General features: G+C 40.6%; 1 protein-coding gene across 6 annotated transcripts; it reads left to right on the top strand.

Annotated features, from left to right (window-relative positions):
- The first annotated feature begins 14177 nt into the window (after window positions 1–14177).
- Window positions 14178–67333, top strand: TMEM178A (transmembrane protein 178A). 6 transcript variants are annotated; one of them, XM_045368609.2, is made up of 5 exons: window positions 15454–15593; window positions 19235–19379; window positions 53760–53873; window positions 56698–56835; window positions 66376–67333. In XM_045368609.2, the coding sequence occupies exons 2-5, from the start codon at window positions 19355–19357 to the stop codon at window positions 66615–66617; spliced, it is 519 nt and encodes a 172-aa protein (XP_045224544.1). In that variant the 5' UTR covers window positions 15454–15593; window positions 19235–19354; the 3' UTR covers window positions 66618–67333. The 6 variants fall into 6 exon arrangements, with proteins under 6 accessions (XP_005576100.1, XP_005576096.1, XP_045224543.1 ...); XM_005576043.4 differs by lacking the exons at window positions 15454–15593; window positions 19235–19379 and adding an exon at window positions 14178–14563; XM_005576039.5 differs by lacking the exon at window positions 19235–19379 and having other exon boundaries at window positions 15003–15593.
- Window positions 67334–72089: the final 4756 nt, after the last annotated feature.

Raw genomic sequence — 72089 nt, 5'->3', positions numbered from 1 at the left:
TAATTCCATAGACCTTTGGAACATTCTCAAAGAGGGAGCAGGGTCAGGGAGGAGGGGAGACGGTGGTGAGAGCTTCAGGCTACCTGTCTGAACAAGGAAGTAGCTTAACCACTGTGTTAGTTTCCAATTGCTGCTATCAATTACTACCAACTTAATGATTAAAATAAAAGATCATTTATTATCTTACAGTTCTCTAGGTCAGAAGTCCAAAATTAGTCTTACTGGGCTAAAGTGTTAGCGAGGCTGTGTTCCTTCTGGAATCTCTTAGGGGAATCCATTTCCTTGCCTTTTTCATCTGCTGGAAGTTTTCATGTGCATTCCTTGATTCATGGCCCTCTTCCTCCATCTTCAAAGCCGGCAGGGCTGCACCTCTCTGACTCTTTCTCTATTGTCACATTTCTCTTTCCCAGGCTCTAGCTGAGGTTTCTCTGGTTTTAAGAACTCACGTGATTAGATTGGAGCCATGTGAATAATGCAACGGGGAAAGGATACTCTCCCCATTTCAAGATTCTCAATCACAGCTGCAAGGTCCTTTTTACCACTTCAGGTGACTTATTCATATGTAGGGGAGGGGGAAGTCAATTATTCTGTCCTACCACAACCACAAAATTGATACCCTCACTGAGATGGAAAAAGGAAGCTTCTACTTTGGACCTGATGTTGTGAGTGAGTCAGGAGGGCCACACCAGCTCAGGATGCAGAGTTTCCAGGAGGCCCTGGTCAATGGTATGGAGAATTACAGGACCATCCAGAACTGCTAGAAGAGGAAGGGCTCCCATGATGTGACCAGTGGGACCTGCAGCCTATTAGTGTCAATAGAGAGGTTGAAGCAAGAATCAAGCTTCCTGGGTCTGAGGGGCAAATAAAATAAATATTAAAAACATTTTTAAATAAAAATAAAACAAAAAATGTTAATTTTTGGAGAACTTCGGCAGTCAAAGGAGGGAGAGGAATCATTCTATGGCTGGAGAACATGGGAAGATTAAAGGTTTTTTGTTTGTTTTGTTTTGTTTTTTACTTTAAGTTCCAGGATACAAGTGCAGAATGTATAGGATTGTTACACACGTATACATGTGCCACGGGGGTTTGCTGCACCTATCAACCTGTCATCTGTGTTTTAAGTCCCACATGCATTAGCTATTTGTCCTAATGCTCTTCCTCCCCTTGTGCCCCCACCCTCTGACTGGCCCCTGTGTGTGTTGTTCCCTTCCATGTGTCCATGTGTTGTTTTCATTGTTCAACTCCCACTTATGAGTGAGAACATGTGGTGTTTGAAGTTTTTTTGAAGGTAGAGAAAACTCATGTATGTTTGAAGAAGGGACATGGAGAAGAGACTAACGTCACCCATAAAACTGAAATTAAGGTTTTAATGTGAATTTAAAAATTGTCATTATTAATATTATTATTGCTTGCCTGTACTAAAATTTCACGTGTCAGACTGATGTGTTGTCAAATAAAGTAGAAGTTAAAAAAAAAAATCCCGTTACAGCTGAGGGTCCTTCTCACTTCTCATTTGTTTCGCCATCATTGCTAGATTAATTCTTAATCACCATTCTTCCATCATGTCATTATCCTTCTCTCCATGGCCTAAGATCTTGTGTTTCTTGTGTTGTTCAAATCTTCTACAGTCTGAATCTAATCAATATTTCCAAACTTAGCCTGAACTTTTTATCACAAACCCTCCTCTCTGGCAGGACCCAGATGCTCAATGTCTTGTGTACATACCGTGTTCATTACTATCTCTGAGTTCACATGGTTTTCCATTCTCCAAATACTCTTCTTCCTCTCCACCAATTTACTCATTTAGATCTTTGAAAGCTTAAATTCCATTAATACTTTGACTATCTCCATTTATAAAAGTCCCCCTTTCTTTGAACACATTAACATTTACTAAACACATTATAGGTCAGTAGATAACTTCCATAAGGTCCAGTAATCACACCCACCCATCTTCCTGCAACGTCACTACATTCTCAGTTCTTTCCACTGTTACTGTGGATGAACTATGTGTGTGCCTACCTAAAACAACCTCTCCACTTATCTGCCAGATCCCGTCCCCTCCTGCCCACTTACAGACTTTGCTCCAGGAAGTCTCCCTCTCTTTTTTTGTATCAATTTTTCCATCTCTCAATAATCATTCTCATCTGCGTACAAAAATACTGCTTTCCCCCCATCCTCAGTAAAACAAACCCTCTCTTAATGCCACTTTCACCACTTGCTATTACTCCTTCTTTTTCCCTTTATGACAAAACTCCTTGAAAGAATTTTGCCTATACCCATTGCTATAACTTCTCTCTTTCCATTCTCTCTTGAACTAATTCCAAACATATATTCCCAATGCTCTGATTAAACTGCTCTTATTAAGGGCACTAAAAAGACCCATGTTGCTAAATCTAATGCTCAGTTACCAGTTCTCATCTTGCTTGACTAATCAGCAACTTTGAGATGCTGATGATTCTCTACTGTTTGAAATACTTTCTTCACTTGGCTCCCAGGATTCCACACTCTCTTACCTCTCTGGCCACTCCTTTTCAGTCTCTTTTGTTGGCTCCCATTGATCTCCTAGACCTCAGCACGAAGCAGTTTTCCATGTTCCTCTCCTCTATTCTATCAACACCTACCCCCTGGATGACATCATTCAGTCTTATGGTTTAGGTCCCATCTATATGTTGATTATCATGTCTCTCAAATTTACATATTTAATCTGAAACTCTCCTGTGAACTCTAGACTTGTATATCTTACTGCCCACTCAACATGTCCACTTGGATATCTAATAAGTATCTCAATATCAGGAGCTCAGTGTGCTCCAAACTGAGCTGATACTGTCCCTCCCCACCCTGTACTTTCCACAGTCTTCCGCATGTCTGTTGATGACAACTCCACCCAGTCCCTTTCTTTCTCTTTCACCACACACTACACGTCAGCTAATCCTATTGGTTCTACTTTCAATATCTATCCAGAAACCAACCACTTCTCACCACTCTACTTTTATGACCTGGTCCAAAACACTGTAATCTCCCTGCTAGGTATACAAATAACAGTTAAGAGTGCAGCCCCTGAAGTCACACCATGAAGGTTTGAATCCTGGCACTGCCACTTACTAAGAGTAGGATGTTGAGCAAGTTATTTGCCCTCTCCGAGCATCAGTTTCCTCATTCGTAAAATGGGGATAATAGTAACAACAATATTACTGCTTCCAGTGCTAATAATATTAATTGTTACAAGGATTAAATGAGAAAAATGTATAAACTGCTTAACAGTGCCTTGCAAATAGTATGTAATCCACACACATTGGCTATATACTATTATGCTATAAATCTATGAAAGCTTCATGACAATAGGTGGAAAATAGTAGGCAAGAAGATCAGAGAAATTGTGGAAATGGCCATTTTCCCAAGCATAAACAATCCAAATCTTCAAATACCCAAACTCACACTGAACCAGGTTGGAAAATTTTTGTACCAACCCACTCTGACTTGTGTCTATTGCTTGGTATGTTGCTTTCTTTGTGCGGCTTTTACCTATAGATTTATAGAATAATAATCCATGGCTAACATTTCTTTTTTTTTTTTTTTTTTTTGAGACGGAGTCTCGCTCTGCCGCCCAGGCTGGAGTGCAGTGGCCGGATCTCAGCTCACTGCAAGCTCCGCCTCCCGGGTTCACGCCATTCTCCTGCCTCAGCCTCCGGAGTAGCTGGGACTACAGGCGCCCGCCACCGCGCCCGGCTAGTTTTTTGTATTTTTTAGTAGAGACGGGGTTTCACCGTGTTAGCCAGGATGGTCTCGATCTCCTGACCTCGTGATCCGCCCGTCTCGGCCTCCCAAAGTGCTGGGATTACAGGCTTGAGCCACCGCGCCCGGCCTAACATTTCTTAATTAGGTACTATTTGCTGTCATTGCTCTTCTTTCTTTTATCTTGAGAAGAATTTCTATAGCTCCTCTTTTCCAAATTTTCATTCAGATCCTCAGACAGGCTTAGACCTGATCCTGCCTGTATGTGGGTTGGCCTCCCATTTCAGGATTTCATATCTCATTTGCTGTCACTTCTACCTATTAAAACATTCAAAAAGGGGGCTCTATAAGAACTACAAACCACTGCTCAAGAAAATAAACCTTCCACCTCATGGATGGAAAGGCTCAATATTGTGAAAATGGCCATACTGCCCAAAGTAATTTATAGATTCAATGTTATTCCCATCAAACTACCACTGACATTCTTCACAGAATTAGAAAAAAACTACTTTAAAACTATTAAAAAAAAAAACTATTTAAAATTCCTAAGGAACCGAAAGAGAGCCTGCATAGCCAAGACAATTCTAAGCAAAAAGAACAAAGCTGGAGGCATCATGCTACCTGACTTCAAACTATACTACAAGGCTACAATAACCAAAACAGCATGGTACTGGTACCAAAGCAGACATATAGACCAATGGAACAGAATAGAGACCTCAGAAATAAGACCACACATCTAAAACCATCTGATCTTTGACAAACCTGACAAAAACAAGCAGTGGGGAAAGTATTCCCTATTTAATAAATGGTGCTGGGAAAACTGGCTAGCCATATGCAGAAAACCAAAACTGGACCCTTTCCTTACAACTTACACAAAAATTAACTCAAGATGGATTCAAGGCTTAAATGTAAAACCCAAAACCATAAAACCCTAGAAGAAAACCTAGACAATACCATTCAGGACATAGGCATAGGCAAAGATTTTATGATGAAATCACCAAAAGTAATTACAATAAAAGCTAAAATTGTCAAAAGAGATCTAATTAAACTAACCAGCTTCTGGCCAGGTGCAATGGCTTACGCCTGTAATCCCAGCACTTTGGGAGGTTGAGGTGGGCGGATCATGAGGTCAGGAGATTGAGACCAGCCTGGCCTACATGGTGAAACCCCATCTCTACTAAAAATACAAAAATTAGCTGGGTATGGTGGTGCGTGCCTGTAATCCCAGCTACTTGAGAGGCTGAGGCACAAGAATCACTTGAACCCAGGAGGCGGAGGTTGCAGTGAGCTGAGATTGCGCCACTGCACTCCAGCCTGGTCACAGAGTGAGACACTGTCTAAAAAAAAAAAAAAAAAAAAAGAAGCAGCAAAACAAACAAACAAACAAAACTAACGAGCTTCTGCACAGTAAAAGAAACTATCATCAGAGCAAACAGGCAACCTACAGAATAGGAGAAAATTTTTGCAATCTACCCATCTGGCAAAGGTCTAATATCCATAATTTGTAAGTAGCTTAAATAAATTTACAAGAAAAAAAACAACCCCGTCAAAAAGTGGGCAAAGGATATGAACAGACACTTCTCAAAAGAAGACATATATGCAGCCAACAAATACATGAAAAAAAGCTCAACAGCACTCATCATTAGAGAAAAGCGAATCAAAACCACAATGAGATACCACCTCATGCCGCTCAGAATGGTGATTATTAAGAAGTCAAGAAACAACAGATGCTGGTGAGGCTGTGGAGAAACAGGAACAGTTTTGGTGGGAATGTAAATTAGTTCAGCCATTGTGGAAGACAGTGTGGCGATTCCTCAAGGATCAGGAACCAGAAATACCATTTGACCCAGCAATTCCATTACTGGGCATATAGCCAAAGGAATAGAAATCATTCTCTTATAAAGATACATGCACACATATGTTTATTGCAGCACTATGAACAATAGCAAAGACATGGAACCAACCCAAATGGCCATCAATGATAGACTGGATAAAGAAAATGTGGCACATATACACCATAGAATACTATGCAGCCATAAAATGGAATGAGATCATGTGCTTTGCAGGGACGTGAATGAAGCTGGAAGCCATCATCCCCAGCAAACTGACACAGGAACAGAAAACCAAACACCGCATGTTCTCACTCATAAGTGGGAGTTGAACAATGAGAATACATGGACACAGGGAGGGGAACAACACACATCAGGGCCTGTCAGGGGGTGGCGAGGAGTGGGAGAACATTAGGACAAATCGCTAATGCATGTGGGCCTTAAAACCTAGGTGACGGATTGATAGGTGCAGCAAACCACCATGGCACACATATACCTGCGTAACAAACCTGCATGTTCTGCACATGTATCCTGGAACTCAAAGTAAAAAATAATAATAATAAACAAAAATAAAAATAAAAAAGGGGGCCCTATAAACCCAGTTAACACTGCAATGAGAGCCATTGTAAATTCTCATTTTATTGACAAAAAGAACCTGGGTTTCTTGGCAAAAGTAGTTGATACGAAAAAAGGTAAACTGCTGAGTGAGAATGAAAAAAGCAAGTAATTAAAACTACACCCACGAACTTCAGGACCAAAACAGCCAGACATCTTTCAGAAAAGGAAGCTGATAAATTAAAGAATTTCCCTAGATACCCAGAAAATAACCTTTTATATTTGGGATTCAACTTCAGTGTTTGAAACTCCAGGATTTTCTTTTGGCTAAACACAAAGATTCTTAGGAGGGAATCCCTTGCTGTTGTTATTTGGTTTCAGCGGGGTCCAGAAGGGCACATGGTGACTTGGCTGTAAAACACTAAGAGACACCTTCCCCATTGCCATGCCCTCCCCAACTCGCCACTCATGTAATCTGAGGCTCTCGGTCACAGGCAGGTTGCAGACACCAAATAAATTAGGCAGATGGAACTCATACGTCAAAGACGCCTACTTGAATTCCTTTTTGGCCATTAGTGCATTTCCTCTCTTTCTTTTTTAATCAGCCTCATAAATCTGACCTTGACAAGGTCCTGCCTCTCTATAGCATAGTTGGAGGTGAGATGGTAATATGTCCCAGAGCTTTCATTTTCTTCTCCACTTGAGTAACCACCAATGCCATGTGGCCCCCATTCATTATGGGGCTCAGGTGCGGCTGTGAGGAGGCATGTGCCAAGTCCTGCCAAATTGGTTACTCCTTCCAAAAGAACAGGATGGTTCTCCACACACTGAATATCAGATGATTACACTTCACAGTGCCCAATGCAATCCTGGCATGCCTAGAGCTATAAGGAACACAACACATTGTTAGGTATTCTTCTGAGTATCTGGTTCATAATAGCTATTTACATACTGGCTAATGACTACCTGGATTCACATAATTTTTAAGGGGGTTTATCCAATTCAAGAATTGAAGACAAAATCAGAGTTGTCCAGAATAGTAACCTTGTTCTCTGAGGTGGGAGCAAATGCCAATGGACTTGTGTTGAATTCACCATTTTCAGGGATATCTGACTCAATGTTTGTCTCCTGGTCTTGAAAATGGAAATCTGGAATACCGACCTAGCTCATGTGGGCAAAGTATGGATTTCTCACCACTTGTAAAAAGCTGCCTTCTGGCTTCTAGCAGTTACATCTTTGCTAGTCTTGGGTCCTTTGTGAGTTTTTGCCGTTTTCTCTCTGCCCTTCTTAGAAGGAGGCCGTCTCTTTTTCTCCTTTCAACCAGAGGCTGTCCACAGCTGGCTCAATGTCCCCTTGTGCTGTCAGGTCCCCTCCCCTCCTTCTTGGTTGGGGAGGGGAAGTTTCAGGCACTCCCTTTATTCTCCAAGCATGATTTGTACCCATAAAATGTGGTAGCTATGGGCAGTCTTTTTCTATAGCGGTCTTTCTATCTAGTCCATTTTAAAGACCTTGAGAAATGGAGATACCTTATCGTACTCTGACAGCTTATTTCTGCTATTCACAAAACAGCATTAAACTCCTTTTATGGGCTCATAACAAAATAGCCTATTGAAAGAATATAATGGCCCTCGTGCTTTTGAATGCTCATCATTTCACTATTACTAAGGATGCTTTATGTTTTTAGGGGCCTGATGATAGGTCTTCACGCTTTTCATTAGGGCATAATCCTTGGGAGAGTAATGCTGTATACCACTTCCAGGACTGTGGCCTGCAAATGTGAGCAGTCACCAAATATTATTGTTGGAGCTGATAAATGAGAACAATGACAATAGCTGTCATTCATATATTGAGCTCTTTTTATAGAGCAGATTTTGCATTCTTTATGTTGATAAGTGCTTTATATCCATTATGTGTTTGGATGCTCCTAACATTCTAAAAAAAGATATTATTATTCTTATCCCCATTTCATGGATGAGGAAATTGAGGCCTGAAGAGGCTAAGTACTCCCCCATTGTGAAAATCACACTAGAATTTAAACCCAAGTCTCTCTGATGCCACATCCTAGACTCTATGTTGTACTGTTACTGTGTCATCATAGATTATTAGATTCCGCTGTCTTCGCTATGAGGACACATATTTTCTTAGTTTCCCCCCCTATTTTCCTTCTCATGCTTTCTTGTGGTACCTCCTCTTCTAATGGAAATCTAAATGCTTGTGCCTCAGAGCCTGGATCTAGACCTCTTAGTTTTTCTAGCTATACTTTCCCCTAAGCAATTTCATCAAGTCCCATGAGTTTAATTATCACTATGCATATAGCACCTATGCGCTCATATAGCCAAAATCTAAATCTCTAGTCCAGATGCTTCCCTTACTCTCAGGTTCACACATCCAATTGCCTCTCCAACTGAGACTGGCAGTACCATTCAAGCACTCACACCAGAAATGTAGCATGGCTCTTGATCGCTTCTTTCCCTCATCTGCACTCGCAGTAATTTTTTAAAGTTCATTTTTATTTTTAACTTTTATTTTAGGTTTGGGGGTACATGTGCAGGTTTGTCATATAGGTAAACTCATGTCACGGGGTTTATTGTACTGATTAGTTCATTACCCAGGTACTAAGCCTAGTACCCAATAGTTACTTTTTCTGCTCCTCTCCCTCCTTTCATCCTCCCCCATCAAGTAAACCCCAGTGTCTGTTGTTCCTTTCTTTGAGTCCATGAGTTCTCATCGTTTGGCTCCCACTTATAAGTGAGAACATGCAGTATTTGGTTTTCTGTTATTGCATTAGTTTGCTAAGGATAATGACCTCCAGCACCATCCATGTAATTCTATGATTTTGACCTTTACCCATTTCTCTCTGTTTCCACTGCTGCCTCCTTAGTCCAAGTTGCTAATATTTCTTGTCTGCATGATTGCAATAGCTTCCTGACTGGCTTCCCTGCCTTCATACTTGTTACCCCCAGCTTCAATCCATTTTTCACATAGCTGTCTGAGTGACATTGCAAAACATTATTCAATGCCTCTCCCCTGCTTAAAACTCTTCCAAGTTTTTCTTCGGACTGGAGTCCAAACTCCATAGTTTGGCCTTCAAGGCCTGCATAATCTAGCATTGACTGTTTCTGCAATTTCATCTCATACTGCCCCTTCCTCATCCACTACTCTCTAGGTCTCTTTGCAGTTCCTCAGTGACACAAAACTCTTTCCTGCCTCAGGACCCTTGCACTGGCTGTTCACTCTGCCTGGAATGCTCTTTCTCTGGCCCATGGGTGCTCAATAATGTTCATGGAATAAATAAGAATAGATTGTTTCTCTTATTTGAATACTATAAATAACTAATATGAGAAAAATAATGTGTCATTAAATTTTAGCCATTTGTATTTATAACATTTAAATTATATGGTCTTGATATGATAGACCTATGGAATTTCTGAAGCATGTTTATGTGTTTACATGGATGGAGTAGGGAGGATAAGCGAGTGAGAGGAAGGTATTTAGCATGTGGTAACCATGAATCATGTATCCTGTGAGATAGATTGTGATATCCCTATTTTTCAGAGTTCAGGTGGTTTGGGAAGTTAGGTCACTGGCTAAGGGTGAACAGGTAGAAAGAAGTGGGCCTGGAATTTACATGTGGTTTGACCCCAGGACCCATGTGCATTCCCCAGATCCTGGTGCCTTTGAGCAGACACAGCAGAGAGAGAAGTTTGAAGGTAAAAAAGAGGAAGGACACCTGGAAATACTGGCGTTTTTGTTCATCTGGGCAGTATCACAGGTGGTTGTGAATCAGAGACACTGGATATCTTAGTTATATCCAGTTCTGCCTTATTTGTCAAACATGGCCCAAAAGAGCTGAATTAGACCCCAACTTCAAAACCCAGTATCCATACACAAAGAAAAGGTGGTAAATACAGTTAGGTGTGGCAATTAATGAGCCACCATCTGCTAAAACATCACACTTTAAGTGGGACTTAACATGGTTATGGGTTTCTTTGAACTTTTTTTTTTTTTCCTTTCCCACCATATGTGCTTAAAGGCTCCAAAAAGGAAACAGCTTAATCCAGGAATGTGAAAAAGAATGGTGACATTCTGCGGTGTGTCAGTGAAATGAGAAACTTATCAGGCGCTGTCTATTTTGGGGGTTTTGTGGTATTTTATGGTTCCAGGCTTCTAGTCAGTGACAAAATGGCACTGCCAAGATGACTTACCACATGCGTGGGGTATAGCAGAGCACCATGATAGGTGCTGCTTCTAAAATTTACTTTTGGCTTTGCCCTGGACTGAGTTGACACACATACAGAAAATACTCCTTTTCCTCCAAGGCCTAACTAAGATAGCATCTTGGCTTACCCATATTCTTCCCAATGGAGAAACGAATCTCTCTGTAGTAGGTTTTCCTGTTGCATTGTTTTTGTACCTCGGTGACAGTACTAGTTTCAGGCTGTCCTCTTTGTGGCTTCATGCATTTCTATCTTCCTCTCCAACTACCCTAAAGCCCCCTGAGGGCACAGACCTTGTTTTCTTCATCTTTACAAAATCCAGTGGGACTTTGCACAATAACTTACATTGGAGGTGCTCAATAGATGCTGTTGAATTAAAATAAAAATGTTTTAGGAGAACAATTTACAGTGATGACTTTAACATAAGACACCTCAAAAATGTGCAAAATGCACATTTTGTATATATTGTATATATTTGTAGGTTAACAATATAATTGACTATGTCCTTATATTGAATGCTGAAAAAAAATCTGATATTACCAAGAGGAAACTTTCATACTCTTTATGAAACCTAGTGTGTAGTTTTGGTTAAAATGCATAGTCTAAACTGCAGAATCTAAACGTCTGAAATGAGGAAGGATGTTGCTTTTAGTCTTAGCACTGGTGCAACAGGGTGAAAATCTTTTAGAATATACATGGCTAGGATGGTTAGCTTAGCACAGGTATGTCAACAAAGCATTACCAGAGCTCTGTGTTTGAGACCTCTCTCTCTCTCTTTCTCACTCTCACTGTGTGTGTGTGTGTGTGTGTGTGTGTGTGTGTGTGTGTACAGACTTTTTTTCTTAGGAAATATTTATTTAAAGAACTTCCTGACTATAGAGGGAAATATAATGAATGCCATAGATATTATGGTAAGTGTGTTTGGAGAAGGCAAAAGTATTTTGTTTTCTAAATATTTAAACATGACCTGCACATCAGTTGTGATGTTTAAATGCCATGGGAATACCAGGAGCAACAAAGAAGGACTTTGGAATGGTAGAGTGGATAGTTCTCTATAACCCAGAAAGGAGAGGTGGAAGCCAAAAGATGACATAAAGTAACACTTGAAGAATATGCATTTAGCAACAATATGCAGGATAACTGCAGGAAGGTTGATCCTGAAGTCATGGGGGCCAAGGAGGAAGCTGTAATATAATACAGATGTGAGGGGTAGAGGCATATTAAGAGCAAGTGGTAGAAATGTAGAGGAAGGAGTGGATATAAAAGAAATTTCAAAGGAAAAATCTCTCTAACTTTGTCAATGTGATAGATAATTCTAAAATACTGTGTCTGCATGAATTGAGTGATATAACACCAGCAAAAGAGTTGAGGAGGGCAGTTGGACCACAAGGAAATATGAGACTTTAATTTTTAATATCTTGAGCCCAATAATACAGTAAAATACCCAGGTGGAAATTCTCCCGCTCTCCCTGTCATATGAGGGATACTGTTTTTCTCTGAGGGATGCACTGCGGATATTGGATCTGGAGATGGCAAAGAGAAATTTAAGACAAGTAAAGAACAAGCCAAGTTTGAAAACATCGAGGTCATAGCATAGCCGAAGCTAAGATATGCCAGGTGTTCTGGCTGGATATTTGATCTCCCATCATCTTGACTCCATACTGAGCTAAATGGCCTCCTACATTGATTATATTCAGGCATAGACTTTTCCTTCCACACATCTACAGCTGTCCAGCTCATAGTCAGTCATTAGAACATGTTAACTTTACGACTTAAAAATGTACAAAAATACTTATTTTATAGTGGCCTAAGATATTGAAGCCTCCAAATGTATGAAGTAGACACTAGGCCAAAGAGGTATTCTCTGACTGCAGTACGAATATCTCTGATATCCTCTTGGCAAAGTTTAACTCATCCTTTAAGAACTAACTCAAAAGTTACTGTCTGTATGTAGCCCGCCTGACTCCCCATGGCAGTAGGCTCTTCATTGTCCGTGTTCCCATAACACGGTGTTCTCTTTTATTTTTTTTTTTAACTACAGCATTTACCTCTCATTCTGTCTATGCATCTGTTTCTCGCCACTAGGCTGGGAGTATCTTGAAGATGGGCACCACTTGCTCATCTTCATATTTTTCACTGCCCTAACAGAGTAGGGGGCTACTGGGTGATAGTTCATTGTTGGAAGTATCCAAAAGGGGAATTTGAAAAACATAGATGGAGCAATGTGCAGGTGCTGTAGCGAAGCCTGTGTACACATCATATGCCGCATCCCTGCTGGCACCGTTAATGCTGTACCAGCAGAGGCAGTGCTCCCATTACATACTGCTGGCCCATATTTGTAATGTGTGACATTTTTTATGAAATACTGTCAAGGGCAATCCATCATATAGTAACCTTTGGATTATATGCTGAGGCTGGTCTTAAACATAGACATAAATGAACTTCAAGAATAATGCTATTTTCTAAAAAGAGTATGATCAAAGAGTGCTAGCTAGGAAAATGATACAGAACGGTAAGTCCTTTTAAATTAAACAGAAGTGCCTTAAAAAGAGGTTTTCTTCTGTCTAGCTCCAGCTGAAGATAGGGTTATTGTGTGAAGATGATTAGGCGACTCTGGAATGTGACTGAGTATTTATTTCTTGTAATACAGGAGGTGAAGACTTGAAAAGGGGATGAGGCCTTGCTAAAGGCTTGACAACCCTTGGGGCTTGCAAGGTTTTGATAACTTTATCTCAAGATGCATTTTTAAAAAATAAAAGAGCACATGATGAGTGAATTTCAGATGTCAACTGTGGACCCACAGTTAAAGGCATTCTCTCTGCCTATCCATTAAGAGCTAGGATTTTATACATATTATAGAGTATAAATTAAAGAAAGCTTCTAAATCTTATCATTTTTGTGTAAATCCAGATAAGACTCCTTTGATGAGCTTAGTGTTTCCTGTGAAGAAAAAGCTTATAGGTGAGAGGAACACTAAAATTATAATTCTTTGTCTTCCCTAATTAGACTAGAGCTCACCATAGATCTTGCTGAAACTGTGAGAAAGTCCAGGCAATAATTCACATTGTCAGGTCAGCAGAAATGGGAACCGGGGTCTGATATAACTGAAAGATTTGCTTAAGCGATCTATCTATGAACTGAACAGCTCAGAATAGGCACAGGATCTTCATTGGAAATGTACCCTCTGAAGATGCTAAACACAAACAGCAATGAAAATAAATCCCAGCAAGAGCCTTATACCACCTTTACAGATGTCATTCTAGAGGAAGGATATAAAGCATATTAATACCAATTGATGTAGGGCACTAATTAATAAGTCCCATTAAATCATGGAATAATGACATTTAGTATATAATGAATGCCTCATAATTTCTTCATCATTAATATTTCATAGCATAAGAACACAAGCATTTTCATCCCTGGGCCAATGCAGCATGGTTTTCTGTCTCCGACATGACCACAAGGGCACATTGAGTGGCACGAGTGTATTGCACCTCTGTGGTATAGACTGACTATACCGCGCAAATGATTAACTCTTAGCACCCCGGGTCCTAGCATTTCCTCATTTTAGAAAATGTGAATCTGCCTGTCATTCTTGGAAGTAACCTCTGTGACTGGAAGACGGCAGAACTGCCCCAGGCTCAGGTGTTGACTTTGGTGTGTAGCATTGCTTTGTTATTGACCCCGACCCCCCAGCCCAAGAGGGAAACCTACATAGGAGAAAATCATTACTTTGATTTATTACTGGGGACTTGCTGTATGCAAAGGCAATAATCACCTCATGGAGCAGGTGCCACTGCCAGGGTTCATTGATTCCAGGCTCCTCTAGAAATTCCAGGAGGCCAGTGAGTCTGGCGGGAGATGGAGGTAGTCAACGAAAAAAGAAGTCCATCTCATAGCAGGTTGAAATGAAGTGGGAGAAAAATCTCTGGTCATCATTCTATCGCTCCACTGACACTCGGTGTCTTTTCTTTCAGAAGAGGGGCTTGAGCAGAGAGAATGCTTAGAGGCTAAGCGATGGGCATGTGAGAGGGAAAGCAGCGACAGATAGAGCTGGCTGCCTAGGGGTCTCAGAGGCTTCATCCTGCAGGCGGCAGGACAAAGGGTCCTTCGAGCTCCAGATCAAGATTCCAAGGAGTTAAATGTTACCACGCAGCCCGACCTGGATGGGATTTGCTCCTGGGTACAAAACGGGACACTGATCAAAATCAACTTGGACAAGTGACAAGAGTGAGTCTGATGTCGGTGGATGTCTTTTAAGGTCGTTGGAGGGAAGAGGACGGGAGGGGTGTGCTGAGGGGTAGGTGGAGAGAGGCACCGAGTCCAGAGCCGGGATATAAAGGCACCAGGAGCCGGGGAGCAGAGGAGCAAATGAGTGGGGGAAAGAGCGAGAGGAAGAGTTGGAGAAAAGTCGAGGGAAAGTAGGGACAGGGTTAAGGAGAGAGAGGAGGATGAGGGCGGCGAGGAGAGATTAAAAGGGGAAGGGGGGTCGCTGGAGAGGAGGGCGGACTGTGGATCGGAGGTAGGGAGAGGGGCGAGGGGAGGGCGCGGGGTGGGGGGCGCCGGGGCGAGGAGAGGGGGCTGGGGAAGAGGAGGGGGACAAGAAAGCGAGAGCGGCGCAGGGGAGGGCTAGGAGCCCGGGGGCCGGGCCGGGGGCGGGCGGGCGGGCGGTGGGAGGCGAGATCAGGCCGGGGGAGAGGGAGCGAGCCGGGCCGGGCGCGCAGGGTGGGGAGGCCGTAGGAGGGAGGTGGGGGGCAGGTGGGGGGAAGAGGGAGGGAGCGGGCGGAGAGCCGGGGCCAAGTGCATTGTGTCTGGCGGCGGCGCGCGAGCCCACCGGCGGCTGCGGCGGGGCGGGAAGCCATGGAGCCGCGGGCTCTCGTCACGGCGCTCAGCCTCGGCCTCAGCCTGTGCTCCCTGGGGCTGCTCGTCACGGCCATCTTCACCGACCACTGGTACGAGACCGACCCCCGGCGCCACAAGGAGAGCTGCGAGCGCAGCCGCGCGGGCGCCGACCCCCCGGACCAGAAGAACCGCCTGATGCCGCTGTCGCACCTGCCGCTGCGGGACTCGCCCCCGCTGGGGCGCCGGCTGCTCCCGGGCGGCCCGGGGCGCGCCGACCCCGAGTCCTGGCGCTCGCTGCTGGGGCTCGGCGGGCTGGATGCTGAGTGCGGCCGGCCCCTCTTCGCCACCTACTCGGGCCTCTGGAGGAAGTGCTACTTCCTGGGCATCGACCGGGACATCGACACCCTCATCCTGAAAGGTGAGCGGCGGGCGCTCCCCGCGTCCCCGGCGCCCGCGCGTGGAGCGCAGCCCGCGGCTTCCCAGGGGCGCACCGGTCCCCGTGGCCCCCTCTCTGCCGCGGCCCCGCGCCCCGGCGCATTCTTGCATCCTTCCCGCCGCCTCCAGCCTTTATCTCGTCCCTTTCTTTCCCCTCTGCCTCCCCTCTTCTCGCTCTCCTTGACTCGCTTCTTTCGTCCTCACCCTGCGCGTCCTTTCAAGTCCGTGCCGCACCTCCCGCCTCTGTCTCCTTTCCTGCCTTCTCCTCCCTTTCCCCGGTTCTCTCTCTCTCCCCGTCTTCTCCGCCTTTGTACACCTGCCTGACATGTGTGTCTTTTCTTGACGCTGCTCCCCGTGAGGGGAACTAACCGTCAAAGACTCGACTTTTCTCAACCGGGCTCCTTCCTTCAAGTTGTGCTTTCCTTTTGGAAATACCGTTTGGAAGAAAAGTGGTGCCAACCTCCGAAGAGGGGGAAGGGGCTTTCCCTGTATTGTAAGGATGCTGGTGTCAGACAGAACTGATGTGGTCATCCCAGCCTGGCGGGGCTGATGGGCAGCGAAGGAGGCCCTGGAACCTTCCTCCACACCCCTGAAATGCAGGGTGTGTGTAGATTAGACTTCAGAGACCAATCGTTGGCTGGTGGAGGCTGCCCAAGGCAGATAGGACACCTGCTTTCCAACCTTCCTGAGGACCCCATGTCTCCACCCTTCTCGCTGTCCAGGCACTGAGGAGAGAAAACGCCCTCACCCTTTAAACTAGAGCTGTCCAGATCTGGGCACTCACTCTCTGCTTATCACTCTGTCTTCTGTTCGTGGTACCTTGTCAGGTTGTTTCTGTTGTTTGTTTTGTTTGGCACTGAGCTGTAGAGCATCAATTTGTTCTTCTGAAATCTGTGCAACACCTGGCTTCTGCGAATGCTATCAGATAGTTTGATTTTTTTTTTTTTTTGGTAATTCCATTCATGTAAAAATATTCAGTGTGACAATTTGTGAAGCTTCCTTTAACTTTCAGAACTTGATTCAATATATTTTTCCCCTCTGAGATGAAAAAAAAAAAATCAACATCTCTTCTCTTGGACTCATGATGTCAAAAAAGAAAAAGTCCAAAATCAGTACATTTTAATATTTAGTAGTCATTCAGGAAAACAAACGGACAAATTTGTGTTGAGTTACAGTCTGCAATGGAATGACATAGAAAAGAGGGGGTTAATAATGTGTTGGCCTTCAGAGTCTTGTTAGTTGGCGGATTCTTCATTTCTCAAACATGTCAACTTCCTCCTTCCCATGGCTAACTCAGCTGGGGACTGCCATCCAAAATCTGTCTGCGTGTGGAAGGACTCCAGCACTTTTGGGGGAATTGGATACGGTAAAATCTTCCTTTGGGAAGTGCACCATTTTCTTTTCTCTCCTAACTTGCATCCAAATCTGATTTCTCCTCATGAAGATGCTGCATAATTAATTCTGATAGTAGCATAGTACATGAACAAACTGTAAAAGCTGAATGTGGAGGCTCAGTTATGGAGTGCTCATTTAGGCAAGGCAATTTTGAAAGCTAAGCAGTGTAGTCTGTCTTTGGAAATGACAGAACTGCATTTCCTTACACTTTCTATGCTTAGAGTATTTGATTGCATGTAAATTGGATATAGAGCAATCCCTGAAACAGCAGGGCAGAGTCCAACCTACAGTAGAGGAGGGACCCCCACAGGGTATTGCACCATGCCTCTGGAAATGCCCTGGCTAGCTGAGGTGCCTGTTCCTGGGCAGTCCAGGGTCAAATAATCATAGAGGTGGAAGGACTTTAGAGGTCATTGAAGTTGAACATCTACTGGTTGTTCAAACTCCCTTCTACAGTCTTTCTGACAAATGGTTACCTAGCCCAGTACTTCCATAAGACATAACTCATATACTCGTTAAAAGAACTATATTTTCCAAGTCATGAATGCCTATTTTTAGATGAGAACAATCTCAGATTTATAATATTGATGGTGTTTAGCTTATCTTTTGTGTAGAACACTGAAGAGTTCTAGGTTGTGAGCAGAAGATATGGGCCTCATTGCTGGCTCTGTTGCTAAATTGCAGTGTGTTCTCCAAGTATCAAGGCCTTCTTCGCCTTCAGTTTCCTTGTCTGTGGTATTATTAGGAGAGATGACTATTCTTTAGAGAATTTTCTAGTTCGCATATCTGTCATTGTTATAATTAAGAACAATGTAAATTTAGCTTCTTGCAAAGTTAATGAGCTGACGCTATTAAGGAACGAGGAGTTTGGAGGAAAGAACAGGCATTGGTACATTATAGGATCATAATTTGTTGTTTGGGAGATGTCCAGAAATGCCTTGCAACATTGCTACTAACCAACCTTGGGCTAGTTACATAATTCTTCTAGATCTCAGTTTCATCATCTGTGAAATGTATGGGTGACATGAACAGCTTTAAAATTCTGAGTCTATGAATAATTTGAGAAAAGAAAATGTCACCAACATTTTCCTGTCTCAAAGATGATTTTGGCACCCATATTAGGCAAACATTGTCACCTTTGTTTTGGCATCTGACATTAGTGGCTGTGGTATGAATTTCTTAAATGAGCCATTTATAAAACTAGAAATTAACACTATGTCTAATTTTAAAATTTGAGCAACTAGAGTCCCAAGTTCTATTCTTTCTTCTATGCATTACCTTGTTTATGAGTCTTAGCATCGTTTAGAAATTTTAATTGTAGGAAATGAAGAAAAGTTTTTTCAGATTGGAGAGTGGGGAGGGGTGGAAAAAGGGCTCAAGAACTGCCTAGCATACTTAGTGAGCTTCTGAGAGGCAAAGATGTCAGGTCTAGGTCCACAGGACCTAGAGGGCAAAGCTGGGAGTTAAATGAGGAGTACAGGGAAGAAAATGTAGAGCTGATAATATGGAAAACATTCTCATAATAGGAATTATTTACATTTCCTATCACTGGAAGCAAGACAAGAGAGAGATATTTCTGAGAGATGTACAGGACATAGAAACATGCAATGTGGGCAATAAGAGATTAATTTAGAAATATGCACAGACTCTACAATATTAGTCTACTTAAGATAAATCACTGGAGCTAGAAAAGCATTTATCTCAACGGGATAAATATTTAGGAGAATCATCAAATTCTTGTTTTCACACTCTCATTATGATGCTAGTTCACTTCTATCTAGCCTAGACCCTGGAATGGTCTAGGCTTGACCTTCAGCCAGAACCTTCAGTAAGAATAGAGGTAAAGTTATTGATAAGCTCATTAAAAACCAAGACTAGAACCCTGTGCTATTCTACCAGACTGACAAATAAAACAATACAAAATATTTGCCAGCATAGTTTAAACATAGTTGTCTTTCTAGCAGCAAATTCTCTTAACAGTACTATATTGACCAATCCACATTTCACTATCTTGTTCACTGGGATAACATGAGAACTTATCAAATGCTTTAGAGATATTACATTCATACTGTATTTCCATATTTACTATCCAATTCAGTAAATGCCCATTAGAAGCCTATTATGTACAAGGTAATGCTAGAAGATTTTGGCTAAATATGTGGGGGTTCTTTTGTGTTTAAGTTGGTCAGATGATTCTCAATTAGTCTTCCATATATGCCCTTTTTGCAGCACTGGCTAACTTTTGATGCCGAGGAAGCTTTGCTGGTCCAAGTAAGGACTGACTTGGAAAAGTATGCAAATGAAATCAGCCTTCACCCAACAACTTGAGTGCTGGAATAGTTGAACAAAATGGACTTAAAGCCTAGGGCTTCAGGTACCTCTGTGGCACTGGGAATGTTGTGAGGTGTGGGGATGGGGGTTGAAAGAAGTCTTTAGGTGTAAAAATCTGTAAGGTAAGTGAGTGTGTCATGGATTACAAAAGGATGCCAAGAAATGACAAGTGACCTAAAGATAGTTCTTCATTAATTCATCCATTTATTCACTCAACAAATAGACATTGGAGGTTGGTTATTGTATCAGGTGTAGCAGATACAGGAGTGAATAAAATGGATAAAAATCCCTGCCTTCATAGAGTTTATTTCAAGGAGTGGAGTTTGTATTTCCTAGTGGGTTATATTATAACTACTCTTAGTAGGTCGTAGGACCAGGGTGGGAGAATACTTGGGGATGGCTGATAGCACTGATGGGTAAACGACAGAAAATACAAGGCAGAGTGATTGCATGCAGCATCCTTTGGGGGACTCCTAGCTGTTCTCTCCCAAGTGCAGTATGTTTGTTTCAACTACTGGATGAATAGGAAGACAGGACAGATGGAAGGAGACTCAGTTGAAAACATTATGCAATGCTTCTTTCAGTTCTTGAAAACACTGACTTTAATAAATAAACATTGATGTGACTTGCAAATACATTATGTAGATCTTTGGAGAAATCAATTTTGAATAGAAATCAGAGTCATAGAAATGACATTAGAAGTTCAACTGTTCACACTAGCCTTTAACTTTTAATGAAACATTTTCATTAAAAACAATTAACATTATTTTCTATTATATATACTTTGTGCGTGTCAATGAAATTCTAATATTACATATTATCTGCAATAAAACTGAAAATTAATGTTGTGTTTTGTTTTTATAAAATTAAAAATCATAGGATTTCAGAAATGTGAAGATTCTAAGTCTGTATGCACAATGTCGACCTGTATAAATCATCTGGGTTTGAATTCTTGAAACTTGGAACAGAACATGTTCTTGTGGTTGGAGAAGCATTTTTCCTCTAATGAGATAAACAGATATCAAAGACAGTGGGACATAAATACTTTGTGATTTTGTTCTCTGTAAGAAAAGGAAAGTGAGAGATTTGGTAGGAATTCACTGGGTCTGCTTTTCACTCTGCTCATGATTTATCTGCTTCTCCTATTGCTTATTTCCTATGAAATTAATAGTCTGTACAGGACCCACCAAGTTCTACCTGACACAGAAATAGATTGATGATTTTCTTCAGCTCGTTTGTAGACCAAAGTATAATTTGTGTTAGAATAATTATCTTCCAAGAGCAAATATATCTAGGGAAGCTGAGAAACCAGCACCGTTTCTCCTCCTTGACCCAGTGGTTCACAGATTGTTCTCAGACCTTCTCTTGGGCTAAAAGATGCTGCTGGTAAAAGGGATTCTTCAGTTTTGGGTGTTCTGGGGATACGATTAAGACTTCATTTTTCTTTCCCTCTTTACTTCTCAAGGCAAGTAGTCTCTGAAATTCTTTTGAGCATCACTCTGTGATTTATGTTTATTCATTTTTAAATTATGTGCATGGACTGTACTGACACATACATCATAAAACAGGCAAAAGCAAATTTTGAAGGGATGTGGTAATAAATAGATATAAATAGAAGTTCAACTATTTTCCTGCTACTGTCCAAAGAATTTCATGTGCACCCCTGGCATGTACACACCCCACTCTCAAGACTGCTTCTCTCACTGCTCAGAGCCAAGTCTCTCATCTGAGCAGAGGAGGAGGGATTTTTTCTATCACAGCTGAAATTCATGGCGGGTATCCCAGTGTGCTGTTATATCACACACATTTATCTTGCACAGGGGAGAGAAGAAGATGCATTTTATTTCTGTATCAATTCTGACATTAGGCACAGTATTAAATGAGCCCTTTTTGATTAAACAGCTGCTAGCTCATACTACACAACTCTTAATGACTAGATTTGTAGTTTTAGCTTGTTCCACAGTGTGCTGAGGCTGAACATACCCAAGTGTGATATTCAATGTTTCAACACATTCTATTGCTAACAATCATGAAGGTTATCTTGAATAGAAATTAAATTCTTGCCACTCTGCCATCAAAAGAAGACACTTGCTTCCATTCTTACTATCAGCACACAGGAATTGTCTTTTAAAAGTAACTTATGAACACAAAAGTGGATGGTACTTTAAGTGGTTTGTGATCAAAATTGCCAGAATCAATGACATTTTCATTCACTATGTTTCGTGGATAACATTTAGCAATGGCCTTGAGGGGAAAAAAGGAAGAGTTTGCTATGTCATAGAAAGTTCACATCCAATTATACCCGAGTTGCTGTGGTTTTTTTCCTTAGCTACTGATTTTTCTTCTTCAGATAGCAAAAAGAGCCCTCCAACCCCATCAGGCAGACTGCTCATAATTGTAATTGCAAATGTTCTTTTTTCATTTTTTTGAGACAGGGTCTTGCTCTGTCTGTTACCCAGGCTAGAGCTCTGTGGCATGATCATAGCTCACTGCAGCTTTCAACTGGGCTCAAATGATCCTTTCACCTCGGCCTCCCGAGTAGCTGGGACTACGGGTGTCTGCCAGCACACCTGGCTGATTTAAACAAACAAACAAACAAACAAACAAACAAACAAACAAAAACTTTGTAGAGATGGGGTCTTGCTATGTTTCCCAGGCTGGTCTCAAACTCCTGGCCTCAAGAGATCCTCTTGCCTTGGCCTCCCAAAGTGTTGGGATTACAGGTGTGAGTCACTGGGTTTCCCTCACCTAATAAATGTCCTTGATTGCTATAAAAGATCAGCTTTTGTTGGAGGAGCATCTGGACATTCCATTCCATTGAGAAAATGTCAATGCTAAGTGTGAAATGCTAGGGAATGGGAACATTGAAGGAATTTAGGTGGGTCACAGGGTTTCCCCAACAGTTACCAAGAATGAACTTTGCTTTCAGCTTTGTGTACATCTGTAGTGCTGTGCGTTCCAGATAATCAGATTATAATTACAGATCATATAATTGCAGATTATCATATTATAATCACAGATTATTCATGCCAAGCAAACCATGACCTCCGACTGGCCATCTCTTCATGCCCTGAGCCTTCCTTTCTTATGTTTACCTTATCATTCAGGGATATTCCACTGTCCTTTGATTCTCGATTGTGTGCACATCTGTGGTCCATTTTCTTATATTATTTCCTGGTTAAAAGAATAAAAATAAAATCAGATTTGGTCTGGTCAGCCTCTTCATTTCCCATTCCCTCCCAATAGCAATGATGGGATGGAAGAAAAAAGCTGAAACCAGTGACAGTGGAGGATTGGCAAATAATACAAATAGCAAATGTGTCTCCTTTGGAGTAAAACAGCTCAGTATTTGGGGGTAGTTCAGGTAAGATCATATCTTTAGGTTTAAACATTTTTTTTTTTTCTACAGTTACTATTTTGTTTTTAAAACCACATCATCGATATTGTCTAAAACTTTGCAAAGCTAATTGTAAAGATTTTTATCAAAATGAATTTGTAAATAGAAAGTGAAATTTATCTTCTTAAACTAGCAAAATTTATGACAGTTTATCTTTTACTCTCTCATAGTGTTTCCCTGTGGTTAAAAGTGATTGCAGTGATTAGTCTGTTTTATTGCAAGTTTTATTCATAACTAAAAGGATGCAACAGAACTTCTTGGAGCATGAGAGAGTCCGCCTCGGCCGTCGTCATGAAGCTGACAGCCTTTGTTTGCTGTAGAGTCACGGGAAACTACATGCTGCACTCCATCTTTCTTGTAACTCCGCCAGATAGCTGATTGCAGACCCAACAGTAATGTCATGGGGACACCCATCAGGGAATGCATTAGCAAGTGAACAAAGGGGGACAATATAAACCATATTTTAGTTTCTGTTATCTTTAATTACTGAGGACACAGTGAATTATTTTCTATAACTTGCTGGATGTCCTCCAGTGTTCAGACTTTTTAATATTTTGTTCATAGGTAAAAATCAATCAACTCATTTTTACCCTAAGAACCTGAAGGATGTAATATATTCCCTTTTGGTTTCACCAAGTGATTTGACATTCTATAGATAGGGAAGAGACTCCAGAAATGTAAGTAGGAAATTCTGAGTGTACAGATAATTCCAGAAGGCTTAATTGTCTCTTTACAACAGGTCACTCAAATGCAAACCCACACCATGCTTCCATCTGCCTTGCGAATAAGTACTAACTTGCATTCTTAAGGTCTGTGACAGCAGAACTAGCAGGGTAGGGGCAGTGGTGGATGGGAGGCTATATTAGGCTTGGATCTCTTTTGTCTACATTTTAAGGAATTTTTATTTGGTGTGGGGGATGTGAACACTTGCTTCACTCAACAAATGTTAAAAATGAATTTTTTTTTTTTTTTTTTTTTTTTTATAGAAGGCTGCTTAGTGAAAAACATGGGTGTTAAGTCCTCCAGGTCCTATGGGAATGTGCTTTCCCTAACTACACCCAGAGTAGTGAGGAAGGGCGTCTGAGTGAGTGGGAGCAGGCTGCTGGTTAACTTGAGTTTCAATGCCTTTTTTTAAGTTCTCACAATTTTGAAAGCTGCTTACAGTAATATTTACAATTAGAATTTTAAGTATGTGCTTCCTGTTAAATGTTATTCAATGAGCTATCCTGGAAAAACAACAACATCAATCACGTGTCTTATGATTCGAAAATTATGAAACAGATGATCACAGCCACAGTTTGACATAGCAGAAGATAAACTGTAGGGTGGGGGGAACAAAAAACTTACAATGGCCAACTGGAACAACTGAACCTATGGCAATTGGAGCTCAATATCTGTTTTATGCCACTGATACTTAAGAACCATTTATTCCAGGTGATCTAATCCTTAGCATCCAACACATTGTAGGAAAACTTCTCTTGGTGTTCAGACGATGGAAGTTTGGTTGAAGGAAGCTACAACTTACAAGTATTGGAAAAACAAAGAGATAGGCTGAATTAAAGAGTGGCGGGAAAAGCAACAGTGACTGCCAACATGAACAGTTCTTAAAAATATTGTCTTTTTCTAAGATACTTGCACATGCATATTTATGGCAGCACAATTCACAATTGCAAAATCATGGAACCAACCCAAGGGCTCATTAATCAAAGAGTGGATAAAGAAACTGTGGTATATATACATACAATATAATATTACTCAGCCATGAAAAGGAATGAATTAAGAGCATTTGCAGTGACCTGGATGAGACTGGAGACTATTATTCTAAGTGACGTAACTCAGGAATGGAAAACCAAACATCGTATGTTCTCACTGATCTGTGGGAGCTAAGCTATGAGGACATAAATGCTTAAGAATGATACAATAGACTTTGGGGACTTGGGAGGAAGAGTGGGAGAGAGGTGAGGGATAAAAGACTACAAATACGGTGCAGTGTTTACTGCTCGGGTGATGGGTACACCAAAATCTCACAAACCACCACTAAAGGACTTACTCATGTAACCACATACCAACTGTACCCCAATAACTTATGGAAAAACAAAATTAAAAAAATTAAAAAAATTTTTATTTCTCTTCGAATTTGAAACAAAAAAGACACAAAGAAACTGTTTACTATACAGCAGTAAAAGATAAAATCCAGCCAGAAGCTATCTTCTGAAGAAGCATCAAAGTCTTTGTATTCCTTTCTCTTTTTTTTTCTCGAGGGTTACCTTTTCCTTCTGAAATTCAAGTTGATAGGAGGAAAATAAGCACGTGTAGAATAAAAAATTCATAGAATTGAAAGGAATTTCAAGCAGTGATTCTTACCTGATTTTTATACTATAATGTGGGTGATAGGTGATTTGCACTTGGCCTGCAAAGTCCTGTCAATTACCCACAAAACCTGGCATACCAGCTCTAACTGCCTCCCTTTCTCTCTGAAACCATATTATCAGAATGCCTGCGAGCAAGGGGGATGTTATTATCAGCATAATCTCAAATGGGTTTTAATTTGTAAGACAGAATATATTGCTTGGAAGGAGCAGGCCCTTTGATGTTTGTTTAGAAGATGTAGGGGTAGGGGCTTCATCCAGATTGCGCATTTTGAAGTGTTGGGGGTATACGGGGAGCTGCGGGTGGGTGCTTCAGTCCCCCAAAGTCATCTCTAGGCACCACCACTGATTTGGAAAATTGGCAGCTGTATAAATAATTTGTTACCTGCTAGTCCTCTGAACAGGTCCCAACACACCTGATTTGGGAAAGTTAAAAAATAATGACAGGAGAAAGCATAAAAGGGCACAGTTTTGCATGCCATACACATGTGACAGTTAGTGAAATAAACAGGTCTGAGAGCCACTGAGAGGCGTGAGACAGAGTAGTTCCCTGTTTACTTAACCACTGATACAGATGATTCTGCAGTAATATTTTGATGATGCCATGGGGGAAAGTGAGTGCTGCTTGCTAATAGGCCCCAGATTGTAATTTTGGAAATTTGTGGCGTGGGTGTTTTTTAGAGCATGTTTTTATTTCTAAGTTATCACACAGTTCTTGTTTTCACGTTCTTCTGGCTGTATTTACAGGTTAAAATGCCAGACTACTTTTTTTTTTTCCTGGTCAGGTATTCTTCCATACATGTAGTCTTCTGGAGTTGTTATTTATTTCTTAAAAATGATTTTCTTTTTTAGAGACAAGGTTTCATTCCGCTGTCCAGACTGGAGTGCAGTGGTGCAATCATAGTTCACTGCAGCCCCAAACTCCTGGGCTCAAGTGATTGTCCCACCTCAGCTTCTGGAGTAGCTAGGATTACAGGCATGCTCTACCATGCCTAGCTAATTTTCTTTTTAAATTTTTTTTTTTTATTATACTTTAAGTTCTAGGGTACATGTGCATAACATGCAGGTTTGTTACATATATATACTTGTGCCATGTTGGTGTGCTGCACCCATCAACTCATCAGCACCCATCAACTCGTCATTTACATCAGGTATAACTCCCAATGCCATCCCTTCCCCCTCCCTCCTCCCCATGATAGGCCCCGGTGTGTGATGTTCCCCTTCCCGCGTCCAAGTGATCTCATTGTTAAATTTTTTTTGTAGAAACAGGGTCTTGCTTTGTTGACCAGGTTGGTGTCAAACTCCCGGCCTCAAGCGATCCTCCCACCTCGGCCTCCCAGTGTTGGGATTATAGTTATTTCTAAACCAGGTCAGATACAGCAGTATTTCTCATTAGATATGAAACATTATAATTTGGGTTGTGGGTGTAATTTTAAAATATGTAGTTGATAAAGTGCTTGATAAACATTTATCCACTCAGTTGGGTGGGCCTTTAAGTGCCCAGTAACAGAATACCCAAATAAAAATGACTTAGCCTACAAGGAAAATGTATTACCTGGTGTAACAGGAAGTCTGGAGAAAGCCTGCATGTGGCTAGTTAATTAAAGAGATTCAATGCTTTTGGGCTTAACAGACCCAAGGTAGGCAATTTTATCTTGAGCTGTGTCTCTCTACCTGGTCATGACAGTTCTGTGAGTTGCTAGTTGTGAATTCTGTGAGTGATCTAGGAAACAGAAGAGGCCAGGCCCCTTTTTCTGATGTCTTCTTTTACAATAAATGTAATTTCCCAGAAGTCGTCCAGCAGTCTTCCCACAGGTCTCATTGGCCAGAATTATGTCATGTGACCATTCTTAAAGCAATCCCTGGCAAGTGGAACGGACCATGATTTTCTTAGACCAATCAAGCTGCAGTGCTGGGGCTGGAGAAGGGCCCAGTCTCCCCAGGAAGCACTTGGCTGGTTGACAGCTGAACAAAATCTGGCTTTGGTTAGCCAAGGAAGAGGGGCTCCAGCGAGGCACACAAGATAGAGCCTGAAGCAGCAGGGGTCTTCAGGTGGCAGCGCCATCCTGCCTATGGTCATTCCATAGTAGGAGAAGACTGAGAGGAGAACTCAGATTTCCTCCCAGCTTTTCCAGATCTACTGCTTTCTCCACATACTACCCTAATAGACACATGGAAGTGCCCTGAAAGCCCTGTGTTTTTCTTTTTGAAGAGCTGTTTGAGTCTCTTTAATCTCTAGAGACTCAGAAATTGCATGATTAGTTCTAAGGAGGCTTATTTATAATTGCACTATTAAAATGGAAGGTAAAATGTTCAAAATTGTGCATTTTAGGGAATATTAATGTACTCTAAGATCAGAAGGTGCAGTTGCTATGAATTTAATACACATTGGATTGGTGAGCTTGGTGCTTCAGTGCTTTCTAGATGCACAGCCTTTGTCCTCACTCTCCTCCCCATCCCCCCACCCCTGGATGATCAGTGCCTCCCAAGAAGAGCTTCATGGAGAGCATTTTTCTGAGCATCTCCCTTCACCCCCACTCCTCAAGCCAGGTTCATTTATAGAATCTGTTCAAGCCAGGCTATGACTTGTTTTAACTTCTTGATTTCTTGGAGGAAAACAACAACAACATATTTCATTTCTATCCTTTGACTGGCAACTGAGTGACCATCATCATTACAACTTCCCAGTGCATCTATAAATATAACAACTTTGAACAAGAAAATTAGCAAATCACTCCTTGCTATTGCCAGTGTCCTGGTGTGTTGATAGTGGCACGTGTTCAAAATTAGAAAGTAATCAATTCTAATTTGAAGAAAAGCCACTTAACTCATGTCTGTATTGCGCTTTCATTATCTTTGAAATTTCTGTGAAGAATCATCTGCTTTTGAAATGATAAGCTGGAAGACCTGGGGAGGAAGCAGTTGTTTAGCAGTGTATGTTTCTGTGTTTGGAGGAGTGGGATGGAGGGAGAGTATAGGAAGATAGACCCTGGTCATCTCAGCAGGAATGTTCAAATCAAAACCCTTCCAGCAAACCTCAGGTTTCCTGTGCCAGGCTCCTCTTGGACCTCTCATTCAACACCAAGAGACCTATTTATTACAGCTTGATGCTTCCTCAGAGCAGGAATTATGAAGCAAGAAAACAATCTGAACTATTACAGATGGGCTGAGCTAGCAGGATTTTAGCACAGAAGCCTCAGAAGATGGTGTAAAGCCACAAGGTATGTGGGTGGGCATATATTTGGACCACCATATTGCATGCCAACTTGTAGGTTCGACAAGAAAAAAGAAGCAAGCAAGCAAGCAGGCAGGAGAGAAAGGAAAGGAGATAGGAAGCCCAAGAAGGAAGGCAGGAAGGAACAGATGAGCAACTATTTGGTGGATCTTCGGGGAACCGTCTCTATAGATCTTGTTTCCTTAAATATCCATTAGGTACATTTAGCTTTCTAAAATACAATGTTTTGTCTTTCCTTTAACTAAACATATCTGATGGGTTCCTCAATAAGTTAAACATAGAAGAACCAAATAATCCAGCAATTCCACTAGTAGGTATATATCCCCAAAAGGTGAAAACAGATACTCAAGACAAAAACACTGCACATAAATGTTCACAACAGCACTATTTGCAATAGCCAAAATATGGAAACAATCTAAATGTCCATCAACTGATGAATAGATAAGAAAATGTGGTATGTCCATACAATGGAACATTATTCAGTCATAAAAAGGAATGAAATATTGACACATGCTACAACGCTGATGGACCTTAAAAACACTATGCTCAGGGAAAGAAGCCAGACACCAAAGGCCATAAGTTGTATGATTTTATTTATGAAATATCCAGACTAGGCAAACCCACAGAGACAGAAAACAGGGAGGGGGATAACAGGAAGTGACTGCTTAATGGGTAAGTGATTTTCTTTTAGGTTTGTGAAAATGTTCTGGAAATAGATATTGGGAGTGATTGCACAATGTACTAAATGTCACTAAATCGTACACTTTAGCTAAGATGTAAACAAAAAAACCCCAAATCTCTGATCATTTCCCACTGCCTACAGCTACAAGTCTGAATTTAGCAGGTCATAAAAAAGCTTTTACCATGTGGTTCCGGCTACCTTTCTGGTTATATACCCAGCTACTTCTGCATGAAATCGAGGATCAAGTCACGTAAGACCATTTTCTAGTCCTTCAACACACCTGCACTTTCGTATCTCTGTGTCATTGTGAATATTCCTTCCTCTGCCTGAATACTATCCTCTCTTGTACATCTGGACAGTGTCTACTCTTCCTTGAAAGCTTAGTGTTATTCTTATTTCCTCTCTGGCTTTCCTTGCCTCTGTCCTCAGCCCCTCTCTCATTCCCTGCAGAATTCATTGCTATATTAACTGGGATGCCACTGTGCTTTATGAATACTTTTATGATAGCTTTTGACATTGTAATGTATGGTTTCCTTGTTAATTTTACATCCTACCTTAAGGCCAGGGATGGATACCATCCAGGTTAGTATTGGGCACATGGCGATCTGCCATAGAATGGTGGTTGAAATTTGCCTTAGATTGATTCAAATCACGGTCATATCTGACCTACTCTCTTCTCACCCACTTCAGTGTTTTTGCTGTTGTTGTTCAATTCAAGGACAGGAGAAGTGAGAATTATTCTCTGTTTTCAAAGACTAAGACACTAATTATTAATCCAAAGAAGATAAGGTACTTGATGTTAAAAAAAATAGTAATAGTAGTAGATGGGTAAAATGCCAACATTTATTATATGCTTTTATTTTTGAAGTATTCAAAAAAAATCAGTGTATAACTAGCAAAGAGTGCATCTTTCTGGAGATTTTCCTCATAAAATGTTCTTAATCCTTAATAGAAGGATTACGTCATTATGTAGGTGTTCTTGTCTCTCTGCTTATCTCCATAGGAAGTCACTGCCTTCAAGAAACTCTTCCTTTGTCTCTGTTCTTTCATAGGACCTAGCAGGGCAGTTTTCAGAAGACAGGAACTCAATATATTGGTCATGCTTTGCCAGATTCATTCTATGTATGTCCTTTTTCTGTTTTGGTTCATTAAATGTTCTTTTTCCAGTAAAACGGTTGCAACTCCAGTTACATACTTTCCTTGATCAGAAAGTAGAATAGCCGGAATGAGTTGCTGCAAGAAAGACTCTTGGTTGCTGTCCTTCATCAGGCTCTTCACTGAACCATTCTGCTGCTGTGTCAGACTTGCTACTAGGGGGGTTCCCGTATGCTGAAAAAAGCCTGGAGAATCATGTGGGGTGCGAGGGTGCTCTTCAGGCTCCTCAAGCAGAGGTGGCTCTCCAAGAGACCGGTGGTTTTCCTGGCATTCTGAAGCGATCTTCCTCCTAACAAGTTTATTTTGCAGTTTACTGAGGTGACAGGAGACTGGAGATTCGGGGCGTGTTCTTCACTCTGCTCTTAACTAGCTATGTGACCTTGGGCAAGTGACCTTACCTCTTCAGATCTTGATTTTCTCATATGTAAATATGGAGGTTGGATGAGTGTAATCTGTGTGGTCTCTTGTAGCTTTAACCAGCTGTAATTATAAGATGCCTGGAAAACAGCAGCTTAATTAACTCAGCAAAGTGTCAGGATGGGAAAAGGTCAGTTCTCTCTAGAAGTGGGTAAGCATTAGGACAGCCCAAGTTTAAGGGCCTTTTTCTGTTTTCAAATTGTTCACTCACAGAGCTTTTCTTTGCTCTTTTGAATGTGACATGCTTTCTTAATGCTAGTTTTCTTTTTCATTTCCTGAGGGATTCAAAGGAGAAACTGGAACTTTTCTTTCGCTCCAGGAATTCTGTTCTGTTGGAGCAACATTTACCGTTTGGTTAGAAGGACTCAACTGTGTAATTTATAATTTTTTTCTTAGATGATTTCATAGGGAATTGATAAGTTATACCTGGTGTCAGAAACTGGAATTAGAGTTCATAGTAGAAAATGCAAAAGGTGCATACCCTTTAGAAAATTGCTTAGTATAATTTAAATTTTGCCTTAATTGCTCATTTTAAATTTCTTCGAAGAAGTTTTGAAAAGATTTTGATGAAAGAAAAAAAAAAACATGTTTTTGTTGTTGTTGCAATAGGAAAAACATTCTAGGTTTATTCCTTCTTTGCTTCATGAGAGTATTTAATACTCATAATTCATGTGAAGGCAAAGAGAAGTCTATAATTGTGCTTCATTTTATTCAAAAGTTTTAGGTAGTGCTTTTTGAATTTAATAATTCTGTGTTAAATACCTGGAAGTTGTATTTAATTGCTTTAATTTAATTTATATTATGAATCTTGATTATTCATTTCAATTTCTTCCTTTTTTTCCTTGAATGTTATTTCTAGGTAGCTTGCCACATATTGCAATTGGGATAATAGTTAATTTTATCCAAAGCCCTATTCAAGAAATTTGAACACGACATGACTTTCTGTGACCCCCAGTTTCCTCCTTTATACTGAGGAAAGGACATATCTAGGTAAACCTCTGCAGTGATACATGGCAATGATTATAATGGTAGACCTGCTACTCAACCTCTGATGCTTAATAGGACCTGTTTTTGCTTAAATCCTTCCACACAAAGCAGACACTGGGTAGACACGCCAAGAGATCTGTGGCATCTCCATCGGGGTCATGCTGGTCCTTATTGAGAGAGCCACAGTGTGAATTCCAGAAGACAGAATGTATATGATCTAAGGTATTGAGCATACTGCCCCATGTCTGCCCTGTCATAAGCATTCTGGTCATTTGGAAGACTTAAAAGATTAAGAGGAGAAAGATGAAAATGTGTGATATAGCTTTATAGAACTGTACTGGACAGTGATGGGAAAGAGGGGGAGAGAGACACCTCCATGAACGAGGGCCATTACATATTGGTCTTCGATTTGGTGTCTGATTTGAAAATATATTTCTTAGAATTGTTTTTTATTCTGTTGGGATTTTTGCTTGTTTGTTTCATTCTACTAACAGTCACACTAGGGAAGAGTGTTACAAAATCCCTGGGAGATTATGAACTAGAAAACTGAAATTACTCTGTAGCAGCCATATGATGAGTGCATTAGTCAAGGAATGAAAGAAAAAGCACCTTAAATTTACATAGCAACTTTCTCTCACCTAACTCAGAGCAGTTTTTACAAAGAGAGAAAGGAGCTATGTTTCCTAACTAAGCGTATATGATAGGGAGCATAACATTGGAACTGCTGGTAGTTATCACTTGTCTGCAGTGGAGATGGTGTTCCTGTGCTCCAGTGGGGGAGGATTAGGAACCCTGAGAACCAGGAGCTGTAGGCCTGGCCTTGGCTCTTCCTGCTCCCTGTGGGATGTGGGCAAGTCATTTCAACTTCTGTGGACCTCAGTTTCTCATTTTAAAAGCAAAGGGTCAGACTTCGTGCTTTCTAACAGTTTACCTTATTATTACATTTTATGACTTATTTGGAGCATCAGGATGTACAGAATGAGCTTTCCAAATAGCTAAAACCTACCTCTCTGTGCATCAAAACTTGTGTTTATCTAGCTGGATAAATATATTCATTCAGTGCATTATACACGTCTGCCTTCTAAAATGGAAAGTGCTAATTTTAACTTTTGCTTAATGACTCAAGGTTATCAGTGTGAACTATGATGTAATGCTTAGGTTCCCTTAGGGAATGCAGAGGTTTGTAGAACTATTTACCTTAAAACTAAAAGATGCAGTTTACTACTTTTTTTTTTTTTTTTTTTTTTTAAAGATTGTGGTTGTTTTGATTTTTTAAAATGCTGATTGTCTTGCTAAATATCATATCCTTCTGCTTCTGTTGTCTGCCTCTGGCTGTCCCTTTGAATATTCCACTTTGCTGCTTCTGCTGGGCCAGGAACAGGGGGCCATAGATGAAGTAAGTAGATATTAGGTCTGAAATTAGGGCAAATATTTCCCAGGTGAGGTTTCAGGAGGTACTCCTGCTGGTGAAGACTTGGGACTTTATTGCCACTGCCTGGGGCCTTTGAGGTATTTTTCTGTGTTCTAATCAGTGACTCTTAGTAAGTAGAGTATCAAGGTATATGGCATTTCCTATTTAGAGAATGATGTAAATTTTGTGACTCTCCTTCCTAGAGGAGAAAATGAGGATGAAAGCAGGGCAAGAATTACATAGCCAAGGGATCTCAAGAGGGCTCAGAAATATAAAGGGGTCACAGGGTCTGTGAAAGTGTCCAGATGACTGACAGGTGTGAGCAGATCTCATCTGTGGGGCATCCCACACAATTCTGTTCACAGCCTGGGTTTGCCAGCCAGTCTCTAACATGACAGCCCGTTACCACCTCCTCAACATAAAGCAGATACAGGGGGGATGGTAGTGGCAAAGGCTGAATTAGGACCCATGGATGCAGAACTTCTAGTTAATTGTTATTCTATTGATCTTCAGGACTACTTGCAGTAGATTAAGAAAATTTAAATTGGTTATTCATTTTCTCTGTATTTACAGGCAAATGCCGCTTTATTAGCTTGCAAAATACGGTCTCGTCCATTTCAGCATAAATCTGGACACTGACTAATTTGCACTTGTTTAATCTGCAAGGCTGGCAATTTTGGGAAGCCTCCTACCTCCTCCATCGCCCCTCCCCATAGTCTCACCTCACCCATCCAGCAAAGCTAAGAATGTTATTTTAGGCTATGGAAGCCATGTTAAAAATACCACTGGGTTTCTCTAAGCTTCTCTGAAGTTTTAAAAGAAATAAATAAAAATAAGGCCAGTCTCACATGGGGCTCTCCTTCGCTGCATTTTCTGGGCACCCACGGAAGAGAAGTAACATGCCCTGCCATCGGATCTGGTGCTGTTTCGGGACACAGCTTCCCTGTCCAGGATGTGGACAGGAGCTTATCCCAGGCAGGATGGAGCCTGGAGAGTCTAATATATGCAGCTGTAATTTCACCTAAGATTGGGTTTTTGTAGTTCCTAAAAGTGAAAGGGAAGTGTGGGAAAAGCCATGAGGTGATCAGCAATTAGGGAAATAGGGCTGTATGCCACCTATTTTGGCACGGGAGTTAAGTATGCCACAATCGTGTACCACATGCATTAGCTTTTCCCTTCCTTTTAACACAATCAGTATGGATGAGGATAAGCACAGTGTGGAAGTGACTTCTGCTTTCGTCCCTTCTAATACCAGCCCCCTCCTGACTTCTAGAAAAATACTGACGTACTTGAGATCAGGCTTCTGGAATTACAGTTCCGGTAGCAGTGGATGCTGCCTTATTTATTGAAGGCTTTGGATTGTCTTCTTTATTGATTTGGGCTGATAATCATGCAGTCTGTTGGGCTGTTCCTAATTATTTTGGTTATCTTAATTATTGAATTGTGTATGATCTGTTCTGTTCAAGTAACTTTTCAGCAAAAATAATTGAACCAGCTGAAGAGTGCATGCATCTACCTAGTTCTGATCTGCTTCTGCCTCTAGCCCTTTGTGTCACGTTAAATGAATCATTTTGCTTCCATGTTTTTTATTTCCCCCTCTGTGAACATAGAATGATATTTATCTTGTGGTTTAAGATTTAGGGTCGCTAAATATCAGGTGCTATCAAAGTGTAAATTATTGCTGACTTCATGTAGTTTAAATCTTTTTTTCTGATTATGAACTTTTATATATACATGCTTATTGTGGTAAATGCAGAAAACTGTAAAGAAGGAAAAAAATCATCTGTTATCCTGCCAGTTAGTTATATAAACCTGTTAAAAAATTTGTTTTCATTCAGTCTTTATGCTAATGTATATACAAACGTATTATTTGAGATATTGTGAGATATACTGCCTTGTATCCAGCATTAAGCCAGATAATTTTCCAGTTTTGATCATTTTTAATATCTGCATAGTAGTTTAATGTGTGGATGCATAGCCACCTATTCCCATATCTCCTCATATCCCTTTTTTACCCAACTGACAGAACCATCTATCTAAAATAAACTCGATCATATCACCTGCTTGCTTAAATCCTTCTGCAGCTCCCGATAACTTACTGGATGGAGCCTTGTCGCGTGGGGGAGGGAGCTCTTCCCGCCTGGTCCCTGCCGACCTTTCCTCTTAGCTCTTCATTTCTCATCACTCTCCCTCTCATGCTTTTTGCTCCAGCAATACTGAACCTTCTGTCGGTTCCTATGAACAATCCTGTCCCCTACACCTTCGCTTTTGCTGTTCCTCTGTCTAGAACAGTGCCACCCACACATGCCCCTGGACCCGGCTGACTCTGACACAGGAAGGATTCTCCAACCTCCTCTCACTGGAGCCTTTTTCTCTTGGCAGTTTTGTACTGTTCTGTTTATATTTCCATCCCTTATATTACTACCAGACCCTCTAATCTGTTCTTCATGCAGGGGCCAGAGTAAAATGCTTTTTGCTTGTTTAAAAAAATCAATTCTGATCATGCCTTTTCCTAGTTTATAATCTCTTGTGACTTCCATTGGGGTTGCCAATAGAGAGCAAGTCTCGGCCCAGCCTTCATTCTCTCCATGGTCTAGCCGCCTCCTTCCTTTCTAGCAACTTCTTCCATGATGCCCCCTTACTCTCCGCAGCCCAGGCCTGCAGGTCTTCCTGTTCAGGAGTGAGCTGCTCTCTCACCACAAAGCCCTGTGCATGCTCTTCCTTCTGCCCTAAAGGAACATCTTGCTTATCCTGGGGATGTCAACCCTCTTCCTATTACAGCTCAGGCACCCTGTTCTATGATTTCGGAACACTCAGTACGTCTCCTTTATGTCGCAGTTGTCATTTGACATCTCTTTGTGCTAGTCTTTCAATACTGCCCCTGTCCTTCTCTCGACTCTAAGCTCTGCGAGGGTAGGGCTTTTGTTTGTTTTCATTCATTTCATAGATAGGATTGAACTGAGGGAAAATTATAGGGTCTAATAGGTGAGGCTCTTCAGTAAATTGGGCTAGATAAGACTAATTAAGTTAGATGTGACCAAGTAAGGTAAAGGCAGGACGCATAGATTAAAGGTGATCACGCATAAGAAGTGCCTGGCCTCTTGTACTACTTGGAATTCCGATGAGATAAATATTATCAGCCCCATATTACACATTAAGACTCAGAGACTTACTCTGCTGCAGGTAGAAAGCTAGCTAATGGGTAGTAGGACCATGATTATTAAGCCAAACTCCAGGATGGGGAGGCTGTGCAGACTGAAGAACATGCCAGGCCATGTGTGAGGAAGTGACAGCCTCCTGGTCTACAGTCTGAAGAGCTTGTTTGTTTGTGTGTCTCAGGAAATGGTTGGCTCACTGTCGGTCTGAAACCAGTCAGGCTGTGAAGTGGGGCATCCAGAAGCAGGGAGAGCTGAAGCTGATTTCACCCCTGCACATTCGTGCCTTGGTGATTAGTGGTCTTCTCTGAGACCTTTTGCAATGCCCTACACACGTGGGGGCAGCTACTAGCCAGGGTGCCAGTCCTCAGAGAGCACTCTACTGAGCCCAGAGCAGGAAGTCACCAGGTGCTCAGACTTTGGAAAATTCATGTACTTCTGAGCCCTGCAGGGAAACAGAGGTGGGCTTGCTACTCCTAGCCCAGGGCTCTGTAGTTACCCCTGAGGAGTGGGGAGGACGTGGGGATGCCCTAGAATAGTGGCTTTCCAGCCCCAGGCTTGGAATATCAAACAAAGGCACAACAGAAGTGTTCTGGTAAAAGGGAATAATCCATAAAGGATGTTGCTAGACAGTTTTTAAAAATGTCTTCAGAATTCTCTTAAATTAGGTTTTTCTTTTAATTACCTACTTATCCTTCAGAAACTTGGAACAGTCCCATTTCTTATCAACATATTCCTTGTCAATTATGCACAGGCACCGGCTTATGGTGCCGAGGGTGATGCTTAAGTACAAGGCAGCTGGAATGTTTTCCCCTTGGGTTGAGGGGAGTGATAGGAATGCTGATGTGCTGCAGCTCTGGGCTGCGGATGGTGGCTGGTGGCAGAGGGGAGAGTCTGAGTGCGGTAGGCAGTAACGCCTGGGGGCAGGATGGGGAGCAGGTGAGCGGGCAGAGCTGTGAATGACAGAGTGAGTGGGGGCTGGGTGCTAACCTCTGATTTTTGTGTTCCTCTAAACTCCTCCTATCCACTGGTTCTTGGCAGTGAATTCCCAAATAGCTGATTGAAGGGATGCTTAGCAAAACTGCCTAATGGCACTTTTTCTCCTCCTGCCTGGTTGGCTATGTCATCATGCTGCTTGACATAAAATTAAGGCTGGAAACGTTTTGGGGGCCTGAGATGTAAGCCTAAAATATGGCAGAGTATATTTGCACGCATGCGTGTGTGTGTGTGGGTATGTGTGTGTTTGTATTATGAGATGCAGTGAGAAGGGTAGTAAGGTACAGGTCTGGACTGTTTGCAAGTTATCTCACCCTCTCCTTGTCCTGCAGCCAGGAAGTCTGTGTGTCCTTGTCGGGGTTAGATGTGATAAGGATGGGTGGTAAACAGAAAGAGGATCATACCTCCCCTTCATGCTGTCATCGGAACTGGACCAGATGTCTATTTGTATTTTAGGGTCAAGCACCTGATAGTTATTCGGAGTGTTTGAACTATGTGGGGTGGGTGGGTACATTCAGGTAGGAGGAAGTATAAAGAATTCAGTTTAGAAGGCACAACTGTGGGGATGGGCCCCCTTTCCCCACTCAGAGAGAGATTTCTGTCTGGAGATGTCAGTTCCACTTGGTCAAGAGGAGGTTTTCCCTTCCCATCCTCATCAGGTATTGAACCCCTAACTCCCATCCCTGATCTGGGGCTCATGCATGTCTAGGGTTCTGAGGTTACAGAGAGCTGGAGTCCCTTCCCGTCATGCCCCCACTTTCCTGCACCTTTTTCTTGCTTCCTGGTCACTCCTGTGCCCCTTTTTGGGGTTTTCCTCAGCTCCAGTCAGGTGTTCAGGCACCTGAAAACCAAGCAGGGAAAGGAGCTTTTCTATGCAGAGCTTGATACAGGAGTTTCCTTGAGTCTGTTTCTGCTTCAGTGTGGGTAGAAGGCAGCCTCAAGGTATCAGTGTGAAAACAAAGGGGATGGAAATGCACAGATTGATATGAGAAAGCAATGCCATGTGTCAACACAGGCCTGCCTGCTCTATCCCTGTTCACTTGAAAGGGTTAACTGGGCATGATCAGATGTAGTCATAGTGATTCTTATCTGACAAAGTCTGTTTAGATATCTAAGAACTGATTTTGGAGGCAGGTGCAAATTCAATCCCATCTATGTCACTTGTTAGCTGTGGGACTGTAGGCAGATTATTTAACTTCTCTCAGCCTCGATTTCCTCTGTAAAACAGAGGTAACAATAGAACCTATTAGATGAGGGAAATGTGAGTAAGGCTCTCAGCACAGAACCTGACATATAGTACAGTTTTAGTAAGTTAGGATCAGTCCTGTTTAATTATGTGGCCTTTGGCAGGCCGTTTAAGCGCTCTATGCCTTGTTTTCCTTATTTGTAAAAGAGAAGAATGTCTGCCTTAGGTAACTAACAAGGATGTATGAGAATGCACTTTGAACAAAGCATAACACGCTATATAATCAATAAAAGCAAGATTATCATTTTCCTAGAACTACACTAAAGCAATTCTGGTGGTCTCCAAAGTGTGCTTATCTGGCTACAGACTTAGGTCGTGATTTAGAGATGCCTGTGGAGCTGTTGGAGGAACCAGACACATGGGAAATAGTGATAAAAGCTGCTAAAGACAGAGGGTCCTGCCCTGGCTGTCACTTCCTGCTGCTGCCACTAATGGCTTTGGGATTTGGCTTCTTCCTATCATGAGGTTCTTGCCACTGGAAGGTGGTGAGTGCCATCCTCAGCTCTTGTTGGAGCATCTAATTGAAAACACATCTAATTTGTACACTTTATTGCCCCTTTCATTCTTTAACTCTGGTACTTACCATGCTATCTAACTGTAAGAGGGTGTGCTGAAAAAGTAAAAGGAAATGCAATTCAGACTTTTCAGTTTTGCTTTATCATTGTTTAACCTTGATTATTGCTTAGACAAAGCTGAAAATATTGTTCATAATCAGTTCAGTATTTTTTTGAAATTGATTTCAATAATCTATAAAAATTCAGAAATACAACTTTATCAATTAACAAGCCAGCTATAGAACAGATTCTCTCTGCAGATCCTGAAGTCCAGCTTGAAAGGGGCTCCTAGTTTCTATTTATCTTGATTTGTATCTATAACATATCCCATCATAAATCCAGCAGCCCATCTGGTGAAGGGGACATGAGAACATTCTTCATGGTAGCAAATATGTTTAATTTTTTTCACACTCTGAGCAGAGCTATTGCCCGTGTCTATATTTTTATAAATTAGCTGTACCAAATGCCACTTTCCTATTCACCGTATACAGTAGTGATTAGTCAATTCAGCTTGATCCAGAGTTCATTTTCATAAAGGAAACAAACTTTTGAAAGCGTAGCTCAATATGAAGGATTCTATCAAGACACCTGGAAGGGACCAACAGTGTATTGTTTTTAAGGATAATTTGCTCTGGAACACTGCCAACACATGCTAAAATGTGCAGCCTTTCTCCAGTAAGTTGCTCTTTTCTGAGTATTTGGGAAATGGCTAAAGCCGTTAATGTTTATGGATCATCATGTGGCAAGTAGGAGATTTCTTCCTCCCTTTCTCCCTCCCCATTTCAGAGTTCTAGTTTAGTTTCATTTTGTTAGGTTTTAGTTTTTATGGCACCATACTCTAGACTCAGAAAGTATATCTTCTGTCTAAAAGGCATGGGCTAAATAAATGTTTTTTGAATGAATGAGTGAAAGAAAGAGTAAATAAAAGGATTGACTTTTGAATGCAAAAGGTAATGATTGACATGGAAACAGAATGGTGGTTGCTAGGAGCTGGAGAGGAGCCAATAAGGAGTTTTTGTTTAATGGGTACAGAGTTTTTGTTTTCAAGATGAAAAGAGCTCTGGAGCTGGATGGTGGTGATGGGTGCACCACAATATGAATGTATTTAATCCACAGAACTGTACACTTAAAATTGGTTAAGAAACAGTGATGTCAGCAAATGAAAGTATAGGAGGTTCCAACCCTCAAAGTCACACAAAAACATTGATTTTGACAATTATCCATGGTAAGAATACCCCTGTGGTAACTCAGGAGTCCAATGGAGAGATTCTAGAACCCCATTTGAGACAAAAAAATCTGAGAATAGAAGCCTTGAAGAGGATAATAAGAACAGTCTCACTTTACCTATGTCACGCCTTTCTCAAGGTGGCACAGCTCAATGCCAAGAGAGTCCACCTTGTTCTATGATTTATCCAGTGGGGTAAAGAGGGAGTGTAGTGACTATCTGATTTCCACAGCCTCACAGGACGTTGTCCAAGATGCTCATTTCTGCCTTGCCCCACTCCTAGATCACTAGGGGGATTGGCATGTTTGAATAGTCTAGGGGAAGCTAGGAGCAGGGAAAAGAGGCAGGAGCTCACAAAAACCATTGCATAGATCTCAACATATGGCCATAGAGCCTATTAACTGCCTGTGAACTCCACCAAGGGGCCCACCCATGAACCCCATGGGATGCCTCACCTGCAGTCATGTGCCCCCACAACTGGCTTCATGTGCCCCCGCAAAAGATGGTGTACACAAGCTTCTGAGATGGTGTGTACATGCTGTTTCAGACAGCACGTGAATATCAGCACCTAGCTCAACTCTGGGATGCAGAGAAGGTGTACAAATGTGAACACTACAGGACACTGCCCTGGGGAAAATAAAGGGCAGTGCCCTGAAGTGTTGATTAAGCAAAGGCCAGTGCCCTAAAGTGGAATTGAGAGAAGGCCAACAATACTAAGATGCCCCTCACTGCCTGCAAGAGGGGACGAAAGAAGTGGGGCAGGTGTGTCCATAGATATGAACATCATTCTCTCCCTATACCAGTCAGTAAAGACAGGAGGAGGAGACTGCTTCTTCAAATGTGAAAATAGCAACACAAGCCTTCAAGGAAAATGAAGCATCAAGGAAACTTAACACTAATAAAGGAAAAAAATAAAGTCCCAGTAGTTGGCCCCAAAGAGGTGAATATCTATGAATTGCCTGATAGAGAATTCAAAATAGTTGTCTTAAAGAAGCTCGGTAAACTACAAGAGAACAGAGACAACTAAATGAAATCAGTAATACAATACTGAACAAAATGGTAAGTTCAGTAGAGATAAAAATCATACAAAGAACCAAACAGAAATTCTGAAGCTGAAGATACAGTGGCTAAACTGAAAATTCTATAGAGAGCCTCAATAGCAGACTCAAACAGAAGAAAGAATTGGTGAACTTGAAAACAGATCAATTGAAGTGATTCAGTAAGAGGGAGAAACAAACAAAAGAATGAAAAAGTGAAGACTGTATCTGTGACATATGGGACAGTATCAGACAAAATTCCAGAAGGAGCAAAGAAAGAAGAAAGGGACAGAAATCTTATTTAAAGAAATAGTGACAGAAAACTTCCCAAATCTGAGGAGGGCAGTGAACATCCAGATCCACAATGCTCAAAGAACCCTTAATAGGCTGAACATCAAGAGATCTTCACTGAGACATATCATAATCTAACTGTTGAAAGTCAAAGACAAAGAATTTTGAAAGCAGCAAAAGGGAATCAACTCATTACATACAAGGGAATCCTTATAAGACTACCAATGGATTTCTTAGTGGACTCCTGCAGGCCAGGAAAGCATGGGGCAATATATTCAAAGTGCTGAAAGAAAAAAAAATCTGGCAACTAAGAATACTTTTTAGAGTGCCTGTTGTTAAAACAAAACAAAACAAAACAAAACTGTTGGCAAGCATATGGAGAAAAGAGAACCCTGGTACACTGTTAGTGGGAATATAAATTGGTACAACCATTATAGAAAACAATATGGAGGTTCCTTAAAAAATTAAAAATAAAACTAACATATGACCTGGCAATCCCACTTCTGGGTATTTATCCAAGGGGATTAAAATCAGGATCTCGAATAAATGTCTACACTCCCGTATTCCTTACAGCATTATTCACAGTAGTCAAATATTCACAATAGCCAAGAAGCAACCTAAAGGTCCATCTACAGATGAAAGGATAAAGAAAATGTTTAGTATATCTATATAAATATTTTATATATGTATACATAAAAAATTTCCTTTATCCATTCTTCTGTAGATAGACCTTTAGGTTGCTTCTTGGCTAAAGCATATATATATATATATAATGGAATATTATTTATGTTGCCTCTTGGCTAAAAAGTATATACATATATATATATATATATATATATGTATATAATAGAATATTATTCAGCCTTAAAAAGAAGGAAATGCTGTCATATGTGACATGAATGAACCTGGAAGACATGCTAAGTGAAATTAGCCAGTTACAGAAAGACAAATACTACATGATCTCACTTATATGTGGAATCTAAAATATTCAGACTTATAAAAGCAGAGAATAGAATGGTGGTTACCAGAGGGTAGAATGGTGATAACCAGGGGCAGGGGGAATGGGAAGATAGATGTTGGTCAAGGAGTACAAAGTTTCGGCTATGCAAGATGCATAGATTCTGGAGATTTATTTACAGCATGGTGGATAGATAACAATATTGTATTATAGACTTGAAATTTGCTAAGAGGGTGCAACTTAAGGGTTCTCACTACACACACCCACAAAGGGTAACTATGTGGTGTGATGGATATATTAATTAGCTTGATTGTGGTGATTATTTCACAGTATATACAGGTATTAAATCATCAAGTTTTATACCTTAAATATATACAATAAAAATGGTTAAGATGGTAGATTTTATGTTATATGTATTTTACCACAATAAGAAAAATTGGAGAAAAAAAGACAGTGATTGATAGTTGGCCACTTTTTTTTTCTCCTAAATGCTGGAGATGAGGATGAAATTACAAGTACTATAGTCCCTAGGTCACACTTTACTGGTCCTGCCTGTAAAGGGGGAGGGGAGAGGGACTAGATGGACACTAACAGTTATTAAGCATCAATTATAGGCTAGGCACTGTGTTAGGACAGTTTATATGTATTATCTCATTTGATCCTCGTGACAATAATATGAGATTGTGTGACCACTCTATTACTTTTATTACTACTATGTTACTTTTTATTATAGATACAATATAATAACTACATTAAAGGAGATTTAAAAATTAATTCAGCAAGTCCGTGGTCAGTCTAACCCAATGACAGATTCCGCTTTTGCACAAGATCATGCCTTTTTGAACACTATTATTTCTGGTTTACTCCTCAGCCACCTTTTTTTTTTAACTTCTGTGATGATGTTTACTGTCTCTAAAATGGGTTGAATCTGTCTGACTTGTCATTGGACTCTCCCTCTTTGGCCCCTACAGATCATGTGTTTGCAGTTCAAGGAACTCACCTGAGTCTTGCCTTTAAGTCTTGCCTGGATTTGTTCAGATAAATAAAGTAGCAATAATAATACTAATAATACTAATAATAATAATAGTTAAAGCTAACACTAATAATATTATATTATTATTTCATTTAATCCTCCTTTGAGACAGATGAACTGTCATTGTCTACGTATTGGTGCTCAGAGAGGTTAAGTAGCTTGCCAGGGGCTCACAGATAGTGAATAGTGAAGCCAAAATGCAAATCCAGCCTGTCTTGCTCCAGAGAGAATATAGAGTGAACACAGATAAAATTTCTTAGTTACCAAGAAGTTGAGTCTCCATTAATAATAAGAAACAATTATGGCAGAACCAGATATAGTATATAGTAGACAGAGGATTGAAAAAAAGAATAACCTCTCACCTTTCAGGCCCTTTCTGTATCAAACATGCTTGCTCCCAATTGCTTTTACTTTGGTTGGAGTCTTACTCATTTTCATCTGGTAACCTCCCTTCTCTAGGATGGAAGCCACATGAGACTATTGAGCATTTGAAACAATGCTTGTCTGAAAAGAGATGTGCTATAAGTAGGAAATATCAGATTTAGATTTGGAAGACTTAATATGAAAAAAGTATATAAAATATCTCATTAGCAACTTTCAAAGTATTGATTGCATGTTAAATTTAAAAATATTAAAATTAATCTCACCAATTTTTAAATATGACCATTAGAACATTTAAAATTCTTACGACTTGCATTATATTTCTACCAGACAGAGCTGCTTAGATTTACTAATTAGTATCTTTCTCCTTTCAGTTCTGTAGACTTGATGAAAGGTTTGTCCTCAAGAACTTTGCCTTTGGGACTGGGTTAGCCATTTGAGGCTCTAAAAGTCAGTGTTAAGCTCCTAAACTTACTGTATTTAGTTTATTTATTTTAACAAGTTTAACTGTTTATACCCAATACAGGAGGTGATAAGGAAAGCATTTTCTTTTGTCTGCTTTAGTCCCTGCTTTGCTCTGAAATTAAATCTCTGACCAGAACATGGTTGCTACCCTGTCTTATGACCCCACGATTGATTTTTTTTTTCAAACTGAGATGTGTGCTGGGGAAATAATTCTTTATTTTTCTGCTCAAGGGCCAGCTGAAGAATTCCAAGTTGCCTTTGAAATGTTTAGGAAATGGTATAGCCTGTTATTAACTCTCTCTGCTAGAGAACCTTAAGCATTAGTTATGCTGCTATTGTTATCAACTGTTTCAGACATCTCTCTTAAATGATGTATATCCAGAAAAAGTCACAGCCTCCCTGCTTAAGAAACTTGGGACATTAATGAAGAGGCAGACTTTCTGATCTATTAGGCAGTGACAGACTGAGTAATCAAGAGTGAGATGGTGAGGCTCAGTCTCTAACGTCAACATACAGCCAGCAAAGAGAGTGAGCTATGTGGTCTGCAGTATTTGGGGAAGGCTTTTCGAAGGCAGTGAGCCTGGAGGGATGAGTGGTTTTTGGACTGCTCTAAAGTTAGTGATATAGGCTAGGATGGTCACAGAGATGGGCATGATATTGCCAGGGGACAATTTGGGGAGGGAGGGATGTAGCCCCTGGGAACAGTCACAGGTAAGTGTAAGTGAAGTTGGAGGTGGGGATAGATGATAGGGGTCTAGAGTCTGAATCTGACTCAGGAGGAACCTACTTGTATGTTCCTGGACAGAGTCAGACAATGAAAACCCCAGTCTTATGTTCTGAGGGATTGTGTGTGATTTTCGCATCTTCTGTTTGTCAGTATGGAAGTTGACACAATGGCAAAGCATTAAAACATTTAAATAAACAATTATATAGTACTTATGTGTATCAGACACTTTATTTACAAATAAATAGATAATTTTAAAACAAATACATAATTATATCATAGCAAGTGAAACTGTTTCTTGCTTATAGTAATCAATTTAAAGCCACATATTAAGTTAATGATACTGTAAAAGGCAGGTAGATGTAACAAACATCTTAAAGGTTTTCTTTTTTCTTTTTTTTTTTTTTTTGAGACGGAGTCTCGCTTTGTCATCGCCCAGGCTGGAGTGCAGTGGCGCGATCTCGGCTCATTGCAAGCTCCGCCTCCCAGGTTCATGCCATTCTCCTGCCTCAGCCTCCGAGGAGCTGGGACTACAGGCGCGCACCACCACACACGGCTAATGTTTTGTATTTTCAGTAGAGACGGGGTTTCACCGTGTTAGCCAGGATGGTCTCGATCTCCTGACCTCGTGATCCGCCCGCCTCGGCCTCCCAAAGTGCTGGGATTACAGGTGTGAGCCACCGCGCCTGGCTAAAGGTTTTCATATTGCATTTTACTGATGGACAACTGAGACTCCAGAGGCCCCAAAACTTCATACAGCAGATTTATCTAGCAGTGGCATGCAGGGTAGGTTGAGGGTTGAGCAAGGAGTTCAGTTAGCAAATTCTTCAGGAGTGAGGTGATGGGAGTCTTGTTCTGAAGCGGCGAGAATGGAGAGGAAACACGAGAGCTGTTGGTCGGGCCATTGTTCAGGAAGCTGTTGCTGCCTGTCTGGTTATTTCTCTGTACCTTTGGGTTAATCTCTGATGACCATTTAAGGTGCAGACTCCTGGTGTGTGGCAGTGGTTCTATATGTCAAATTGGGCAGGTGCCATGAGAGAACTCATAATCCAAGGCTGACATTATCCAGTGCTTACAGTGGGCCACACGTCCTATGCTAAGTCCTGAATTACCTCTTTCATTCCTCACCGTAACTCAGTGAGGTGTCTGCCATTATTTCCCCTCTTTTACAGACGAGGGAACCAAGGCTCAGCGAGCTTCAGTAATTTGCCACAAGTCACACAACTAGGACTCAAACCCAAGTCTGTCTGACTGCAAGGTCTTTAACCATCATGTATACTGCCCGCCTCATTATTGATTGATAGTAATGACTGTTTATAGCATCTTTCATGTTTCTCCCTCATTTAACCTTGAGTAGGGGTTTCTCTGACTTAGCTTGGAACTCAGTATTGGAAACTACAGAAATTCACCAGGCAAATCTCCATTTCTAACCCCCAGTGCAACATACTTATATATGTTATTCTATGGTTTATATCATCATTAAAGTGGCTCTACCTGGCCCTTTAAGAAGCTAATTAATCACTAAATATAAACCACAACTTGTTCTTTTCAATCCTCTGCATGTTTCTTCCCCCCATTGTGTGATGCCATCTGGTGCTATGAGCTCATGCTTTTTGTGTTCCTTTTCAGAGAGCCAGATTCATTGCTCTCTAAACCCAGAGAGCCAGTTAATTTCAAAGTTTGCATGTATGACTTTGAAAAAATTGGAATCTAATGCCTCCTTGTGGATTTTAACAGTATAAATTATTCCTTAACACTGCATGGAACTTCCATCTTTACCACCATCTATGTATATGTGTATGCTTGTCTTTTTATCAAAAAGACCTAATTTGTTTTTGGTTGCTTGATTTGTTCTGTCAAGCAACTACAGGTCTTTTCCTGTAAGATTTTTGTGGTTTCATTTTGTCAATTTAATGTGTGTGCTGTAGGGAGGCAAACCTTAATAATACTGCTTTCCTCTTCAAATCTATCTGACTTTCTGCTACGACAGTGGAACAAGTGTTTAAGAACAAGGACATAAAACAGCTAATGGCAGGTCTCTGACACTGCTGCTGAGCTGTCTTTCATTCCCACTTTCTCTTCTAATTCTGCCTGAAGTCTCTAATCATCTTCCAAGGGAGTGGAACACCTGGACCATAGAACATTTTCTTGCAAACTCAGCTGTGGAGCTCTGGGCTCGCTACCAGACCCCCACTCTTTGGAGTCCTTGAGTACTGCTTGTTACTGTCAGCCCAGACCTCATCATTTTCCCTACCCTCTTTCTCTTCTCATTTCAGAATTCTTGGCACTTTAAATTTAGCCTGAGAGCCCCATGGAGAAGGAAAGGCGATTTGGTGATGTGTGCACTACTTACCTCATTCCTGGCACATGCAGAGGAAGCAGGAGAACCCTGGGCCAGCTGCCACCTCCTTCCTGTTACTCTTCTTGCCCACTGGGATCCTGCCCATTACAAGCAAAGAGCAGAGGAGGAGATGGGTCTTGAGTATATTTGCAGTGATTTAAAAGGGACCACACGTTTCCCTGGCACAGAAGCTGTTCTAAGGCCAGCTCCTGTGAGTCTGAGAAAATAGTTTCTCCCCAGTTCACACCCTCTCTCCAGCATTTAAGCAGCTTCTGTGAGAGGCAGGTAGGATGAAGCCACTGAGTCAGCCATGTAGCCAATCCAATCTCCTTCAATTAAGAATCAACTTTGTTTCCAAAAGAGCATATGTTGGTGCTAAACTGGAAAGATTGTTTTTTATTTCAAATTGACAGTACATCTAGTAACTCTAGCTTAACTGTCCACAAAATTAAGATGCATGTCTAGAAAACTAAGGACTGCTAACTTTTCTGAGTAGTAGTATTTAATATATAAAGTTTGGGTAACAGCATTTATGTTAAAGCTTGGTTACAACTGAGTAATAGCCTCAGGCTAGTTACTTAACTCTGAGCTTCAGATTTTTTTACTCATTTAGTGTGGTTAATAATACCTTTTATATTTAGCTCAGAAGGTTGTTGATGAGTAGCAAATGCATTGTGTCAAATACTTTTTCTGCGTCTTTGAGATGATCAGGTGGTTTCTGACCTTTATTCTGTTGATATGGTATGTTGTATTAATTGATTTTAATATGTTGAAACAATCTTGCATTCCTGAGATAAATCCCACTGGATCATGACGTACAACCCTTTTCAAATGTTGCTGAATTCGGTTTGCTAATATTTTGCTGACGAATTTTGCATATCTATTCATAAGGAATAGTATGTATTTTCCTTTTCTTGTGGTATCTTTGGTTTTTCGTATCAGGGTAATTACTGGCCTCATAGAAAGAAGTACGAAGGTCCCTTCATTTTCTGTTTTGTTGTTGTTGTTGTTGTTTTGAAGAGTCTATGAAGGATTGTTAATTCTTCCTTAAACATTTGGTTAAATTTACCAGTGAAGCCATCTGGTCATGGAATTTTCTTTGTGGCAAGTTTTTACTAAGTTAATTACTAAATCAGTTTCTTTACTTATTATAGATGTGTTCAGATTTTCTGTTTCTTCTTGACTCAGTTGTCTTGGAGTTTTATATTTCTAGGTATATGCCATTTTATCTGTTTTATCTAATTTGTTGGCATGTAATTTTTCACTGTGTTCTCTTAAGCTTCTCTATATTTCTCTAAGATTGTTAGTGGTAGCCTCTGTTTCATTTCTGATTTTTGTTGTTGTTGTTTTGTTTTTTTGGAGACAAAATCTTACTGCATTGCCCATGCTGGAGTGCAGTGGCGCCATCTTGGCTCACTGCAACCTCTGCCTCCCAGGTTCCAACAATCTTTGTGCCTCAGCCTCCTGAGTAGCTGGGATTACAGACATGTGCCACCATGCCTGGCTAATTTTTTATACTTTTAGTAGAGATTAGAGATGGGGTTTCCCTCTGTTGGCCAGGCTGGTCTTGAACTGCTGGCCTCAAGTGATCCATCTGCTTCAGCCTCCCAAAGTGCTGGGATTACGGGCATAGCCAAATTTTGGTTTTGTTTACTTTCTCAATTTTTAATTTTTCATTTTATGTATTTCCACCCTAGTTTTGTAATCTCTTTCCTTAGTGTGCTCTTCTTTTTCTAGTTTTTTAGGGTGGAGAGTTAGGATACTGATTTGAGATCTTTTTGGTTTTATTTTTGTTTTGAGATAGTCTCACTCTGTCCCCCAGGCTGGAGTGCAATGGCGCAGTCTCAGCTCACTGCAGCCTACATCTCCTGGGCTTAAGCAATCCTCCTACCTCAGCCTCCTGAGTAGTTAGGACTACAGGTGCATGCCATCATGCCTGGCTAATTTTGTTTATTTTTTGTAGAGACAGGATCTCACTGTGTTGCCCAGGCTGCTCCCGAACTCCTGGGTTCAAGTGACGCTCCCACCTCAGTTTCTCTAGTGTTGGGATTACAGGCATGAGCTACTGTGCCAGGTGAGATATTTTTTTAATGTAGGCATTTACAGCTATAAATTTCCCTCAAAACATTGCTTTAGCTGCATCACATAAATTTTGGTATGTTGTAATTTTGTTTTTATTAATTTCAAAATGTTTTCTAATTTGCTCTAGTGATTTCTTCTTTACCTTATCGGTTATTTAGGAGTGTATTACTTAATTTCCACAAATTTGTGAATTTCCAAAATTTTATTTTATTATTTATTTCTAATTTCATTGCATTGTGGTGAGAGAACTTACTTTGTATGACTTTAATGTTTTTAAATTTATTAAGATTTATTTTATTGCCTACATATGGTCTATCCTAGAGAATATTCTATGTGCACTTGAAAAGAATGTGTATTTTGCTGTTGTTGGATGGAGTGTTCATAGATGTCTCTTGTATCTAGTTGGTTTATAATGTTGTTCAAGTCTTCTGTTTTTTGTTGATCTTCGGTCTAGTTGTTTTACTAGTATTGAAAGAGAAGTATTGATGCCTCCAACTATTATTATTGAATTGTCTATTTCTCCCTTCAATTCTGTCAGTTTTTGGTACTGCATGTATTTTGGGGGTCTATTGGTCAGTATATGTTTATGATTACTATATCTTCTTGATGGATAAACCCAGTTATCATTATAAAATATCTTTCTTTCTCTCTAGTAACAATTTTTGTCTTAAATTCTGTTTTGTCTGATATTAGTATAGCCATTTCATCTGTCTTTCAGTTACAGTTTTCATGGTATATCTTTTTCCATCCTTTAAAATTTCAACCTATTTATGTCTCTTGTAGAGAGATCCTTTAAAATTTCCATCCTTTAAAATTTCAACCTATTTGTGTCTCTTGTAGACATCATATAGTTGGATTATGTTGTTTTATCTACAATGCCAATCTCTGCCTTTTTATTGGAGTATATATTTATATTTAGTATAATTTTTGGTAAGGTAGGATTTATATATGCCGTTTGTCTATTTGTTTTCTATATGACATATGCATTTTTTTCCTGTTTCTTCATTAATGTTTTCTTTTGTGTCAAATACGTGTTTTCTAACATAGCTTTTTAATTCTTTTTGTTGTCATTGTTTCATTTACTACATTTTTTTTTTGTTATTTTCTTAGTTGTTGCCCTGTGGATTACAAGTGACGTCTTAATTTAGTTTGGATTAATACCAATTGAATTTCAATAGTATATAAAAACTTTGCTTCTATATAGTTTCATCCCCACTCTCCTCCTCTGTACTATTATTGTCATACAAATTACGTGTTTATACATTGTATGCTGATCAACCAAGATTTATAATTATTGCTTTTTGTCTTTTAAATCAGATAGGAGAAAAAAAGCTGCAAACAAAAATACATTTATACTGTCTTTTATGGTAACTTATGTTGTAAACTTTATATGTGCTCTTTATTTTTTAAATATGAGTTCAGTTATTATCCTTCATTTCACCCTGAAAGACTCCCTTTAGTATTTATTTTTAGGCCAGGTCTCTCAGTTTTTGTTTAGCTGGGAATATTTTATTTTTTTTCTTCATTTCTGAAGGATAACTTTGATGCATATAGGATTCTTGGTTGACAGTCTTCTTATTTCTGTGTTTTGAATATGTCATCCTATTCCCTTCTGGCCTCCATGATTTCTGATGAGAAATCAGCTGATTGTGTTTCAAAGATTTTTTTGGTGTATATGATAATTTGCTTTTTTCTTGCTGCTTTCAAGATTCTCTGTCTTTGGCTTTCAACAGTTTGATTATGATCTATCTGGGTGTGGGTCTCTGAATTTATCTTATTTGTAGTTCCTTGAACTTCTTAGAAATGCAGGTTCATGTTTTTAATCAAATTTGGGAAGTTTTTGGCAGTTATTTCTTCAAATATTCTTTTTTGATCTTCCTTCTCTCCTCCTTTCTGCAGCTCTCATTATGCTTGTGATGGTGCCTCACAGGTCTCTGAGGCCCTGACCATTTTTAAAATCATCCTTTTTTCTGTATTTTTCTCAGATTGGATAATTTCAATGGACCTGTCCTCAAGTTTGTTGCTTTTTTCTACCTCCTCAAAACTTCTTTTAAGCCTCTGATGCATTTTTCTTTTCAGTTATTATACTTTTCAACTCCAGAATTTCTGTTTTTTTCTTTTCAAGAATATTTCTGTCTTATTACTAATATTCTCTATTTAGTGAAACAGCACTCTTGTCCTTTCCTTTAGTTATTTGGATAGGTTTTCTTTACTTTGAACATATTTAACATAGCTGATTTAAAATCTTTGTAAGGTAAGTCCAATATTTGGGATCCCTCAGTGACAGCTCCTATTGACTGCTTCTTTTTTCTTATTCTTTGCATGTCTTGTACTTTTTTTGTTGAAAACTGGGAATTTGAAATAACGTACTATGGCAGCTCTGAAATGAGATTCTTGTCCCTCTCTAGGGTTGATTATTGTTTTTATTGTTGTTGCTGTTGTTTCTTTAGTGGCTTTCCTGAATGAATCCTATGAAGTCTGTATTCTTTGTCATAGGAGGGCCCTTAAGTCTCTGCTTGATTGGCTTAGTGGTAAACTAATTGTACGGAAATGTTCTTAGCCTGCTAAAACCAATAAACCTTCCAGTCTTTGCCAATGGGGTTTGTTGTGTGCGTGTTGAGTATGCCTTCAACTCTGCCGTAGCTTTCACTTCCTGCTTACAGAGCCTCAAGGTCAGTCTCAAATGGAATGATAGTTCTGAAGAATACAAATGTAAGCTATTACTACGTTTGTGGTCCTTTATCTGTCATTGTTCTCATACTATATTATTTTCCCTTTGGAAGCACAGGCATTTCCTGACTTATAAACAGCTAACTTATAAGTAAACAGCTACCTTTAATGCCTTAGACCTCACAACCACTGCCATTGGGCTCATGTTGACAAAACAAATTAAAAAAAAAAAGAACTTTGAATTTTGAGAAAATGTGTGGTTTCATAAAAAAAAAAAAAGCTTCCAAAAATCAGAGATAGTTTGGGTAGTTTTTCTCAAAGGGAGATTCAAAGACTACCTGCATCAGGATTACTTGGGATGCTTGTTAAAATTCAGCTTCCTGGCTCCATCTCAAAACTTTTGATTCAATATATCTGGGGTAGAGTCCAGGAGTTTAAATTTTTGACGAGTCACCTAGGTGATTCCTATGTACACTAATATTTGAGAAACTCCTTAGGGAAGATAATCCTGTAGGTACATTCACAGGAGGGACTGAGGTTCATGATGCAAATTGTGCACAAATATTAATCTCTTCCCTTCACTGTATAATCTTTTTAAAATTTCACTTTTATACACACTAAGATTCCACCAATTAGAAATTTATTTGCATCTATGAATATTTTTTTAAACAGCTGGCAGTGTTAAAGGACTAACAGTCATTCATGCTTTTTAAAAAATTAGTTTAATCAGATTGCATTTATCCAAACAACTGGCCAAGATGATTTAAAGTGAGAGAAGAACATTTTATAAGTTTTATAAATTTTAAGACAGAGTAGATACTTTTCATGAAATTCAGAAGCCTTTAGGAGAAGAGAATTATGGACCCATGTTAATTTATGCAGTAAAACATGGGTGTGTGAGGTGGGTGTGAGGAGGTAGAGAGTTACTAGATTAACCAATGTGTACACCTGCCCATGTCAAAATATTGTGCCTGGAGCTGGCCATACAACCAGATAGGGGAGGAAAATTATTTTCTTTCTTGTTTCTACTTTCAGTATTACCCTTTTTCTCAAGATCTAGAATTCAGGTCAGTATAATTTTATTAAGGAATTATATCAGTTGCACTAGGGTTAAATAGGCTTTTGAGGGTTGTCTGGAGATATAATCACCACCTAAACCATGTGGAAGGTTATCTTTATGGAAAAATGTCTTCTGGTTTCCAAATAACACACTTCGTAATGAACTTCATGAGGCTACCCATTTGAGAGTTTGAGACTGGATCAGATTCAGATATGTGATTTATCTGTGCTAATTTAAAATTCTAAGCTGATTTTCCCAACCATCTGTGTACTTTTAGGCCATTTCTCCTTGAGGAGTTTTGTGTTTAGGTAAAACAAACTCCATATCAGAAAACAATTAGGGGAGTATAGATCCTTATACAATTTAATACATTAAAAAATGAAACCTGATTTTAAACATTATTTTATGTTTTAGGTTTTCATTGCTCTGAATCAAGAGATTCTTATCTCATCTCCCATTTAACCCAGGTTAGGTTACAGTATTCTGCTTCAGGTCTCAGAATTCTGTTACAAATAAGCAGACTCGTAAATCGCGTTTCTTATTTCCTTCAAGGTATTGCGCAGCGATGCACGGCCATCAAGTACCACTTTTCTCAGCCCATCCGCTTACGAAACATTCCTTTTAATTTAACCAAGACCATACAGCAAGATGAGTGGCACCTGCTTCGTAAGTATTTCCAGGACAGGTTCAGAGAGGAAATGGTGTCTTTCTGAACAAAATTCCGACCACCCCTCTCACATCTAGACAGCAGGATGTTGTTCTTATCCTCTGGAAGCCTCTGGGCCCAATCAGATGTAGTCAGAGACTCAGAGGATCATTTCCCTATGCTGTGGACACAGCTTGCTTAAAAATAAAATGTGTGGAAACCTGGTATGAGGTCTTGTGAGATAGTCTGCCCTGGTAGCATCCACAGCTGCCTACTGAATCTTTTGTTTGCCGAGTCGTTGGGTGTAAGGACCTGCTGTATCCCTTGTCTTAGTAAACCAAGGAGATTATATGTTAGGGCTCTTATTTTTGTTTTGTATATACAATATTTATTTTAGCTACTGTGTTTATCTCCAACCTTTGTATTTCTGCTAAAATACCTTTATGAGTGTATGTCATAATTTTCTCAGAGGGTGTCTACATCTCAATGAAAGGAGCTACTCTTTTTCACTGTCAGGAAAATGTGAAACTCTAGAAAGGATCACGCAGTGTGAAACTAAAGAGGGCTGATATTTACCTAAAAACTGTTGCTTTAAGCTGCCTGATGATAGATAGCTCCCCAAAACAAAAAACTAAAGTGATTTTTTTGGTCTTTGCCCCCATCAGAGATTGACATTGTCATTTTCCAATGAAATAAGTAATGAGGACTTCAGGATCTTGTGTGGTGGCCAAAGCCACTGTAGAGAACTAATCAGAGTCTTATTCTGTAAGTCAATCTCTCTGAGGATTAAAAGGCTCTGTTCTGAATCTCAAAGATATAAATGGAAGCTCTTCTGATATTGCCAGAGCAGTGGTCTAATATTATACATATTATGACAGGCAACTTTAAGACTTAATCATCTTTCCAGAGAGCTATGTAGTTATTGGCTCAGGTCAGGGAAGAAAAGATCATCATAGGAGCCTGAAAAAGAACCTTAGCTCTTTAATAGTTTGTAGCCTGTGATTGCCCAGCAAGCAATATTTGAAGATTCTTCTTTTAATCCTTCGTGGAGTTCTCATGGAAAGATGCTTTCAGCAGTCTCATGCATGTCTATTTCTAAGAAAGTCACACTTGGTGATCTGTAGCACATTTACTGTGTAAGATTAACATGACTGGTACTAATGCAAATCCCGTGTGGATTATATCTGAACCTTGTGCCTTTTCAGAGTCACAGAAAATAGACTATTACTCAAACCACAGGAAATTTGGTAGGCTGTAAGATAATAGTGACTGAACCATTACATTTCCCCTGCTCAGATGTGGATGTCTCAAAAACTACTTATACCCTTAACATTAAACTTAGCATCTTCATATTATCACTGCCCCTGGCCCCTTGTTCATTGGTGTCCACATTTCTTCTTCTAGGCAGAAATACTGTCTTTTAATTTGGATGCTCTGAACTGGAAATGAGAAATCCCCCTTTAAAAAAGGGATGGTCTCTCTGTGGCTAAGATGCTAAGAGCAAGACTGGAAGCTGCTGTAATCCATCCTCGATGAAGCCACCGCTAATGCCCAGGAGCCACACAATAAAGTGATGGCTGCATGGGCACTTTCACTTTAGCAGAGCAGCCCACACTTCAAACAGTGTGATGTGCACCTTGTCTTGGCCCCATGTGTACACAGGTGTGCATGATCCACGTGCATTTGCCCACACCTGTTACCTGGCCTTGGGGGCAGCAGATGTATGCTTGGGATGTGTTGTTTTAAGAAGGATGATTGAAATTTAGCTAACAATTTTTAAAGTTAGATTTGTTAAAAAAAATCCTTTGAGATGGAGCTGTAAGGTAAATAAAAAAGATTAAAAAGTGTTTTTTTTTTAAAAACAAGGAAGAAAATGGAAAAAGTAAAATAGCTGGAAGGTAGGCAAGGTAAGTGCCGGTTTAGTAGTTGGAGGCAATGTGTGTCCAGGTACATGTAGTCAGCCTGCCTCTTGGTTTTGCCAGGGAGGTGGGGAAAGAGCTGGATTTCTGGCTCAGTAATCACAGTTGTGATTTTGCAATAGGCCAAACTTGATGGTTGGGCCACTGTATAGTGGAGACTTATCCTATTGGAATAGTACCTCCTTCACCTGGGTAAATGGATGCCCAGGTTGTGGGATCTATGCTTTAGGGGTGAAGGCATTTATGAGCAGATGTTTCAGAGGAAAGGGTGTTTATGAGCACATGTATCCTGTGTGCACTTTGCACCACTGTTCCAGTCACCACAATTACCTTCACTTTCTCAAATCGTTTTTGAAAATAGGCAGGAGTAGATTTAAATGAAGAAGTAAATAATTGGCATCTGTGGTGATCAGATAAAACCCTATTTCACAATAGCTTTTTTAGGCTCTTTCTCCTAAGCCAGATTAAGTACAGCCACTACCATGGGGATAACCTACATTTCTTTTTTTTTCCTTTTTAAAATTTCAATAGTTTTTGGGGTACAGGTGGTTTTTGGTTAACCTACATTTCTATTGCTCTGTTAAGGCTAACAGATATTTCTCAAACCCACCTCACTCTTGGTTTAAGTCATTTGACGTCTGTTACTCAGGTCTATCCTGGGCTTGTCCTCGAGTCTATTCTCCACTTGGTGTGGACTTCTCCATGGACTCAGAGAGGGTAGAGTCTGACCCTCCATTGGTTACACCCCATTAGTCCTCTTATGGAATGCCTGGGAAGAGTATTCCCTAAGCTCCTCGCCCCGTAGGCTCTAAGCCTGTCCATGTAACTTGCTAATTTTCACAAGGTATACAAAGCCCTAATTCTCTAATTCTTAATGACTTTCCTGAATTCTGATTGTGAATGTCTGTGTCTGTTTTGAGATTAGATTTAAGAAGAATCACTGCTGGCTTCCTGGGCATGGCTGTAGCCGTCCTTCTCTGCGGCTGCATTGTGGCCACGGTCAGTTTCTTCTGGGAGGAGAGCTTGACCCAGCACGTGGCTGGACTCCTGTTCCTCATGACAGGTAGGCTGCACGTCTCAGGCCGTCTGCCCCGGCCAAGGTGAAGGCTGCTCTGCATGCGGCTAGCTAGTGTCGCTTTGTTATCTCCCTGTTAATTTTGTTTTCACCGTTAGAAAAGCAACCAGAAGGTCATTTTGGCTTTGCTGGGAAATACAGAATTTAAGGAAAACAGTGGTGTGAAAAATGCATCCTCCATATCCCCACTGTGGCCTGTTAGTAGATTAGATGGAAGTGTCTTGGGTTTAATCTCTAAAATGAGCCCAGTCTGTTTTTTTGCTCTTCTTTCTTTTTTTGAGATGGAGTCTCACTCCGTCACCCAGGCTGGAGTGTAGTGGTGCGATCTTGACCCACCGCAACCTCTGTCTCCTGGGTTCAGGTGATTCTTCTGCCTCAGCCTCCTGAGTAGCTGGGACTACAGGCATGTGCCACCACACCTGGCTAATTTTTGTAGTTTTAGTAGTGTTTCACCATGTTGGCCAGGCTGGTCTTGAACTCCTGACCTCAGGTGATCCCCCCTCCTCAGCCTCCCAAAGTGCTGGGATTACAGGCATGAGCCACCACGCCCCGTTTTCTGTTCCTTATTTCTTACTGTGCCCCAAACCCTGGCCTGGACTCTTGGCAAACATGGGCCATTGCTTATGAGGTGCCCTCAAAGACAGAGGGGGATAGATCATCGCAACCCATCCCCTGGCTGGATGTCAATTCAAAGGTCATGCTTTAGTGATGTTGTCACTTTTACATACACAACACTCATTCATTTCACTCCACAGATATCCTTTGAGGACTTACTATGTACGAGGCACTGCTGTGAGTGCTAAAGACACACAATGAATAAGGCAGGCAAAATCCTTGTTCATTTTTATTGTGGAGAGACATAAACAATGATTTGTGGTCGTGATAAAAGCTGTGACGAAAAGAAACAGGGTGAAATAGGGACTCAGGGAAGATCTTGCTGAGGTGGCGATTTCTGAGCTAATTCCTGAGAAGCAGCCGGTGGTGGGAAGAGCGCAGCAGACTGAGGAAACCACTAGTGCCAAACCGGAGAGAAGCGGCCAGTGGGACTGGAGGGAGTGAGGGACAGGATAGTATCACCTGAGGTGGGGGAAGTGGGCAGTGGCCAAAGCTTCAGGGCTTTGTCGGTCATGGTGGAGAGCTTGGATTTGAAGCTAAGGGTGACAGATGCCCCTAGAAGGTTTGAAGCAAAGGAGTGACTTGATTTTTAAACAAGGGATTGGAAAGGGTGGGGGTGTGGAGACAGGGCTAGGATGTTTTTGACTAACAGCTAAAGGGTAGTTTTGTCTAAAAAGGTGCCAGGTGCTGAGTCGGTGGCTAATACTGACCGACGGTAGCTTCAGGGAAGAAATCTTTCCTTTCTTCTCCTCCTTCACAGAAAACTCCTGTATTAATGATTAGTGAATGCCAAATTAACTGGGCATTAACAGTTTCACGAAGTATACTCAGCAACAGAACGAATATTCCCCTAGATAGAGGGCCATTTTAAATAGGCTTATTTCCACTTGCCTGGAATTCTGTTATTCAAGTGACCACGCCTAGATTTCCTAGCACTTGTCACTGTAATGGGTCACCTAATTACGCCTGTGTTAACAGGAGGCGGCCACACCCCACCAGGGTTGTCACTGTTTGCTGACTGACTGTCTCTGAGGGCTGACAGATCGGGGGTGCTTTGCCCTCTGGCACGGTCAACCACCCTGCAGCCTTAAGGAACCCACTTCACAAGCAGGGATCCTTCCTTCTAACTCCCACTCGTCCCTGTCCCACTCCACGAAATGGTGCTGCAATTGGCAGTGATCTGGAATGTGGGGCATCATCACCAGCATCCTGGAACATTCAGAAGTCACATGGATCCTGCCTAGTTCTGAGCAGAAAACCAATTTAGGTTTTCTGGATTTTGGTGAATACACAGTGGCCACCAGGACTGTAGCACAGGGAGGCTAAAATGTTAGTTTCTGAGGTTTTAGAGGCGGATTTGGACCCTCAAGACCAGCCACTGGGTTCTTGCCCAGGGGATGCATTTAAAATCCAAATTATAGAGTAAAGCAGACAAGGGCAGCAAAGAATCAGAGAGGACTGCACTGCACGGAGGATTCCTTTATGCTTCTGCTGGGGCTTAGTGATTATTTGAAAATCTCCCCTGTTTTCTTCTCTCCCTTTATTTAAGCCCCCATTTTTCTGACTCTTGTCTCCATAAATATCGAAGAGGTACAGATGTGTTGCCTCCCAACCCTGGAAAGGCCCCATACCACTCCTCTTGTCAGGGGATTTGTTAGAACTTTTGTTAGAACTAAAGATTCTAACAATTGCTAGAACTAAAATAAATTGCAAGGCCATGAAAGCCTACTGAGTGCTCCTTGGGAGACTGAGGGGCCAGTCTGGTTTTAAATGAAAGGAAGTTGAAGGTTCAATGGCAGGTGGGCACAGAGGAGAGGCAGGAGTTTCCTGGGCGAGCTCCACCTCTTCCTGTTCTCAACTCTTATTTTGGATCCATGTGTGGATTATACCTCCGGACCAGAGGAGCTCAGGAGTCCTCAGGATCGAGCATGGGAAGCTCCTATGTAATTGTTAGGCAACATCAAAACAAGCAAAGCAATACCCACAACAGAAACCACCACCACCACCACCACCACCAACAACAACAACAACATCAAAAACCCAAATAATAAACTTGAAGTTTGATGACCAGTTCTGAAGGACTGATAGATACAACCTAACATTGTTAACATTGTTCTGTTGTTTTGTTTAGTTTCGGTTGCCCAAACAGCATTATTGAAATTAAGGGGGAATCCACTTACAGACCTCATCACCTGAAAACAAAACACCCTTTTTTCAATATTTCCCTTATTCTGGACCAAATCTTGTCATGTATTTGCTTCATTGTAAGCAAAGAAGAAAGGAAAAGGAAGGAGAAGAAAAGGGGAGGGGATGGAAGAGGGGGAGAGGAGAAACATGTTTTTCCATGGAGTGGATATGCTCTGCTGGATTCACCTGTTCTGTTGCTATGGGATTCAGGGGGGTTTGTTTTGTTTTTGTTACTACAAATAATGCCTTGAAATTTCCTTTGCAAACACTGAGACAACCACGTCAATCTATTGCATGAGATAAATTAGCTGTAGAACGTTCATATGCAGGAGATGAGCGCAAAAAAAGGGTTAAAAGAATCCATTTTAATTAAGCAGAGTGTCTTTAGCCACTCAACTCAGCATCCTTCCCACAGAGTTTTGATGCTAAACTTAGCCCCTTCTAATGCTCTGCCATCTTCATTCTCTGCCTGAACTTATTAGCTAAACTTTCAAATGAAGAACATCAACCATGTGACAGGTTGGGCGGTTAAAATGGAAACGTTGGGACAATCTTTCTCCTTCTGCCTTATTGATTGCACAGACAGGTCTTGATTACCACATGTGACACAGCAGCCCTGCTGACTGTCGATGCACATCTGGAGCCAGGTCTGGCCCCCTTTCCTCTTCCCTGGGGCCATGCAAGGGTCCTCCCAGAGGGCCAGGGCCAGCCTGCACATCCCCCATGGGCCTTCAATTTAGACTTTGGATGTCACACCCTCTGAGGTTACACACACACAGGCACAGAAACATACACAGGCGATTGAGGGAATAAGATTCTCATCTTCCAGCCTTGAGCTTCTGCCCATTACTAGACTATACTGCTTTCAGTGTACTGTGAATGAATATTTCCACCTATATTATTAAGTGATGCATTCTATTTGATGGATATAATAAATATACTTATTATAATTTAAGGTACAAATCTTTTAAAAGGTTATTCAGTGCAAACATTTTTAAACACTTTTTTAGGTCTCTGTTGTAGGATTTTTAGTATTTTTTTAATTCACTAGGTGTCTTAAAAAATGGATAAAGCTTGGGCCTCCCTTGGTGGGGGTCTCACTGCTCACCAAATTCATTCACCTTCACAGGCTGCGCCTTGAGTGGCCAACTGGAAGATCACACACAGCATGAAACACTCCCTTCCTGACAGCAGAGACAGAGAAGACAGAGCCCAGGCAGCCCTAGCAGAGCTCCAGGGACAGTTAACACCCACCCACACTGGTTATTCATTCTTTTGTTTCAATGAATCAAAAAAAAAAAAAAAAAAAAAAAGACTCCGCCATGGTAGGTGTATTGAATTATCTAGATTATCCGTTGATTATGACCTGAAACTACAGGTCCATGATACTTTTTCTATAACCTTGGGGGCCAGGTGTGTTTTATAATTCAGGATTTAAAAAATTTATTTTAGAAGAGTAACACAGTGCATATATCCTGTGTTATTTAACACCCTCAGCAAGATCTGGGGTGGCATCTTGCAATCAAATACATTAACATTCCTGTAGCTAAACACATGAATATTCACACTAAATGGGATCAGTAAGAACTAGAATAGCCTATGTCAGACCAGGCCAGGATTTGCCACTAAAGAGATTGCTTCAGTCTTTCAGATTGGATGCTTTCAGATTGGATGCTTTTGGGATTTAGGAATTGCATTGTGTGTGTGTGTGTGTGTGTGTGAAGAGTTTGTTTCTCTCTGTTAGTTCTGCCAGTCAGTTAGGACAATATAGGAATGGCTTTTTGAGTAATCTGTGTGAAAACTAGCAGAAGGCATTTGAAGGAAGACCAAAGAGATCAGAAGGATGGGCAGGCCACCTTTTGAAGGAGTAGGGGAAAAAAAATCAATGTTCATGCCTTTGGGTGTTGTAGTTACATTATTTATCAAGCAGGCTAAACAGGGTGAAGCAACTTCCACTCCTTTCAGTCTTTTAAGGACATTAAAAAATGGTGATCAAAAGAATGGGCCCTGTTACCCTAATTGCATCTTACCAGCTGGTACCATGAAGATTTTAGGGTAGGAAATTAGGTTGATGATTGTGGGGATGGTAGCATAAATTTACTTCTGTCCTGATGTGAAAATATCCCTTCTAGCCCTATAATTCTGTGATATCGTGGTATCTTCTAATTATGAATATTGGCAGAAAACCTTTTAATATTTTATAAGAAAAGTAGTTGCATGCAGGGCTTGTCAGGAAACCAGTAATTTATTCACTTTTTTGAAGATGCTGCCGGCAGTAGTAAGGACCGAGCTCAGGACTCAGGAACCTCTCTCTCTCTCTCTCTCTCTCTGGGGGCCACCAGCTGGCTGAAGAGTATCAGCTAGGCAGGGGAGAAGTGGAAAGGAAGGGAAAGCCTCAGAGAAGAATGGAGGAGAGACCACCTTTCTCCCCATGGATCTTCAGGAAGGACCGTTAGATTTTGAACTTTCAGAATGCAGAGGTGATGCCTTATTAATCCTTCCATACTCCTTTCACATACCTTGCATTAATTAGATTGCTGCCAATGAAAATGCAGCATTATCAGAAATAACTTGCTACATAGGTAATCCCTACTTGGGGTAATTTGCGACGAACTGACTCTTAAGTTGGTAGAACTCAACGTATGGCAGAATTCAGTTTCATTCAGGTTTTCTTGACTCCATGTGCCCAGCTCTGTTGGACTCCACGCAGAACTTATGGGAAGTCTAAGAGATCTCTATGACCTCTTCCTGAGATGCATACAGGAAAGTGGAGTGGAGAGATTGCTTGAAGTTCCTGACCACATCAGTGTTGAACTGAGTCCAGCTGTGACCAAAAAGAGCTCATGAAACTTAACTATCTCTAATATACCAGAACTAGGTTTGGGACATGGTAGATACTCGATAATTGTTGAATAACTTATTGAGTAACACCTAGAATAGTACAATCTTGCTAAAACCTATAAAAAAGCTAAAAATATATTTTGTGCATGAGTACACACACACACACATACACACACGTGTGCGGAACATTATGGGCTTTGTGTCCCCTCAAATACATTTGTTGATGTCTTTGCCCCCACCTCAGAATGTGACAGTATTTGGAAAAAGGGTCTTTAAAGAGAAAATTAAGTAAAAATGAAGTGATATGGATGGGCCCTAACTCAGTATGACTGCTGTCCTTATGAGAAGAGAAGATTTGGTCATGGTGATAGAGGAGAGACTGTGTGAAGACACAGGGAGAAGATGGCCATTGACAAGCCAAGGAGAGAGTCCTAAGTTTAAAAAGCCAACCCCGCTGACACCTTGACCTTAGACTGTAGCCTCTAGAATTGTGAGAAAACAAAGTTCTGTTGTTTAAGCCACCTAGTCTGTGGTAGTTGGTTATGGCAGCTCTGGCAAACTCATGCATATGAGTACTATAAGACATGTATGTGGAACCTAACGTAGAATTCCACACTCTCAACATTGACCTAAAACTATTAATTCAGCTACAGTAAGAATGCTTTCGTCATTTCAAACAATGCTTTTTCTTGATGTCTTTGAATTTAGATTTTTTGTTTTGTTTTTAAAAATATCTTGAATGGGTTAGGCTTCTTTTACAAAAGCTTGTTGGAAAAGTTGGAAACAATGCTTTTCTCCTCTTAGTACATTTCATTGTAATCATCACACATTCCTGCCCATCTCACAAATCATAGTGGTGGCAGCTATGCATGTGCAAACATTCTTAGAAATGTGAGGGTCTGAAAAGGAAGAGCTCCTAAATATGGTTTTCTTGTCACTCTTTCCTGCCCTGCTTTCCTCTTACTAAGAACAACTTCGAGAGCACTTTGAAAGGAGAAGAGATGTTACGGAAGGGCAAGCTATAGGGGCATTTGTGGGAAGGGGGATGGATAGAGAGGGGACATACTTGTGGGCTGATAGGCCTCCTCTCCACCACGCTCAGCTGAGTGAATAAAGGCAACAATAAATAAAACAAGTCTGCATCAAAGTTTGATGCATGCCCTGTTCCGAAAAAACTTAACTGGCATAGAGATGCCACTTACATTAATACAAATAAATAAAGTAAGACAAAGGGATAATCAGGTTTCCAAGGCAAGATGGATCCAAGAGTGAGATTAGAAGCCAAAAGCATGCCATGAAATCCCATACTTTTGCTCATGGTGGGCTATAGATTTAGCTTTAGGGAGCGTCAGTGCTCTGGCAACTTGGACAAAGAAAAATTCTATTAGTGACATCATTCACAGTGTCCATGAGGTAAGCACAAATCAATTCCCCAGGAAAAGCACAACCATCCATGACATTGAGGGCAGAGAGAAATCATTCTGGTTAAATCCTCAGATTAGATTCTTTCTTGTAATTCTTTTCTATTCAGTATGAACCGGTGGTGTAATGATAGAATTCATGTCATGAAAAGCAATTTTATGGGGTTGGCAGGTGAGAGGAGCTAATAAAATAAATGTTAAGCGTAAAATCAAAGGGAGTATATATAGAAAGATAAGTACATAGGACATTCCATTTTCATTTAATTGCATAAGCCGAGTACTAGATTCACTAGGAAGTTTTAATAAATGTTCTTGTTTCATGTTTCATTTTGGAATAACAGAATCACAGAAATTTGACACTTTTAGGGACTTCAGTAATCAAGTTTCCTACTCTTTTTTTCCTAGATGAAGAAACCAAGGCTCAGAGAGGTTAGGTAATTTCAAGTTTGCACAGTGTTTAGTAGAGCTGGAAACTAGAATACTTACTTCTCACATCCCAACCCAACGCACTTAGACATCAAAGGATGCTTAAAAGTTTAGGTTTGAACTCAAGCTTTCATAGGTCATTAAAACTATGTTACTTGTAAACATGCTTGCTTTTAGGCGTTCAGCTGTGTGCAAACAGCTAAATGCAGAATACAGTTGTTTTTCCTGTGAAGATGTCATTGTTCTATTATTCTGTTTTACTTGTTGATGCTCCAAAGATTATTTTTTTTCTAACTGCCTATTGTTCTACTACCAGCATTTATTAAAAGGGCTTTGTTATAAATAAAAACTGCCTTTGTTTTGGTGCCAGTGAAAACATTTGTGTAGATCTAAGAACATTTGCTTTTCACAAGGTTTGAGAAAAGTGGAGTATTCTTTTTTGAATGGTCCATTACTTTATGAGAGAATTATTTCCATCTCAATTTTTCTCTTTGAGAACTCAAAGTGATACGTTTGCTATAATAAATTGGAGCAAGAAGTCAGAAGAAAAGATTTTATCCTTTTTAGTAAAACAGAATCACTTTAGAGTTTAAATGCAGAATTAAGCAAAGAGTAGGAAATATCAAATTATCTCAGATCAAGTGTCCTTTTAATTTAGGACATTTATTTTCTAAATGCACATTTGGAAAAGGAGTCAGGCAGTGTGCTCTTACATGATTTGAATGGAGGCAGAATTCTAACATTTTAAAGATGGCATTAAGGTGGTCTTTATTTCCTCCAAATTGCTGCCTGCTCTGAATTTGTTTTTCTGCTAGCATTTCTAATCTCCAAAGCTATAGGTTAAAAAAGGGTGGTGGGTAGGGGGTGGGGAGCTTTGAGGGGGTTGGAGAGGTAATCTGCTACTTTTAGCTCTCTCTTTTCAGTTTCAAAATCTGTGTCTGTTTCCAGTGGAGATGCTACATGTATCTGTAAGGATGCCAAAGGAATTTTCCAGCCAATAAATGTTATCTCTGTTGTATGCAGGATAAACCAGACATGAAGAAGAGATGTGTAGGATTCAGAGCAGAACTGGACATTCTGATACTTGATTGGGTGCCAGTTTCTGCTTTTATTATTCACCACATTCTGATCCTCTGCTTATCCTTTAAAAGGAGCATCTTGAGGGTTCATTGTGGTACAATAGAAGCACCTATATCCACATGACTTGAGTAGTAAAAATCCTGTGTTTGGGGCTTATGAAGCATTTTTAAAATCAGTTCTGATTTTAGTGTTGCAGAGGGAAAATTACATACACACGCATTGGTCTAAAAAGCAATGCTTTGGGTCTGTCCGTATTCCTTATGTCGCTCCAGTTGCCTCCATTTTGAATGGTGAAAGTGGATGATCTCCTTAGTCAGCTATTTTACACCAATTCCATATCGCTGGACTTAATTTATACTATTTAAAAGCATTCATTCATTGAAAAAACCCATTTGTTGAGGCCCTGGTATATGTAAGACTATGCCTTAACAAAAAAGATTTAGCTACTTGTATGAATTCATCTAAAATATTATTTAAGGCAACATGATAAATACTTTGATAATGTTAATTGAAAAAGAAAGCATACTTTGTATAATGATTATAACAGAATAAGTGTATGAAAATAGGTGGAGAGTGAAGGAAAATGAAAACTATTTTGTGCTTGATTTGATGATAGAAGTTTTTCTTTTAAAAATACAACTTTTGCTTTTAATAATAAACAAATGAATTCCAATATATATAACCATTCGAATTAGATAATTCTGAATAATGCAGGTTATCAGAATTTTCCTATCTTTTTCACTCCTGCGTCTCCACTCCCTAGTGTAGGGTCTGGCACACAGAAGTGTTGCCGGTGTTTGTCAAATGAATTAATTCAAGTAAAAGAATTACAGATCATTTGTGAATTTGGAGTGACCGCCTCAATGGTTGATCTGATTTTCATAAAGGCCTGTCTGGCATTTGTCTTGTAACAGGCAAACTGTAACTAATCATTCTGTTCTCTTTGTATTATTTATAGGGATATTTTGCACCATTTCCCTCTGTACTTATGCCGCCAGTATCTCTTATGATTTGAACCGGCTCCCGAAGCTAATTTATAGCCTGCCTGCCGATGTGGAACATGGTTACAGCTGGTCCATCTTTTGCGCCTGGTGCAGTTTAGGCTTTATTGTGGCAGCTGGAGGTCTCTGCATCGCTTATCCGTTTATTAGCCGGACCAAGATTGCACAGCTAAAGTCTGGCAGAGACTCCACGGTATGACTGTACGCACTGGGCCTGTCCACAGTGCGAGCGACTCCCTGAGGGGAACGGCGCGGAGTTCAGGATTCCAAGCACAAAGCGGTCTTTTACATTCCAACCTGTTGCCTGCCAGCCCTTTCTGGATTACTGATAGAAAATCATGCAAAACCTCCCAACCTTTCTAAGGACAAGACTACTGTGGATTCAAGTGCTTTAATGACTATTTATGCTTTGACTGTGAGAATAGGGAGCAGTGCCATGGGACATTTCTAGGTGTAGAGAAAGAAGAAACTGCAATGGAAAAATTTGTATGATTTCCATTTATTTCAGAAAGTTTGTATATAACAATTACCTGAGAGTCATTTCTATTTGCAAAAGGATTCGTAACAAAGCGAGTATAATTTTCTTGTCATTGTATCATGCTTGTTAAATTTTAATGCAGCATCTTCAGAACTTGTCCTGATGGTGTCTTATTGTGTCAGCACCAAATATTTGTGCATTATTTGTGGATGTTCCTTGTCACAGGAAGATTCTTCTTCTGTTGCCTTATTGTTTTTTTTTTTAATTGAAGTCTCTTCTCCGTCTTTGTACTGGAATCGAAATCATAAGATAAACAGATCAAACGTGCTTAAGAGCTAACTCGTGACACTATGCAGTATTGTTTGAAGACCTGTTGTTCAACCTCCGTCTCTTTATGTTAACTGGATTTCTGCATTAAATGACTGCCCCCTTGTTAATCTGGGTGTGTTTTCCTATGTCTTTTAGCTGTATCAACAGGTCTCTCTAGCTACAAGGACAGATGAAAACTCCGTTGTTTTAATAAGACTCTTATTAAGACTTAGTAATTGCTTCATTTCAATTAGGTTGGGCATTATTATCTTTTGTAGCAACCACACACTTGCTGTTGACAAAAGATGTCATTTTCAAACTTGTTTTTAAACCTTACTATACTATTTAAAATTTTCTTCTCTCATTCTGTTGCTCTCCCTTTTTCCCCCTTTCTCTCCCTCTTCCTCCCCTGTTTACCATCTGCCTGGTATGTATCCAGTCATAAGGGTACATGATCTTTGTTTTTGTTCTTGGACCTCTTACAGCAGCGATTTTCAACCTCGGCTGCCCAGAATCACCTGGTGAGGTCAGCTGTACCTAAACTGGGCCTCCCCCCAGAGCAATTAACTCAGAATGTCCACAGCTGGGCCTAGGCTTGAGCATTTTTGAAAAAACATCCCAGATGATTCTGATCCACAGCTGCGATTGAGGGCCACTCGTTTGGGCCAGAGCTGTGGTTATCTCCTTAGCTACTAACCAAGTGAACTCGCTTATGTAGCAGTTACTATGTGCCAGTAACTGGGCTGTGGTGTCATTTCCCTTAATCCTCTCCAAAGCTCTATGAGGTAAGTGCTGTTATTTTACATTACTCATAAGCTGAGGATCAGACTCAAAACATTCGCTTATTTTTTTCTCAATCCTTTTTCCTCTGTGTGGGTTTTGGGACAACAGTTAAAATTCTTCCGTTCTCTTATCTTTCAGTGGAGGGGTGGGCACTCGCCGACTTCTAAGTTTTTCCTTTTAACTCCAACCCTTATCCCCGATTCTATACACAATGTAGGATAAACATGGCCTGTAAAATAGAAGACGCCATGTCCAGAAGTAAGATGCTGTTTCAGATTTTAATTTCATAAAAGATTTTTGTTTCTTCTTTATAAAAACTGATTTCGTCCTCATAAAAGGAAAATGATCATCTACTCCCAAAGAATAGAGTCTGATTTCCAAGTGGCAGCGTCCACATATTGTCACGTAAGGGCCGAAAGGGGCTGGAGGATGCCGGCGACCACACCATCTCTGGCTCCGTGGCTCCAAGGCACAGCACAGGCTTGTGAGTCTATTCACTGGCACTCTCTCAGGCCTTTTAATATACCAGTCCCTCTGGATGAGAAAAGAGACGTATAGAAAGGGGCAATTATTTTCACTTATTATGTGGGAAATTCTCAAAGCAGGAGAGCTCTTTCTTTGAAGTCTTCTTTAAAGATCCCCATAGAAGATGTCAAGACTCTTGGACATTTATATTCCAACCAACAAAGCAGTGTCTGAGTGAGTAACTTTTGAAGTTTCAGAGAAGTTTCCTAGGGGTTTGAGGTGAGAGTAGAAGAAAGCCTTGCGGTGGCAGGAGGTTGAAGGGTTCACACACCAGAAAGATTTGTCCCGAAGCCAGGGGAGTTCACCTAGGATTCAGACCAGTGCTGGCAAGGACTGAGGCTCCCTGCCTTCCAGCCGAAGTGAGCTTGAAGCAACCAACGTGCCAGGCCAAGGTTCCTTGCTTTCTACGTACTGTCACGGAAGTGTGGGCAAATGTTGCCAGTGCTGGGCATTTGGCCCTGAGTCCTTGGGCTTCTCTTAGGAGTTTTTTCTTAACTGGCTTGTGAATGAAGAATGATTGAAATGATTGCACAGTACTGTGTGGGACAGAATAATGTATTGAAATCCTTTGTTCTATGTTCTCTCTGTCCACACACTGCTCTTTTTTAACAGCCTTGTCCTTGGTTTATTTGCCGTATTAGAACCGCTGTTGTCCATTCTGGGGAAACCCTCCCTCATCTTTCAAGGACCACCATGGTCCTTGATAATCAAGATTTCCCAGGATATGGGAAACCTCCATAGAACATAATAGCCCCCATAACGTTTCTTATGTAGTCAACAAATATTTACTGAATGACTATTATGTGCTTACATCCTAGCACTTGAGAAACATTAGTGAGGCAAAACAAAGGTTCTTGCCCTGGTAGCTTATGTTCTAGAAAAATGCAGTGAAGGACAAGTGAAAAAAATTAAGGTTACTCTTTTTGGCCCTAAATTGTTTTATAAGTCCAGGGTTATTCAGTTATTAAAATAAGTTTCTTTTAAATTACATTCCCATTGGCTGTGCATTTCATACTTCACAACATTCTCATTATTTGAATCTAGCCCTGGCAAGATAAAAAATACTTTTTTTGTGGAGGTTGGGGGTGGGGGCTGGGGGATGCCTCTTAAAGATTTCTTATTCGAAATTGAAGTCTGAGAATGACAAAAGTGTGCCCCACAGGTGAGCTAGGGGAATAAAAATCTGGAAACCTGCGACTCAGGTGAATGGGGATCCACGAGCTCAAAATATAACACCTGATGGAGGCTGGCGCAGCTGGGATGCTCACGCTGCCTGGGCACCCACCCCCTCCGGGTCTTTGCTCAGGCTCTTTCCTCTGCTGGGGACACCCACTCCTCTGCCTGGCTTATTCTGACTTTTCCTTGTGTCTCAGCTTCTACACAACACTCCTGGACACCTCCTCAAACATGCTGCACTGCTTCAACTCCTTTCCTGATCAGTTACGCTCTGCATGTGAATTGCCTGGTAACCCCTAACCAGATCATAGACTCTTATAAGGAGGAATCTGTGCCTTGTCCTGGTGCTCAGCCTGCCCAGTGCCTGGTACACCATAGGTGCTCTTCAGTCTTTGTGGAATCAATACATGGATTCAGAGTCACAGATAAACTCTTTTCTTTCCTGGACAGAGCTGACTCCCTTAGCACCAATTTTAGGGAACCCATAAAAAATATACAGTAGTGTGATGAGGCTAAATGGAAAGAGAATATAGCTTGGCAAGCAAGGAAGCCTCATTAGAATAATTAAAGGGACTATTAACCCAAACCAACCTAGACATAACTTAAAATGTGTTATGAACTACTATGGAACATTTATTTGATGGCTCAAACATTATTAAGTTAGTAACCTCAATATGGTTCTACACCTCGTTTTAAAGCGTTCTCATTTACGTGCGTGTGTTTTAAATCTCTAATTGGAATTCTGAAAGGAATGCTTCAGAAATGACTTCCTTTGAATGCAAATAGCTATCCTGACCAAGAACACACTTAAATTGCATATGAATTTCTCTGGGGCCTTGTCCTTTGACTGGAAGAAGAGGAAGTTTTCTGTGCTGCATGCAGGACAGACACAAATGCTTGAAGATGCTCAGGGCAACCAAATGCATACTGGCAACTTGGCCATGCAATAGATGCTCCTCTTAATGTGCAACCTGTATTTTGCCAGGCATCAAAGCAAGATTTCTAATTGTCCTAAAACATTAGAATATGTCTGCCTGGAGCCCCTGTAAGAGGAAAACAGATTGGCTGGCTATAAAATAAGATAGCATTTTTTCTGTTTTTATTTCCCATTTTTTTCTCCCCTTCAGCCTTCACTGTAAAATATCGCCTGCTACTATAAGGTCTGGCTATGCTTGGTTTCTCTCAGGTCTCTAAGTGAATGTTTTGCAGAGAGGAAGGAGACAGGACCATGAGTCTAGAGCAGAAAGAACAACGGAACAGTGGTGCAGGTGAAGTTGCCGAGATAGGCAGAGGCTTGCTGGCCGCAGCAAAGAGTCTGGGTTTTACTCTGGTAATAGAAAACAAATGGCCTAAAAAAGGATAATGATGTGATATGATTTCCACTTTAGGACTATCAGTTGGCCAGGTGTGGTGGATCACACCTGTAATTCTAGTGTTTTGGAAGGCTAAGGCTGGAGGATCCTTGAGTCCAGGTGTTCAAGACTAGGCTGGGCAAATAGTGAGATCCTGTCTCTCTAAAAACATTTTTAAAATCAGCTGAGTGTGGTGATACATGCCTGTAGGCTTAGCTACTCGGCAGGCTGGGGCAGGAGGATTGCTTGAGTCTAGAAGCTATTGAGCTATTATCACACCACTGCACTGCACTCCAGCCTGGGTAACAGAGTGAGACTAGTCTCAAAAAAAAAAAAAAAAAAAAAAAAAAAAAAAAAAAAAAAAAAAAAATTCAGTGTTGCCACTGCTGCTGGATGGAGAATGGATTTAAAGAGGCACAACTAGAGGTGAAAAACCCAGTTAGGAAGGAGGATGTTGCACAGGAACCCTGGAAACAAAATTGCGCCTGGATGGAGAGGGTGGTGATGAAAATGCAGAGGAGTAGGTGGATGTATTTTAGAGATGGAATTGATTTGCTGGTAAGTTACATGGAGGTGGGGAAAGAAGGGAAGTTAACTAGGATGACACCTAAAGAATTTGTAGAGTTAGGTTAATTACTAAGGAAACTGCTTCTTGTATCAAAAAGGAGATAAAATAATTTGGGAAAAAGGGAAAAATTGCTAAGTTTTATGGTTAACTCAGTGTCATATAGGATAGCATTTATTTAATGGAGACTGGAATTGGCAATTGTAGTTGAGAAAATAGTTCAATGGCCCAAATGCGCCTTCTTGCTATTTGACACAGCTGCCAGCCGATTCCTCTCTGATTTCCAGTTGTTTTCCAGAAGTTGTGCATCTCAGACCTGAAAATAGGATTCAGTTTAAGTGTGAGCTTGATCAATCAGTAGTGGTTGGGAAGATTTCAGTCCAGGCACAAGGGGGAAAGATGTAGCATTTGTGAATGAAAGGGAAAGGCAGATGTCACATACTGGCCATCCCCAGTTTCAATCACACCAGATAGACTATTGGT

Source organism: Macaca fascicularis, chromosome 13 (assembly GCF_037993035.2).
Source record: "Macaca fascicularis isolate 582-1 chromosome 13, T2T-MFA8v1.1".
NCBI lineage: Eukaryota > Metazoa > Chordata > Mammalia > Primates > Cercopithecidae > Macaca > Macaca fascicularis.
The sequence above is the reverse complement of the archived record's forward strand: the minus strand, read 5'-3'. Positions and strand labels throughout refer to the sequence as shown.

Coding starts and splice junctions, on each gene's coding strand:
- TMEM178A (XM_005576039.5), top strand. CDS start 15,194: ATGGAGCCGCGGGCTCTCGTCACGGCGCTCAGCCTCGGCCTCAGCCTG. Junction 15,594..53,759: donor CGACACCCTCATCCTGAAAG/GTGAGCGGCGGG, acceptor ATTTCCTTCAAG/GTATTGCGCAGCGATGCACG. Junction 53,874..56,697: donor AGATGAGTGGCACCTGCTTC/GTAAGTATTTCC, acceptor TTTTGAGATTAG/ATTTAAGAAGAATCACTGCT.